Source organism: Pinus tabuliformis, chromosome 3_2, assembly GCF_031772625.1.
Source record: "Pinus tabuliformis cultivar Carrire ecotype Pingquan chromosome 3_2, CPIR1, whole genome shotgun sequence".
NCBI lineage: Eukaryota > Viridiplantae > Streptophyta > Pinopsida > Pinales > Pinaceae > Pinus > Pinus tabuliformis.
Genome location: NC_142302.1, coordinates 12499388 through 12571476, shown reverse-complemented (window position 1 = coordinate 12571476; position 72089 = coordinate 12499388). Strand labels below are relative to the sequence as shown.

The following is a 72089-nucleotide window of genomic DNA, read 5'->3' as shown; positions in this document are numbered from 1 at the left end:
GCATGGCCAATGTTATGACAACAACCCAACTGTAAGTATTTTTTAAGTGTGAAATACAACCAAAAATTGAATTTTTTATCATATTATTTTGAATTGGGTAAATATTTTTTATTATTTAAATATCTTATATTTCACCTTATTTCAAAAACCTTATTACTATTTTTTGGTATAAATAGTCATACCATATATATCATAAGGAATCACATTCACATATTTTGAAGGGGGCTAGCGAAACAAAGAAACATATTTAGTGGAAAATATAACTTTGGAATCATATTTAGTGGGAATGTTTAGTATACTCCATTATATGGTGCCTCAAGTGGGAAGATTGATCACAAAAAATGAAAACATATTATATGTTTTGTCATTGAATACATGTTAAAATCCATGATATGAAATGGATGTAGACAACCTTTATGAAAATGTACTAAGATATTTTTTAAATATCTTAATAGATGGAGAAAATATTTATATGAACTTTATATAATTTTTAGTCAAAACAAAAAATATTAATGGTAAATGAATTTTTATAATCTTAGTCGAGAGAAATAATTGATTTATGCTAATAGTTTAGTACATCATTTATTTTTCTTTAATAAGTAATGATTTTAGCATGTGACTCTATTGATAACTTATATAATAAAACCTCAAATACTTATAAGGATGTTGGCAATGACTTTTTTTGTTATAAAAAGAATTGAAGGGCATCTCTTCCAAATTCAAGTGTGAACGTGTTGTCTTTTTATTCTATAATATTTCATATGCAAATACATATATTTATCTTTTACAATTTTTGTGGGAATTAAGATAGTAAGAAGATATCCATATATATCTTTTTAACAACTTTTCCTTTTTGCTTATAGTAATATATCATATGACATATGATTATAAGTGTTTTTCAAATGACGAGTTCTTATATAAATTGTGGTTACATATGTCTATACAATTTATAAATTTCTAGTTGTGTTGGCTTTACGAGAGGTTAGAAGGAATATACCATAGTGTGTTAGAGATATATTAAATGGCCATAATATATAGTTATAAATTCATTTTAAGTTTTGGTTTAATACTTTTCTTATAATATTTCACTTTCTATTTTTTTGCATTGAACAATATCCATTATAGCTTATAAAATGTATGCTACCTTTGTTATGTATCTTGTCATTTTTGGGAATTAATCCATAAGCAAAGACATATGTTTGTCTTAAGAAGATATCAATAGATATCTTCTAACTAAAATTTCCTCATATTTACCATGCTTTTTTAAAAGTATGTGTTTTTATATAAATTGTGGTTACAAGCTTTTTTTGCACTTATGACTTCTTCATTTTATGGACTTTAATCCAATTTTGATACATTTTTTATAGTCTAAACATGTATTTATTTTATTTGAAGAAACATTATTGTTTCTACTTGAATAAACAATGTTATTTTCAATTAAGTGTCCAATTCAAATCATGTTATTATTAGTTAGGTAATTATATTTCCACCAATTCAAAATAATCTTCATAGAAGTCAAAAGATTAATAATTTGGTCCTAGGATTTTATTCATTTGAATGAAATGTATAACAATTTTTCCATTTTGATCTGCTTTGTAAAATTCATATCATGATTATGGTTAACAAAGATGGAAAATTCAGTGTTGGGAACGGGTCCCTTGGGTCAATTTTGGGGTTAAAAGCCCAAGTTTTGGGGCTAAAGGCCCAAGTTTTTTGTAAAGAATATGAAGTCTCTGCATTTTGTATCCATGGAGCGCAAAGATGTAAAGAGTTACTAAGGGTTTACGGCCCTCTTTTGTATAAGTCATGTTAGCTTTAGAGAACTACCTATGGTCTACGCACCATGGGATTTTATAAAAAGGGAGTCTTAGAAGAGTCTAAGGAAGTTTGAGTGGAGTAGTTTTCATGCTATGTTTTACGTATGGGTCTGTGAGAGCTAAGAGCGAAGAGTCTTAGCGTAGGAAGAGGCTCTGAAGCTGAGTGCACAGAGGGCTAGGGTAGAATTCCATAGCTAAGTGAGCGGACACCTCCAGTTGTGTGCGCAAGGCAGTCAAAGTCTCTATTGGAAATCTAGATTATTAATAAAGAGGAATATTTTGCAATTATTGGTGTATGTGTTATTTTACTACTATTATGAATGTTGTGATTATGTTATGTTGCTGGAGTATGAAGTAATGCTATTTTGATGCATGAATCTATGTATTTTACTTTGTCATATGAATGCAAGTAGGAATATCTGTTTACGCGACGACAACCATAATGCATGTTAAAGTAACCAATACTTAAGCGAATCTGGGTAGATACAGAAGTAATAGTAATTACAGGGCCGTGTAAGTGCCTGATCTATCCATTTAGGGCCCGCGAAGGATGACCGAAGACTTTCATGAAGGCTTCGAGGACAAATAAGAGAAGTACTCTGATAATCCCTAAAGGGCTTATCGATCTGCACGAAGGAAGGTTAGGGAAAATAAGCAACATGACAACCATTCCATGGTGCGGAAACTTGGTTCCTGCATCCCCCCACACTGCTTCGGGCAAGACTTCAGTCCACGCTCTGCGGATTGATGCTGAAAGGGCCAGTAGTGTAGGGATTTGCTTGGCTGCTTAATGCTGAACCTGGGTCAAGGCACATCAAGCCAAAACGAAGCTCACTAAGTCCACATCTTTCCATCCCCAAACTAATGGCTAGACAGAGGTCGTCAACAAGATGATCATACACATTTTTCGCATGTATAACTCAAAGCATCCATGCACATGGGAAGAGAGCCTCCCCTCTGTCCAGCACAGCTATAATCGGGCTCTCCACAGCTCAACTAGCCACAACCCTTTTCAGGTGGGCTTGGGATTCCAGCCATTTTGTCCCATTGATGTGGCCATACCATTTGCATCTACTCAGGTAGATTCAGCTCATGTCCAGTCAGAAGACGATAAGGCAAACAACTTCATTGAGCACATCCAACATATCCGCCAATAGGTCCATGACATTCTGGAGAAATCAAATTCCAAGTACAAGCAGTGACATGATCAACATCAGGTGCCACACAAGTTTCAGGTGGGCGACAAAGTCTGGTTGCATTTGCAGAAGGAACGCCTTACTCAGTAAATTGACTTATCTAATTACAACTCACAATTAAACTCATCTTGTACCCCTAAAACTTAGGGACGACATATACATGACTTCAGAAAGACTTCCAACTCGAAATTCCTAATCTAATTAAGTTAATTAATCTTAATTAACTATTTACAATTTGCTATTAGAATAGAATTCTATTTTAATTCACAGTTTAAATTCAAGGACAAATTTAAAATGTAATCTCTTGTTGCCATTTCTTAACATGCAGTCAGTTGAGAGATATTATTTTAGCAAATTAAATGGACAACAATAGAATAAAGTATGGGACAAAGGAAGAAAGAGTAAAGGAACTTTTTTCCTTGGATTGACAAACCTTATAGATTTGAGTCTATGAATAATTTTCTACCTTGGGTGCTTGATGCAGGAGCATCTAGGGGTATCATCAAAATGGAAATTTCCGAAAGTCCCACAACAAAGTCTAGAACTTATAAAAGCTAGAAAAATATCTAGGATTTATAAATTATGTAAAATATCTAGAAAAGTGTGGTAGTTAGGATATAATTAGTTTTGTAAATATGGAATGTGTCATAAAAATCCAGCTATGTCGATTTTTCCCTTATACAAGTCCAATATATCTTAACATAGTGGATCTGAACCCACGAGGTTCATTGAATGTAATCTGAGTATATATTAGTCATGAAATGTATAATGATAGAGTGTGTGAGAGTATGGGTGAGGTGTGGAGTATGAGAGTAAATGGCCAATGATAATCAATCCAATATTATATTGTAAATATTTTGGTCTTAATGAAATATATTCGAGTTTTTGAGTGTAATATTTGTGTGGGTTTTCAAGTTTGTGGATTAGAATTTGCACGCAGTTGCATCTTGCATCACTTTGTCAATCCCCATCAACCATTTTTAACTGTAGTCAAATAATGTCAACCATAACCAACCATGGTCTGCTTATTTGCATCATGCACGCCGACCATTTACTAGCACAACCACATTAATAAAGTGGTTGATATATGTCAATTGGCATCATTTTCCACCTTTTAAAACTAGCGTTTCCAATCAACATTCGAAAGGTGGAAAATGATGTCAATCAACATATAACAACTTTTTTATTAATGTGGTTGTACTAATTTATGTTTATCAATGTAATGATAATGTTAATGATAGTTAACATCCACTAAAAATAAATCTAGTTTATGAGACCTTTTTAAATTTAGTTTATGAAACCTTAGGAAAGGTCGTGAATTACTTAATTTATTTTGGAATTTTATTTTTTGTTCAAAAACTTTGAAAATGAGTATTTCAAAATCACTCTAGTTTTTATGAATTAAAATTTTAGGAATGTTATAAAAAATATTTTAAAGTTTTGATTTAATGTGGGTGTACATAGGACATTTTAAGATGAAGTGTTTTTCATCTTCAACTTTCTTAGTGTCACAAAGCTGAAAATTTCTTTTGACCCATGACATTTTATAAATTGTCCAACACCCTATAGCACTATGGAGCTTGAGTGTGGGACTTAACCTTCATTTGTTAGTATTAATGTTCATACCCATACTAAAGAAAAAATCCTTTATACTTTTCAGTTGTTGAGATCATAAGGGATTCTCACCATAAAAATAATATCTGAGTGCAAAGGAGAAGGATGATAACTACACCAACTAGGGTCGAGCTTACACAACCTATTTCTTCTAAAAAAACCCATAACTTCTCTGTGTATATGCCAAAAGCGTAAGAAACAAGGGATAAATTTGCTGAATTTTTATATTACATTGTATTCATTTCAAAAGTTAGTATTCCTAAGATTGGCAATAACATTATTGTACAACTTTATCATTTCAAATCTATTCCACGGGTTACTCTTAGGAACTATGTCAACCGAATTCTAAGGTCAACAAAATGACATAAGAGATTAGTTTTATTATTTTGACACTCCACAATGATCCTAGAAATAGTGATGTGATGCATAGTTAAATGATAGATCCTAAATATAGCCTAGCCTTTAATGCTCTTATACAGATTTCTATATATACATTAATCATATTTTCCAAAATAATTCCATGTAACATAGCTAAAAGGTGGCTAATAATAATGGTTTTATAATTTGAGGTATTTTTTTACACGCACTTTTAAATATACTTACAATGACATTTTGATTCTAAGGATGCTTGATTATTAAGTTGTGTAGTTTATGGATTCAAAGGATGATGATAGCCCCTCCAAATTCTAAAAGATCTACTTGGTAGCCTTTGATGTCCATAGACTTTTCTTTTTATGAGCTACTTAGCCCCAAAATCTATGTCTTCCATAATATAAAACACTTCTTCTATAAAATAGGGTCTATATGTCGTGTATGAGATTAGAGAATTCATAAATATTTTCAACTTGGGAATTCTAATCCCTCAAAGAAATTGTATTGTTTTTCAGTCCTAAGAGCTAGAGTTTGCCTCCACAAATTCTTAAGATCTAGCTTAGATAGGTGCAAATTGTTCTCTTACATTTTATTTATATAGTATTTTTTTTAGTTTTAATTAGGGCTTGTACATAATTTATTTTGTAAATTTAAAAACTAGTTAGAAACATTCCTAATAACTTCTATCATAAGAATGGTAGGTTGTTTTATTTTCCTATCTACCTAACTTGTTGAAAAATGTGAAATTAAAATAAAAAAAATAAAAAGTTATAAATTATTTAAAGAATTAAAGAGTTTAATATAAACAAATGAGAAGATAGAAGCTAAACTGAATGATAATATTAAATTTTAAAAATTAAATATAACTAAATATTCAATATCAAATTATTTAAAAAATATTATTTTTTAAATAATTTTAATCTCAAATAATTAATATATCTTTAAGATAATATTAACTAAAAATATATATATTATAAAAATTTTCATATATAGAATTTAAATGGAAAAGATATAAAATATACACAATGTAATTATCGAAATTTATTTCATGAGGTGTGTACACCATTGGAATTTCACAAATATCTAGAACGATCAGACTCTATGGGAGACGTGTCAAAATTTAGAATTGAAGATGGAGCTAATTCAAAATTTGATTTGTGAATCTGTAATTTGATAAAGTTGAATATGGAGTTAATTCAAAATTTGTTTTAAAATAATTTATGAATTTGTAATTTGATAAAGCAATGCAAATGAGAACCGAAGGAAAAAATAGAACACGACCAACAAAATATCGCGCTCATTCCATGCAAGCCTAACTCCGTATCGCAATCATTCTATAAAATCCAAACTCCATATCGCCAGCTTAGTCTGCACATAGAATATTAAGACAAAATTGTCACAAATAAGCTCGGCCCTTACGAACACCCCCAAAGGCTGACCTACTGTCCTTTCTCTAACACACGAACCACCCTCTATGTTGCATCCGAATTACTACACGTTGTCTGTGTGAAGCACTTAGGCACGCCTAATGATTAGAGGTTGTGTGTGAAGCAGTCGCACTGCATGCAGGACAATGAAAACACAGGGCAGGACAGTAAATTTTTTGAGATGAAAAGAAAATAGTGGAACACTTGTTAATTATTTTGATGGAAACAACAAAACATAAGGGTTTTGGTGGCTACAACACTTCTCATTTCTTTGGAGGCTAGATGTTTCAATGGCTAGAGGAGCGATTCAAGCTCTTCTTCAAATTGTATGACATAAACTTGTAAATCTACTTTTCAATTACATATATTGAATTTGTTAGTAGCCTTTGTTTCAGGGTGATAGTGCCTTATTTCAATAGCTTTTCTGGCCTCTGTTGATTTGGTAATATTTGTTAGCATTAGTGTGTGCTTTGTTAGATGAACAGTAATGAGAAAATTCATTGAAAATGTTCATATTCTAATGTATGTATTTGTCTGTAGCCTTTGTTTCAGGGTGATAATGCCTTATTTCAACAACTTTTCTGGCCTTTGTTTATTTGGTAATATTTGTTAGCATTAGTGTGTGCTTTGTTAGACGAACAGTAATGAGAAAATTCATTGAAAATGTTCATATTCTAATGTATGTATTTGTCTGTAGCCTTTGTTTCAGGGTGATAATGCCTTATTTCAACAGCTTTTATGGCCTCTGTTGATTTGGTAATATTTGTTAGCATTAGTGTGTGCTTTGTTAGATGAACTGTAATGAGAAAATTCATTGAAAATGTTCATATTCTAATGTATGTATTAGTCTGTAACCTTTGTTTCAGGGTGATAATGCTTTATTTCAACAACTTTTCTGGCCTTTGTTGATTTGGTAATATTTGTTAGCATTAGTGTGTGCTTTGTTAGATAAACAGTAATGAGAAATTTCATTGAAAATGTTCATATTCTAATTGTAGGAGCTCGTCAAAAAGTGATTCAGATCATAAACTCATAAGAATTTATCATTTACACATAACAATCACATATGTACGATTGGTCTATAATAGTAACACACTATGCAACACAATAAGTCAACTCATACCTGAATGTCGTAACCTTAACCATTTGCATAGGCCAATCAAATTTAGCATGAGACATATGACATCAAGATCTTAATGAAATAACCCTAATCATCAAGTTACTAGCATATAAAAACCATAAGCTATATATCATACTGAACGAAAACATATAATCTAATCGTCAAGCTAACTATCATATAACAATAACAAGTTAACATATAACATACTCATCAACAACGTATAACATAATCATCAAGTTATCTAATATAAAACATCAACACAAATGCATACAACTACATGTTACTATCAATCTTGACTATCTGACACATGTGCATATAACTACACTAATCAAATAACATATATCATGAATGTAAACCTAACATCAAAAGACATCTATATAAACCTAATTTATATAAATCTACTACATCTGACAATCCTTAACTTACATACCTACATTCTAATCATACAATACCTGTATGATGATATGCTCTTACCCCAAAGTCTAATTTTGCAACCTCATTATGACGATCTGCATCTCCTGCTTTATCTCAGCCAACACGTTAGCATCATCACATCCAATAGCACCATGATGACCTAAATTTGCATACAATGACTTCAGAAGGCATTTTGGACCTACTATTCATGCATAACTATAACCAAGACTATACATGCATAACAACTACATATAGACATATAACACATGAGTGCAAAACCATATACACACCATTATAGCTAGAGTCCAGTCATCAATGCATGAACATATCAACTACATAAATCATGACCTCATGCACGACAATAAAAACCACCTCACGTGCATTTGATAACATGTGAACATTGATGTGCATAACAATTCATAATCAACCATACACATATGAAGACATACTCTACGACACCATCTTCAACCTTCACATGGCGACATCACTACAACCATGATCAACACCATGCAAATGCAAAAATCACATCGACTACACGCATAAGGAACACATATGCAACCATAATGAAAGCATGATCAACACAAATCCCAAGGATAGCGCAATCGCGGTCTAATACCACTCTATAACACCCTCCTTCCACATCTACCCAAGTGTCCAGCCAGCTGGGGTAAACGTGCGACAAGAGGCTACTATGATATGATTCAATCGCCTATGTAACCTTAAGGAAATGGAATCGATGGAAACACAACACACAAAGCTCCCTCGGGTGTTTTAGGACCCCCAAGAGCTAATCTACCACTCCAGGTGCCCAACCCTTGAGTTAACCTAGCATTTGGATGAATTAAACCCAAAGTCGCTCGCATGACAAGGCATGCATGATATTGTAACCTTATATTCGCTCTCACAGGCATGCCTGCTAGTGACCAGAGACCCAATTTGTTAGTGCTATGCCAGCAACTCTAGGATTTGAACCACTTTTCAGGCCTAGAGCCCATGTCACTGCCCAGAATTGAACCATCTCTTTAAATCAGTAAAATAACATGCAAATGATAATACTAAAGAAAATACTTGTTGAAGACCTTGACTGGACCTCTACTAGCCATGACAGACATTTTTTCAAACACTTAGTAAATACGCAACCTTCGTGTGTAAATAACAAATCTGAGCATAAGGGTCTCGTACTTATCTGAGATTCACTATGAAGCATGGTATCCTTATCACACTAGCTGCCATTTCATCCATTAGGTGATATATACAATTATCATTTGATAACAAGTAAGAACATGATGAGAGCCATACATGGTTGGTGTCATAAAACATATACATAACCAGCATAATAGGGACAAAATTATCCATGAAATAATAACCATAGAAACCACATATAATCCATCATAATACTCATAGAAATAAAAGGAGAAATAACCTTTCATTAATGATGCAATATCCAAACCTGGGATGGGACTTCCACATTCCACCTGATCGGAATGGATGAGCCAAATCTCTCCTTAACCATTCACCCTCGTGCCATATTCCAAGCATGAATGTGGGATCTCATAGAACACATCAATCAAAGCTCATATAGGGCTTCTAGAGGCTCTCCACCTCAACCCATCAAACAATGATTCCACCTCACGGTTAGACATCACCAAAACCATCATCAGATCAATATATATCCTGGCCATCCAGGGCTCCAGAGAATTTTTCCAACTTGGCTAGAGGACTAGTAACTCAACCCGCAACTTTTGCTGGGTTCTAGAGCGTTTGTCCAACCAAGGCTATGGGACTAGTAACTCAACCCAAGTTGTTGCAGGGATCCAAAGGATTTTCCCAACCAAGGCTATGGGACTAATAACTCAACCCAAGCTAAGGAAACATAAGAACCAACAATAAAACAACAAACAAATAAACTCGCAATCACAATGTCTATCTAGGAAATCATAAGGCTAAGCAATCCACTATCAATACTGGCCATCCTCCATGCCAATGACAGATAACAACCAAAAATCCACATGCATATGCCATGCATGCCAAAACTAGTGAAGAAAACCTACATGCAACTCAATGCCTGCAAGAAAATATGATGTAACTGCTGATCTTGATGCCCTCTTGCGCTTTGCTGCTCTTCTTTTCCTTCTTGCTCCAAGAATCGAAGTATGCGACACCCTCCTAGAGTTCTCCAAGAAAACTCTAAGTCTCCAAGAGTATGAGAGAGAGAATAATGAGAGAGGTCCAAAACTGAACTGATCAAGTCTTGCCTAGTGATCCTCAGAAGCATTTTTATTAATGATGCCTCTATTTTCTTTATTTTCCATTACTTTCCTTCATTTTCCTCCTTTCAGCAACCTGCGACATTTCACCTTCCTTTTCTCCTAATTTCCTTTATTTCCATAAACAATATGCTAATTAATGCCCCACTTTCCAAACCTTATTCATTGCCTTTTCCAATTCCCTTAGCGATAATAAACTAAATCAACACCCACTAGGATGTTTCTCCCACCATTCAGCTTGGAATACGTGTCCTATCGACTGTGGCCTTATATATTTTTTACATGGAATTTTCACCAAGGCTATTACTTCTTTACTATAAAATGCAAATAAATCAAATCTTTTTAAAATTATTATTTTTATTTATAAAATAAAATTTTAAATATACATAATTTTATTTAAATAAAAAACTAAAACTAGTTTAACATCACAAGAAATTTTAAATACACACAACTTGGAATACTCAAAAAGTTACAAACACTTTCATAATATAGTTTTAACCATTCTTATCTTAAGTCAAAATGGGAGAAAGGTTGACCTATGAAGATCCATCTTCACTTAGGATATTTGGTTGAGAGGGATTATATCTCATACAAAACTTTTCTTTTGGTGCCAAAATTGAGGAAAGGTTCACACCTAAAGAGATTCAATTCCTCTGCACAGTTACCTAAAAAAATTCAATTCATCTCTTCACTTAATACGCTCGTAATCAATATGAATCTATGCTAATTATTTTTTTTTTTAACTAAAACGGTTATATGATTTTTATTTATCTGGAAACAAATGGGACTTTTTCATGCTGTCCTCCATTACATTGCAGTTCTCTGGATACTGCCTTTTTTCCTCTATTACAAAATTCAGGGCATTTGCATAAAACTATTTTCGTTGACGAAGATAAGCCCTTTCATGATTGCACTGCCTTTGTTTGCCATTTTGTCCGCTTCACTGTTTAAATTTCTGAGAATATGATAGAATTTGCAGCTGTCAAAGAATTGGAGTACTCTTTTCAGTCTTTCCAACATTTTGTTGAGGCTAGGATTGTTGAATCGATCCCCCATATTTAATTTTTTTATTATCAATTCTGAATCGCCGAAGACTTGCAGCTTTTTCACTCCTTTATCTCTTGCAATTTGAAAGGCTTTGAGAAGTCCTAACAGCTCAGCCTGGTTATTGGACTTCTGTCCTAATCCCCAATAAAAGATGTCTTTTGAGTCACCGTCCGAAGAGTAGATGACTCCCCCTGCTCCAGCTGTCCCTGGATTCCCTTTTGACGCCCCATCAAAGAAGGTTGTGTATATTTTTTGAGATCTCCACCAATTCTGAAAGTAGTCCTCTTTATCTCTTAATCGCCATTCCTGGTTATTACTTTGTGGTTTAGGATAGTTTCTGCTCGGATAAGGCACTAGAGAGCCTAACCACCTCTTTTCTTCTGGCAGAAGCATGGAATCTTCTTTTATATACTGTTGTTGGGCTGCTTCCATCAAAAAGGCCTTAGCTTTTGCAGCTATTTGCAGCGATGTGTGTCTCACCTCATTGAAAATATGTTGATTACGTGCTAACCAGATCTGTCAGCAAACGTATTTGGGAATCGCTGTCCAGATTCTGTTCCAGAAAGATTTTTGGGGAATTTGATGTGGGTAATGATGCTTCCATGAGGCAAACAGGTCAGCTGCGGAGTTAAAGGAAGGAACAGGAGTCTGCAAATCCATTAATATGAGTCCCCAAACTTCTTGGGCTACGCTGCATTCCATAAATAGATGATGAGTTGTTTCTGAGTTGTTTTTGCACATAGCACACCTATGAGGTCCTGCTATTTTTCGCTTCTCCAGGTTATCTCCCGTGAGAATTTTGTTATGGATCAGTGTCCAGCAAAAGAAATTTACCTTTGGAGAGGCAAATGAATCCCATACACTTTTCCAGAAAGTTGAAGAATGATTGCTATTTATTATCCCCTGCAGAACGCGGTAGCCATCTGTTGTGGAGTAAACTCCAGTTTGACCCCATCCCCAGCAGTCTTTTGTGGCTCTATGAACAGGGGTGGCGTCCTCCAGGTATTCTTCCAGCAGTGTTTGTTGTTTTTTCAACCTGTTCGGGACTCCAAAGAGGTCCCAGCCCTCCCACTCGCCACGCCGATTCCACTTCGACAGGTCGTAGAGGCGTTTGACTCCCGCGCGCTCTAACCAGATTCTCAGCTCTGTTATATCCACTTTGTCTGCTAAGGGGGCGTTCCTCATTATCCTATCCGTCCATATATTGATATGCTTGCCACTTCCAGGGATACGATACAGGTGATTTATGAAGTGTTAATTGCTTTTACAACACAGGTTCCAGAGTTGCGTGCTTTTAGCTGTGGATATATGAGTTACGTTGCTGAGGTCTTTGCTTATTCCATACTTTGACCGCAGAGTGCTACTGACAGGATGGGTGGGATCGTGGATCAATTTCCACAGGAATTTTCCTCCCAAGGCCAGGTTCACAAGATGAGGGTCTCTTATCTGTAATCCCCCCTCTTCCTTCGTTCTCTTTACAACATCCCAATTAACCAGATGAAATCTTTTTTCACTACCTTTCCCTCCTTGCCACAAAAATTCTCTGAGAAGTTTGGAGATCTGCTCCATAACGTTGCGAGGGGCCAAGAGGAAAGCTGCCTGGAAGATTGGGTACGCTGACAGCACCGATTTGATCAAGATAACTTTGCCACCCTTAGTCAACCAGTAACCCCCCCATGCTGCAATCTTGTTTTTCATTTTTGAGATTATTCCACTCCATAAGGCTCTTTTATTGATTCCAGAGATAATGGGCAGGCCAAGGTAGATGAATCTATCCCATTCTGTGTGTCCTTTGAACCCAAGAATGGATGTTATACCTGCAAGTTCTTGTTGATTTATATTCCAACTAAAAACTTCGCTCTTGTTATTGTTAACTGCCGCTCCAGTGACTCTGCAATAGCTTCTAAGGACCGTGTCAAATGCTCTGGCTATTCTTGTGGATGCTCCAACTAGGAGGAGTGAATCATCTGCAAAAAGTGCATGACTCGAAGGCTCAGCTCCTATTGTTGTTTTGAGGCCTGGTAAGATACCTGTATCTCTTTCTGCATTGAGCTTTCTGCTTAGAGAGTCTGCCATAAGAATGTGCAGATAGGGGGAGAGTGGGCATCCCTGTCGTATTCCTCTCTTGGCTTTAAAAAAGTTTGTTGGACGACCATTAACAAGGGGTGCGATCCATGGATTGTCAATGCAGGCTTTGATGAGTTGAACAAAAGCAGGCGAGAAGCCAAATGTGAGAAGCACTTTGCTAAGGAAATTGCGGTTTACTCTATCAAACGCATTTGCCATGTCTAATTTTATCACCATTCCTTTCTCTTTCCTCTGTTTGCTGGAGTGGATTGTATCTTGAACCTGGATTACATTATCCAGAATATGTCGACCTTCTACAAAGCCACTTTGGGAGCTGGATATCACCCTTTTTAGCAATGGCTTAATTCTGTTTGCTAACAATTTGGCCAATATTTTGTAGGACGCATTACACAGCGATATTGGTCGAAATCTGGAAAAAGTTTCTGGGTTGGAGTCTTTGGGGATTAAAGCTAGGTAAGTAGAGTTGGTTCCTCCACCTATATTGGCTTTTGCCATAAATCCTCTTATCATTTTCTGCAGGTCTTCCTTGATAATATGCCAGCATGTTTTATAGAAGTGGATTGTGAATCCATCGGGCCCCGGTGCCTTGTCCGCTTCCATGGCCCAAATTACATTTATGATTTCCTTTTCTGTTATGGGTCTGCAAAGGGTTGCATTTTCTTCAGGGTTGATGAGTTTGGGGATATTTGAAAGAAATGCAGCAGTTTCCTCATCGTTATTTTGAGCATCTGAACTGTAGAGATTCTGGAAGTGGGCTTCAGCAGCTGCCTTGACTTGATTGTATCCTTTACAGACTTGCCCATCTGCTGTTTTAATTTTTGCTATATAGTTTCTTGACAGTCTTGCTCTATATTGTCTGTGGAAGAAAGCAGTATTCCGATCTCCTGCCTTTAACCACAGGCTTCTAGATTTTATTCTCCAATATTCTTCCTCCTTTCGGAATGATTGATGTACTGATCGTTGTGCTTGAGTTTCTGTTTCCAACACTTCTGTTGTGATCTCTTTAACTTCCATGTCAGTTTGCAGAGCTTGTAGTGATTGAACTGCTTCTTTTCTTTGTTCTGTTGGCGTATGGATTGGTTTCTTAATCCAGTCTTTCAAGGCTTGTTTGGTAGCTTTTAACTTTTGTTCCCAAACATAACTAGTTGATCCATTGATGGGTTTGGACCAAGCTTCTTTTACCGTGTCTAAGAAACCCTCTCTCTCAATCCATTGGGGACTGAAACGAAATGGGATAGGTCCCAGATCTTCTTCTTCTTCTAGGAGGAGCTGAACTGGCTTATGATCTGATGTAAGTTTAGGTAAAAATTTTGTGATGATGATTTTTTTTGCCATCATTATGGAGCTTTGCACTAGAAAGCGGTCAAGTCTTGCAGATATGTGATCTGAGCCAGTCCGGTTATTGGACCAGGTATATATACCCCGTACTGGATTGAAATCCAATAGGTCCCAGGTTTGGGTGAGTTCCTCAACCATGGGCAGCAAGGGGTCCCTGCTGTCTATTCCTCCTCTCTTCTCTTTTGCTTTCATAATAATATTTAGATCGCCTGCTATAATGATATTGTTGGGAGAAGATAATTCTAAAAAGGCAGAGAGGCTGTTCCAGCATTCTCTTTTTTCAGTATAAGAAACTGGCACATAAAGATTAAATAGAGATATAGTTAACTTGCTTTGTGTTTCAATTCCGTGAAGATCCAGTGCTGGGTTGCTTGGAAGTTATTCAGTTGGAAGAGCTCTTCAGACCAAAGGGTTGCCAAGCCCCCGGAAGTGCCTCTTGCACTAACTGTTTTACCTGCTTTTTTATTCCACTTTGATTTACTGATCTCTAAAAGGGCTTGCCCTTCTAGTTTTGTCTCTTGGAGCATGAGAATTTCTGAGGGTTCATCTTTCAATAGGTCTTTGACGGCCTCGATTTTGGAGGGATTCCCCAGTCCTCTACAATTCCAAGAGACTAACTTCATTATTTATTATTTTGATTGATGAGTCCTCCCTTGGAGGGCTTTGGCCTGGTGTTTCGCCCTATAGACATTTCTATTGTGGGCTGACTTCCTTGTGTTTTGTGTCTTTCTGCCTCCTCCTCCCTTTTTTCCTTTCGGGATTTCCTTCCTGCTTTTTTTGATGGGCGCTCGTAGATTTCATCTTCCGAAGAATCTGAGCTCTCCCTTGGTTTTTTCTTTGCCATATCAGCATATGATAGGTTGATGGGGCTGCCCTGATTGGATTCGCTCAGTTCTGCTTCCTCTCCCTCTTTGTGCAATGGAGTAGTGTTTTCCTGCTCCTCGTGCTCCTTTGTTGGGTTCACTTGGTGGCTCTGCTGTTCACCTTCTATCCCTTTTGATCTTGCTTCTGCTTCTTGGTTTATTTTGGATCTGCTAGTTTCTCCATTCCTATGCTGTTCACTTTGTGTCTCATTTGGATTTTCTTCCTCCTCTTGATTTATTTTGGATCTGCTGGTTTCTCCATTCCTATTGCCTTTTCATGTGCCTTTTTTTGCATTTGCATTTTTCTGCACTAGGGTCCATTGGTCCCCGTTTTGTTTACCCATTTGATCCTCAGTCTTCTTCTTGCAGTGCTTTGCGAAATGACCATGACCATGGCAATGTCTGCATTTAAACGGCAACTGTTCATAGTCTAGCTCTTGTACATACGTCCACCCAGCTACTGTAAGTTTGATGGCTTCTGGGAGCCCTTCTTCCAGGTCCACTTCGACACAGATGCGTGCACAGGAATATTGGTCCTTCCTTGCTACTTGATCTATGTATTTTCCCAAGGCATTCCCTATGATCTGGAGGTGATTCCAACAGTGGAGGGGCAGATGGGGAAGCCTGACCCAAACCGGGACAGCTGAAGGAACGTCTTGAGTAGGATCAAAATCAGGCGACCATTTGTTTAGGTAAAGGCCCTGAGGGCCCATGAAGTAAGGTCCATTTCTGAAGATTAATCCTTTATCATCAGGGCTTTCGAATACAAAAACAAAGAATCCCTTACCCACGAAGTAGCTTTTGACTCCCTCTTTAATGAGAGGCTTCCAGTTCCTTTGAGTCCACTCCTCTACCGTTTTTGGCGATGGCCAGAGGCCTGTGAACTGGCCTATGAGGCCTTTTTCAGCCAGATTCAAGGCAGCTTTGCAAGTATCTTCTTCCGGCAGTGCCACTGATGGGATAGTGTCCATCTTTTTGACAAACTTCTGCATGGTCGCAGAAGGAGGACGCTTGGGGCCAGAAGCCACTAACGACTTGAAGGCCAGGACCTCCGGTGGCAGGGGATCCATGATCCACCCGTATCTGACCAAACAGAGCAGCGTTACACTGGAACGATCATCTTTTCTCACCGCAGAAGATGGCAGAGGCGCAGAGAAGAGGGGGCAGAGGGCCCACCCCCGATCAGATCAGGAAGAACGCCAACAAAGCCGACCAGAGCAGCTGAGCACTCCCCTGGAGCGCAGACGACTTCAGGCCCGGGCCTGAGCGCCTCTCCGGCAACCCTGATCGCAGTCTGACCTAGCTCGTTTCTTGCAGAGCTCCTCCGCGCGCGTTATCACGACTCTATGCTAATTATTAATAATATCATTCACATTTATATAAATTTCATATCACAATGTAACATTACAATGTGTGAAGCCCCAAGGGTTAGCTCAGTTGGTCAAAAACCATGCCTCGCCATCGGGAGGTCATAGGGTCGATTCCACCCGAAGCCCTTGGGGTTAGGTCTTGCCAGTAGGCCAAGGGGCGATTAGCCCAGATTTTTTCGTGGACATAGCGACCACTCACTAACCAGGGTGTTCGTGAACCACACTAACAAAAAAATAATAATAAATAAATAAATAAATTTCAATGTGTTGTACAAAACCAATCCATCAACAAAATCTTTGCAACTCTATAACTAGCATACTTGCAAGGATGTGTACCATGTATTCAATGTCTATAATTGAAATTGGAACTACATGTCTATTGTTCATTCCATTTCTTGAACTTTCAAATAAGTTAAACACGTGACCAATTGTAGAACTTCTATAATCAACATCTCTAGCATAGTCTGCATCAACGAATCCCTGTACATTTTATCACTTTATCTAAAGAAATACATTTTGGTTAGCCAATTGCACTATCTATAGTGCCATACAAAAATATGAAAATCCTCTTTACCTAAAAACATATAGTCCATAATATTTCATCCTTTTGGCATTTAAGAACAAGTTTTACTAATTTGCAATCTAATCATTCTCTTAATCCATAAAACCTTTTCCTTTTGCAACGAATTTTCGAAACCAAATTTTTACATATATAATAACCTAAATCAATGTTAATAATATACTCAAAAATATTTTCATCATACTCATTCTATCTTTTATTTCCTATGGTTCTAGTACTAGTTTTTACTATAGAATTCTTGGGTTCACATTAATATCCTAAATGATCAAAATTTGTGGTGTATTTGCATATTTATTTTGGAGTGCTTTCTTGCTTTAGAACTATTATATATCTTCTTTAGAACTATTATATATCTTCTCTTTATTTTATCACTGTGGAGTATTATTTACATACATGATAATCATCTTCTTGATTATCTTATCTTTGAATAGTTTATTATTTATTTTGCTTATCCATCATTATTCATTTCTACAACCTAGAGCTCTATAGTGGTATCAAAATAATATTCCAATGGTTGATAAACTCCTACTCTTCCTCGCAATATTCTTTGCATGGAAACTATAAACAAAGAAAATTATGGTGCTATAACTAACACAAGAAAAATATAGCTTTATTGTAGGCTTATCCTTTTATTGGAGTGTAAATCTAAATACTTAAAATGGTTGAACAACCAAAGGAAATCTAGGACTACCCTAAGTCGTGTTTCTTTGAAGGAGTCCTTGATAGTATGGAATTTCCAGAATTTAGGAGGAAGTTCTTACACAAATTCAATGGGGGTAGTTAAGCATATTTGATTGTATCCACGAAGATGCCCTGGTCCATGGGAAATTGGGAATTTCAGTTGACTCATGCGGTGACTTATCCATTATGATGGAAGGACAAAGGATGGAATGTTTCTTTGAGGAAGAAAGAAGGTTTGTTCCAAGGAATGCATGAAGGAAACAAAGTAGTCAACCAATAAATCAATTCATGGATAACTAAGATAGGGAAAAATGCATGATAGGCAACTTGGGTGATGCCCATTACCTTTGGTATGGGACACGGATGGGGTTGGGCATTCTCAAGATAGCTTGTGCAATGTTGGATGTTTCAAAGGTTGGGGAAGACAATCCATCATGGCTTTATTTGATAATAACATTATAACAAACATGATTTCTTCGACGAGGGTGCTGAATTCTTTGGGTGGGGATGCTTTTGTTTGGATTGGATAATATTGGACAATATATTTGTATCTTTGTGGGGTTAGATGGAGACTTCCCTCATCATAGGATCGCATGGATGTAATATCCCTCCCCTTAATAATAAATAATAAATAATAAATAATAATAAATAATAATAATTAATAATATAAATAATAAATAAATCACTTATTAATAAATAATAAAAATAATAAATCATAAATGTTAAATAATAAATGATATTAAAAATATATACAAAGAAAATAAATAAAAATAATAAAAATAAAAATAGTAATAATCATACTAAAACTCTAAATAAGAATAAATATAAATAAAACAAGAAAACTATCAAAAAGAAGGAAATAAAACAAGAAAAGCTAAAAATCAAAATAAAAGTAAAGAAATAAAACAAGAAAGCTAAAAATCAAAAGAAGTTGCATGTAGACACATGGAGTGTGTGCATGTGGTTCCCCTTCCAATGGTGTTCTATTTAATAGATGGTGAGGAAGATGAGAGGGTCCGACATTCCATCTTTCCGAGATTCTGTCTTTCATTCTCTTGGGAGAATGGTATACTAAGACCTAGGAGTCACTGGCAGTAGAACGTTGATTGAGGGCTCGGGGGTGGCTAGTTGTAGCAAGACGTTGCACAATTGAGCCTACGGTTGGGTGGAGAGTCGTCCCCAAAACCTTGTTGCGGTAAGCCTACTTCGACTACAGGTAAACAGGTAAGCACTATTCATTCAATTTGCATTTAGTTAATTAAAATCATGGTTATTGGGCTAAGTAAGTGGCACTCTCATTTAAATTAATGTTAAATTAGATATTTATTTTTTGGACTGTTACATATGGTATCAGAGCAAGTTCAAACCTTTCGGGACCTTATGGCTTTAAAATTTTAGTTAGTAACACTTCTTTCTCACATGAACAAGGCTACTTCCGAAAAGCACAGGCATAGAACTGTCCACTTCCTCATGAGTTTGCGGCAGGTAACCGTATTTTCTTAGGAAGGGTGGCTTATATCCTGTTTACCTGTATCACTAGGATTTGAAGTAACGACTTGCTGGCTATTTTCATTATTATTTTTTTGGGTTCACGCGCTGATATGAGTATAACCTGCCATCGATTTTGTGTCCTATATGAGTGTTTTTTTTCCATATCTTATCTTCATGAAATTGCTGCTCTTCACAATAAAGTATCTAGAATGTCCTTGTGGAAGCAGTATTGCAGCAGAGACTCTGTTAGGTTGACTCAATAATCCGTTTTTTTCCATGGGGTTTAATGATTGGCCTTGACTTTGATTTTTCCCTGAAAATACCTGTGTCTACCCTTCATGTAATCCGTCAGGACTTCAGAGCTCACCAGAAACTTCACCATTACCTTGGCATAGGAAGCCATGGGTCAAAATAATGAGGTTCAAATACTTCACTAATTTAAAAAAATCAGGGATCTAAGTTAAATGTTTACTTACCATTTTTTTTAGTCCTATCCATTAGAGGGTAGGTAGATCTGGGGATGAATCAACCATATGGCCCCAAGCAGATGTTCGAATGGCGTGCATGGTAAGCGGTCTTAATTTGAATGGATGGTGGACCGAGTTTAATTTGAAAGGTTTCTGTGATACTCTCCTTGTTATGGATTGAATGCCTCTCGACCATTTCCTTTCCATGTCTAACATATGCCAAGCTAGAGCAAGCAGGGAGGACGCTGGCAAATGTCTTTGAGTCTGGCTTCACACCTGCAGCTTGCATCCTCCAAAAGAACTCGACGGCCTGATCAACGAGCCCATTCTCTGCATAGCCTCCAATCATCGCAGTCCAAGAGACAGCATTTGGCTGCCACACTCTGGAAAACACGTCACGTGCCTTCTCCATACCTGTAGAGAGCATCTGATGATACAATGCCTCCTCCGCAAACCCATGTCTACTATAAGCTCCAATCATCATGGTCCATGAGAAGATAGTTCGTTAAGGCATTTCGTTAAATACTTTACGCGCATCTTTCATACATGTCCACTATAGTTTTGAGTAAAAATTTGTCTAACATGAAGCCATTCATATTCATGTGCCCATGCAGCCATGCAAAATGCACTGATAAGAAACCCCTGTTTATAAAGTGCTTTAATGATCTTTCGAGGATCGTCTTGTTGCGAGACTACTCTTGATTTTCAGGGCATGTGTCGAGTCTGGTAAACTTCACTGTAAACACTCCGACATTCAATCCGCTTTTCAACAGAATATTATGCAAGTCAAGCAATCTACAAACCAATTCCCTGCCTGTCAAATGTTTCTTAGAACAAACCATCACGGGAGAACATGTGGAACACTTTGAAACATATTTTTTCGGGACTTCAACTACATTAGTAAAATAATTTAATTGACTCATTCACCATCTGCAATAAAGATATCAGATTCGGTTGTGTTGCATTATAATTAGACGTGTTCGGACAAATGAAGGAATTATACTTGTATTATACATGCATGTAAAGCGGCCCCAGGCCAAATGGATTTTTTTTAACTCTATCAGTGAAGGTAGTTATGTCCTAAAGCAATATGGATTAATGGTATTTAGTTTGTCTTAAATAAACTTGAAGCTCTCTGAAATCATAAAGTTTCCACATCTGTGTTGCCTTGTGGCAACCTGTATGTATGCTATAGCATGTAAATTGGCACATTGCTGCTTTAAACCAGTAATATATAGCAAATAGCAGCTCCTAGTGCCTCCGGTTTCTCTATTTTACACTCAAGGCAACTTGCGCAAAAGAATTATTTGCCATCCCCAACTAGTTTGCATTTCAAGAACATTGCTATGCTCTTAATTGCAAATCTACTTAGGCCAATCTTTATGAACACAGTCAATCAATGCCGGTACCCAATATGCTATAACTTCATCACAGCGGCAACATACTGGATGAAGTAAAAAAAAAAAAAACCCCTTCCTTTATGACTCATTGCTATGATCTCTCATTTATGAGAGTAATTTCTCGAGGGAAGCTTATAATAAGCAGCAAAGTTGCATTTCAGCCCTAAGCTTCACCATCTCAAAACTAAAATTGTTGTGGATAATCGAATATAAACGAATAACTAAACATACTCCCAGCGGGTACTTTGACTTTCATATTCCACCTTCCAAAATCTTTTGAGCTGCTTAAGTAATGCTCTTTCGTTGAGTGACGGGAATAAACTCTTACAAATCAAGGAGAAACATAAAATAACAGCAAAACATTTAACGCATATAGTACAAATTCAAACAAAAACGAAATGGAAAGCTTCCATTATTTTATTTCACAGTTTAAAAACTAGAAACTACAATATGAATGAAAATTACAGAACATACAAGAATAAAAGTGTCATCATAGTTGAAGTAAAACTTACCATCCAAGTAGGCCAGAAATGGGCATCCCAACATATTTAGCACATAGAGGGCAATTCAAACAAGTAGGGAAGCGAGAGCTTCCATCATTTTCACACAAACAAGTAGGAAAGAGAGAGCTACTTCCCATTTGAAGGGTGGGATTTTTCCATTTGGTAGCACCTTGGGATGGCATAGCCTTGAATGACGAGGTTCAAATGAGGCTTTTCATCGCCTTTCACTCCTTTTATCACAGAGGAAAGTGATTGATTTATTTCGTCAAATATATCACATTGAAAACTTCTGTTAATGAAGCTTAAAGGAAACAACATTATGAAGCATATGAGTATGTCAGACTTTGGAGTGGAAGCTAAAGGAAATAAGAAACGTTTAAAACCTAAAAAATCTGCTTGGTGGTGCTATTACCAGATTTTTTAAGCCTTTTGCAGTGTTATTATCGAATATTATGTTGTTCAGGCTCTGCAGAATTCATGAAGCCTGCCTAGATGAAGGTTTAGATGGTTGAAATCAAGCAAGGCATGAAATATCGGTTGAGAGCTGAAATGTTACTAGAGGGGATTACTGACCTTATAGGAAAGACAAATCTGTGAAGAGGAACTAAGTGACAAATTGGAAATCAAAATATTGTCTAACATTAAAAGACCTTTTCCGTGTTATAAGATCCTCCTCCATAGACATTATTTCACATTTTATTACCATACTATATATGTATTTGTTTCCTGCATTTTTATTTTCTAGTCATGATAATGATGAAGGGTTGATTGGGTTTACCATAATGATAATGGTGTGAGGGTGGTTGGGTTTACCAGTATCCAGCCATGATAATATTCAGAAGATCATAACAGAGGGGTGGTTGGGTCTCCCAATGGAGCAAATATTTTTAAGATCAGTAAATGAATTTTATTGCTGTGGTTATGCAAGTTGTTAATACATGCCAACAAGAGAGAAGTCAAATAGTATTAAGATCAGTAAATGAATTTTATTGTTCCAGATAATGCGAGTTATTAATGCATGCAGGCAAGAAATAAAAATAACGATGGATTCTTATGTTTGTCAAAATACGGTGACAGAATTTTCTGCCTTGGTTTTTTTTTCTATGTCGAGTTCCAATTTTCATTTTAAAGTTATTTATGGCAACAAGAAATAATGGCATTTAAAATTATGTAAATCTATTGGTATTGTGTTTAACTTGAAGTGTGTATTATTTTTCCTACAAATGGTAGTAACCTTGAAATACACCACCTCATTTGGATGTTTCTAGTTCAAGAATTATGGGCTTTTGTTATGTTTATGTTTAGTTTTTGCATGAATAGTGCTTACCTGTTTACCTGTGGTCGAAGTAGGCTTACCGCAACAAGGTTTTGGGGACGACTCTCCACCCAACCGTAGGCTCAATTGTGCAACGTCTTGCTACAACTGGCCACCACCGAGCCCTCAATCAATGTTCTACTGCCAGTGACTCCTAGGTCTTAGTATACCATTCTCCCAAGAGAATGAAAGACAGAATCTCGGAAAGATGGAATGTCGGACCCTCTCATCTTCCTCACCATCTATTAAATAGAACAACATTGGAAGGGGAACCACATGCACACACTCCATGTGTCTACATGCAACTTCTTTTGATTTTTAGCTTTCTTGTTTTATTTCTTTACTTTTATTTTGATTTTTAGCTTTTCTTGTTTTATTTCCTTCTTTTTGATAGTTTTCTTGTTTTATTTATATTTATTCTTATTTAGAGTTTTAGTATGGTTATTACTATTTTTATTTTTATTATTTTTATTTATTTTCTATGTATATATTTTTAATATCATTTATTATTTAACATTTATGATTTATTATTTTTATTATTTATTATTAAGTGATTTATTTATTATTATTTATTATTTCTATTATTAATTATTATTTTTATTAATTATTATTATTTATTATTTATTATTTATTATTAAGGGGAGGGATATTACAATGGATAGATCAAGTTGCAACATGAAACAAGCACTTGCATGGAAGGGAGTATTGAAGTAGGGCAATTTTTATGTTTAATGGTTTCTCAAATTTTGTTTTCAAGTAAGAAGATTGAGAGGAATGAGAATTGACATGCATTAGTAGCCATGGAATTTTTGTGATACTTCACACAACCTCGATATGGTATGGGTGGTAGAGTTGATTGAATAGCTTGGCTTTGTGCAGAATTTGTAGAAAATAAGGCAACCTTAGCTCAAGATATGTATATATGGATTAGGTTATGGATGGAGGAGGCTAGGTTTCAACATGGGAGATGCTCCTTCACATGGGTGAAAGGGGTGGATGGATCAGTGCAAAACAACATGGTAAATGGGGAAGTCTTATGGACATATAAAATATTCAAAAGTGAAACACTTTGTTGCTATGGTAGAGCTTCTTGACAAATATTGGACATGGAAAATTTTGATGTTTGAGGATGAGAAGTGTAATGGATGTCAGTAGAAACAACAATATTGGACATGGATACATACTTTTTTATAAATGTAGGATGGTTCGAGTAACTACCTGATTAGTGTAGGACTTAGGAAATTGAAGTGTGTGGATACATGCTAGAGATAGTTGGAGTATGGGAAGAATCAAAGTCATGGAAATTTGATGCAAAGAAAATTTTGAGGAGTCAATAGTAGAAAGTGGTTGTAGTCAGGAAATTTTGGGTTTGCCATCATAAGGAACTATATGGTTTCTGCTTAACAAAATTTTGAGGTTTCTACAGGCACAAAACTTGTGGTTTCCTATAAAGGATGGTGTCATTGGTTTAGATAGAGATGGAAATGGCAAATGTTTGTGAATTTTGTTGAGGATGGAAATTCCTTGGGTGGGGGAGGATGTAAGACCCTTGGTTGGAAATGAATGTGCTCATTTTATGGGATGACACTACGTAATGTTTAAATTTGAAAAATTAGGGTTCCCACATGGTGGAACGAGCATGCCCAACCAGCAAACACTCGAGTTGGGCACTTGAAATAGGAATTCAAATATTTTGGCACATGCGTAATGTGATCAGCATGAGTGAGGTGACTATGGGTGCATAAATAATGCAATAGTATGAGTTGGGAACTTATGGAAATCATCAAGAGTTTGAACAATAACATTCAAACCAAGTGTGGACGAGGTGCTCACACATGAGGAAGGATAGAGTGATCATTTATACTTGGCATGCAAGTGGACTGCCTTGGGAATGAAATGCACTAAGGGTTTCGTGTATGATGGTTCAAACATGTTACTTCCATGAACACATGTAAGGTGCAACACACAGAACGAGTGGGTGAGGATCGAGATGCAACAAAAGCAAGGTGGCATGATATTGATTTGAGTTATGGGAATGACATGATATTGCATAGATTGGTTGGTATGGAAAGCATACTAAACTCATATGAAGCATGTATCCCAACTTAACATTTGGTAAAGAGGTGCAATGGTGTGTCGTATCCTCCCATTTAGAATGGTGTGAACACACCTATATAGATACATACATACATATTTATACACATATGTACACACACACATACACATACTTGATGTGTTTGTTGATTAACACAATTAAAGAAGTCACAATACAATCTAGAAGGCACAAGTGTGCAAGAGAACTTGGGTGTGATGAAAAATGTTGGTGGAAAGGGGCTAAGAGGTGGGAAAGGCATGGAATGAGAGTTTGGATGATGGGTTCATCTACCCAAGGTTTGGAACAACTGGTAAACACACGGTGCACAATTCACATAAAATTTCGGTGTGATAAGTCTATGGTTGAGATGCATTTCTATCTGTAGTTGTGATAATTTTTAGGCATGGCCAAGGTTGCGACAATAACCCAACTGTAGGTATTTTTTAAGTGTGAAATACAACCAAAAGTTGAATTTTTTATCGTATTATTTTGAGTTGGGTAAATATTTTATATTATTTAAATATCTTATATTTCACCTTATTTCAAAAACCTTATTACTACTTTTTGGTATAAATAGTCATACCATATATGTCATAAGGAATGACATTCACATATTTTGAAGGGGCCTAGCAAAACAAAGAAACATATTTAGTGGAAAATATAACTTTGGAATCATATTTAGTGGGAATGTTTAGTATACTCCATTATATGGTGCCTCAAGTGGGAAGATTGATCATAAAAAATGACAACATATTTTGTGTTTTGTCATCGCAATACATGTTAAAATCCATGATATGAAATGGATGTAGGAAACCTTTATGAAAATGTATTAAGGTATTTTTTAAATACTTTAATAGTTGGAGAAAATATTTATATGAACTTTATATAATTTTTAGTAAAAAAAAAATATTGATGGTAAATGAATTTTTATAATTTTAGGCGAGAGAAATAATTGATTTATGTTAATAGTTTAGTACATCATTTATTTTACTTCAATAAGTAATGATTTTAGCATGTGACTCTATTGATAACTTATATAATAAAACCTCAAATACTTATAAGGATGTTGGCAATGACTTTTTTTGTTATAAAAAGAATTGAAGGGCGTCTCTTCCAAATTCAAGAGTGAACGTGTTGTCTTTTTGTTCTATAATATTTGATATGCAAATACATATATTTATCTTTTACAATTTTTGTGGGAATTCAGATAATAAGAAGATATCCATATATATCTTTTGAACAACTTTTCGTTATTGTTTATAGTAATATATTATATGACATATGATTATAAGTGTTTTTCAAATGACGAGTTCTTATATAAATTATGGTTACATATGTCTATACAATTTATAAATTTCTAGTTGTGTTGGCTTTATGAGAGGTTAGAAGGAATATACGATAGTGTGTTAGAGATAAATTAAATGGCCATAATATATAGATATAAATTCATTTTAAGTTTTGGTTTAATACTTTTCTTATAATATTTCACTTTCTATTGTTGTGTATTGAACAATATCCATTATAGCTTATAAAATGTATGCTACCTTTGTTATGTATCTTGTCATTTTTGGGAATTAATCCATAAGCAAAGACATATGTTTGTCTTAAGAAGATATCAATATATATCTTCTAACTAAAATTTCCTTATATTTACCATATGCTTTTTTAAAAGTATGTGTTTTTATATAAATTGTGGTTACAAGCACTTTTTGCACTTATGACTTCTTCATTTTATGGACTTTAATCCAAGTTTGATACCTTTTTTATAGTCTAAACATGCATTTATTTTATTTGAAGAAACATTATTGTTTCTACTTGAATAAACAATGTTATTTTCAATTAAGTGTCTACTTACAAATCATGTTATTATTACTTAGGTAATTATATTTCCACCAATTCAAAATAATCTTCATAGAAGTAAAAAGATTAATAATTTGGTCATAGGATTTTATCCTTTTGAATGAAATCTATAACAATTTTTCCATTTTGATTTTCTTTGTAAAATTCATATCATGATTATGGTTAACAAAGATGGAAAATTAAGTGTTGGGAACGGGTCCCATGGGGTCAATTTTGGGATTAAAAGCCCAAGTTTTGGGGCTAAAGGCCCAAGTTTTGGGGCTAAAGGCCCAAGTTTTGTGTAAAGAATGTGAAGTATCCGCATTTTGTGTCCACGGAGCGCAAAGATGTAAAGAGTTACTAAGGGTTTTCTGCCCTTCTTTTGTATAAGTCATGTCGGTTTCAGAGATCTACCCATGGTCCGCGTACCATGGGATTTTATAAAAAGGGAGTCTTATAAGAGTTTAAGGAAGTTTGAGTGGAGTAGTTTTCGTGCTATGTTTTATGTATGGGTCTGTGAGAGCTAACAGTGAAGAGTCATAGCGTAGGAAGAGGCTCTGCAGCTGAGTGCATAGAGGGCTAGGGTAGAAGTCAGCAGCTAAGTGCGTGGACACCTACAACTGTGTGCACAGGGAAGTTAGAGTTTGTAGTAGAAATCTAGATTAGTAATAAAGAGGAATATTTTGCAATTATCTGTGTATGCGTTATTTTACTACTATTATGAATGTTGTGATTATTTTATTTTGCTGGAGTATGAAGTAATGCTATATTGATGCGTAAATCTATGTATTTTACTTTGTCATATGAACGCAAGTAGGAATATCTGTTTACGCGAAGATAATTGTAATGCATGTTAAAGTAACCAATACTTAAGCAAATCTAGGTAGATACAGAAGTAATATTAATTATAGGGGCGTGTAAGTGCCTGATCTATCTATTTAGGGCCCACGAAGGATGACCGAAGACTTTTGCGAAGGCTTCGAGGACGAATAAGAGAAGTACTTTGATAATCCCTAAAGGGCTTATCGATCTGCGGGAAGGAAAGTTAGGGATTTGCTTGGTTGCTTAATGTTGAACCTGGCTCAGGGCCCATCAAGCCAACACCAAGCTCACTATGTCCACATCTTTTCATCCCCAAACTTATGGCCAGACAGAGGTCGTTAACAGGATGATCGTACACATTTTGTGCATGTACAACTCAAAGAATCCACATACATGGGAAGAGAGCCTCCCCTATGTCCAACACAGCTATAACCGGACTCTCCACAGCTCGAATGGCCACAACCTTTTTTAGGCGGGCTTGGGATTCCGGCCACTATGTCCCATTGATGTGGCCATACCATTTGTAGCTACTCAGGCAGATTCAGCTCATGTCCAGTCAGAAGACGATAAGGCAAACAACTTCATTGAGCACATCCAACATATCTGCCAGTAGATCCATGACATTCTAGAGAAATCAAATTCCAAGTACAAGCAGTGACATGATCAACATCGGGTGCCACACAAGTTTCAGGTGGGCGACAAAGATTGGTTGCATATGCAGAAGGATTCCTTTACTCAGTAAATTGAGTTATCTAATTACAACTCATAATTAAACTCATCCTGGACCCCTAAAAATTAGGGAGGACATATACATGACTTCAGAAAGACTTCCAACTCGAAATTCCTAATCTAATTAAGTTAATTAAACTTAATTAACTATTTACAATTTGCTATTAGAATAGAATTCAATTTTAATTCACAGTTTAAATTCAAGGACAAATTTAAACTATAATCTCTTGTTGCCATTTCTTAACATGAAGTGAGTTGAGAGATATTATGTTAGCAAATTAAATGGACAACAATAGAATAAAGTACGGGACAAAGGAAGAAAGAGTGAAGGAACTTTTTTCCTCGGAAATGATTAGTTACAATTCAAAGTTTGGGATACTGGAGTTGTTAAATTGTTACAAAAAAGTGACAGACCTCATAGATTGGAGTTTATGAATAATTTTCTACCTTGGGTGTCTAAACTATGTAAAAGATCTAGAAAAGTGTGGTAGTTAGGATATAATTAGTTTCGCAAATATGGAAGGTGTCATAAAAATCTAGCTTTGTCGATTTTTCCCTTATACAATTCCAATATATTTTAACATAGTGGATCTGAACCCATGAGATTCATTGAATGTAATCTGTGTATATATTAGTCATGAAATGTATAATGATAGAGTGTGTGAGAGTATGGGGGAGGTGTGGAGTATGAGAGTAAATGGCCAATGATAATCAAGCCAATATTATATTGTAAATATTTTGGTCTTAATGAAATATATTTAAGTTTTTGAGTGTACTAGTTGTGTGGGTTTTGAAATTTGTGGATTAGAATTTGCAGGTAGTTGCAGCACACATCACTTTGTAAATTCCCGTCAACCATTTTTAACCGTAGTCAAATAATGTCAACCATAACCAACCATTATCTACATATTTGCATCATGCACGTCGACCATTTACTAGCACAACCTTATCAATAAAGTGGTTGATACATGTCAATTGGCATCATTTCCCACCTTTTAAAACTAGCGTTTCCAATCAACATTCGAAAGGTGGAAAATGATGTCGATCAACATATATCAACTTTTTTTGTATTAATGTGGTTGTACTAGTTTATGTTTATCAATCTAATGATAATGTCAATGATAGTTAACATCCACTAAAAATAAATTTAGTGTATGAGACCTTTTTAAATTTAGTTTATGAAACCTTAGGAAAGGTCGTGAATTACTTAATTTATTTTTGAATTTTATTTTTTGTTCAAAAACTTTGAAAAGGAGTATTTCAAAATCACTATAGTTTTTATGAATTAAAATTTTAGGAATGTTGCTATTATAAGAAATATTTTAAAGTTTTGATTTAATGTGGGTGTACATAGGACATTTTAAGATAAAGTGTTTTTTATCTTCAACTTTCTTAGTGTCACAAAGCTGAAAATTTATTTCAACCCATGATATTTTATAAATTTTCCAACACCTTATAGCACTATGGAGCTTGAGAGTGGGATTTAACCTTCATTTGTTAGTATTAATATTCATACCCACACTGAAGAAAAAATCCTTTATACTTTTCAGTTGTTGAGATCACAAGGGATTCTCACCATAAAAATAATATTTGAGTGCAAAGGAGAAGGATGATAACTACACCAACTAGGTTCAAGCTTACACAACCTATTTCTTCTTCAAAAACCCATAACTTCTCTGTGTATATGCCAAAAGCGTAAGAAACAAAGGATAACTTTGCTTAATTAAATTAGTGTTCCTAAGATTGGCAATAACATTCTCGTACAACTTTATCATTTCAAATCTATTCCACGGGTTACTCTTAGGAATTACGTCAAATGAATTTTCAAGTCAACAAAATGACATAAGAGATTGATTTTATTATTTTGACACTCCACAATGATCCTAGAAATAGTGATGTGATGCATAGTTAAATGATACATCCTAAATATAGCCTAGCCTTTAATGCTTTTATATAGATTTCTATATATACATTAATCATATTTTCCAAAATAATTCCATGTAACATAGCCAAAAGGTGCCTAATAATAATGGTTTTATAATTTGAGGGGTTTTTTTTACACACACTTTTAAACATACTTACAATGACATTTTGATTCTAAGGATGCTTGATTATTAGATTGTGTAGCTTATGGATTCAAAGGATGAGGATAGACCCTCCAAATTCTAAAAGATCTACTTGGTAGTCTTTGATGTCCATAGACTTTTCTTTTTATGACCTACTTAGCCCCAAAATCTATGTCTTCCATAATATAAAACACTTCTTCTATAAAATAGGGTCTATATGTAGTGTATGAGATTAGAGAATTTATAAATATTTTCAACTTGGGAATTCTAATCCCTTAAAGAAATTGTATTGTTTTTTAGTTCTAAAAGCCAGAGCTTGCCTCCACAAATTCCTAAGATCTAGCTTAGATAGGTGCAAATTGTTCTCTTACATTTTATTTATATAATACTTTTTTTAGTTTTAATTATGGCTTGTACATAATTTATTTTGTAGATTTAAAGACTAGTTAGAAATATTCCTAATAACTTTTATCATAAGAATGGTAAGTTGTTTTATTTTCCTATCTAGCTAACTTGTTGAAAAATGTGAAAATAAAAATAAAGAAAATTATAAATTATTTAAAGAATTAAAGAGTTTAATATAAATAAATGATAAGATAGAAAATTAATATTAAATTTTAAAAATTAAATATAACTAAATTTTCAATATCAAATTATTTAAAAATTATTATTTTTTAAATAATTTTAATTTCGAATAATTAATATATTTTAAAAATAATATTAATTAAAAAAATTTATTATAAATTTTTTCATATATACAATTGAAATGGAAAAGATATAAAATATACACAATGTAATTATTGAAATTTATTTCGTGAGGTGTGTACACCATTGGAATTTCACAAATATCTAGAACCATCAGACCATGTGCCAAAAGTGTCAAAATTTTAGAATTGAAGATGGAGCTAATTCAAAATTTTATTTGTGAATCTGTAATTTGATCAAATTGAATATGGAGTTAATTCAAAATTTGTTTTAAAATTATTTATGAATTTGTAATTAGATAAAACAATGCAAACGAGAACCGAAGGAAAAAACAGAACACCATCAACAAAATATCGCGATCATTGCAAGCGAGCTTAACTCCATATCGTGATCATTCTATAAAATCGGAACTCCATATTGCCTGCTTAATCTGCACATAGAATATTAAGACAAAATTGTCACAAATAAGCTCGGCAAGACCCCCAAAGGCTGACCTACTGTCCTTTCTCTAACACGCAAACCACCCTCTATGTTGCATGCCAATTACTACACATTGTCTGTGTGAAGCACTCAGGCACGCCTAATGATTAGAGGTTGTGTGTGAAGCAGTCACGCTGCATGCACAACAGTGAAAACACAGGGCAGGACAGTAAATTTTCAGGACAGTGAAAACACAGGGCAGGACAGTAAATTTTTTGAGATGAAAAGAAAATAGTGGAACACTTGTTAATGTGAATTTGCTGGTGAGATATGTCTGTGTGGTTGGGTTGAAGAGCAACAGCAATACTAGAGGGAGTTGGCCGGTGGGGAGGTTGAATGTAAGTCGCAGGTCGATGACGCTCTCGCATGTAACTACCCGGAGTGAAGGTCGATGGAACACAGTAGCCGAATGCGCAGGTAGGTTTTTAATGTAAGCATTAGAATTTCTAAATGTAAATTCTACAAATGCTGCGGAACTCTGTATGCTTTTATTTATGTTGTTCTATGTTAATAAACTTTTACGTTTAAACTTCATTTCATTCATCTTTTGATTGGAATGGATTTTCTCGTTTTCAAGTGATGCAGAGAGCGGAAAACTTGAGCTCTTTTGTGGGTATTTTTTGAATATTTTGTGGACCGGATTTTTGTGAGCTCTTTTTTTGAATATTTTGTTTCTGTTTTGTTTTTACTTGTGGTTCAGTGTTGTGGATGGTAGTCCTCTCTTCCACATTCTTATTTTGGTTGCCGGTCGGCCCTGTTTTTTCTTTTGCCCTGTTTTTCAGTAATTGCCCAGTCTTGTTTGTTGTTAGATGATCCAAAAATACAATTTTATCATAGGTTATAAAATTATAATAAAATAATTATTAATTTAAGATATTAAATTAATAATTATTATTCTAGAATGTTTAATTTTTTAATGGAGACTTTTAGAATTAGCATATTGTTGTAACTAGATATGACTCTCCAAATGTGTCGTATCTTAGGCTCTATTTTAGGAGATTTGTTAGCTAGTTGGTTTTTATAGCATTTATTGTAAATGGACACTTGTTATTTAATAAGTGATCCATAATTAGAGGTAGTTAGAACATGGAGCTTATAAATAGCTCATTGCAAGAGTGTTTGTGTTGTTCAGGTGTAAACTCTTGCGAAATCATATTATGTAATTGTTTTTTCCTGATTAATAAAATTATGTGTCTGAGGACGCTTCTGCCATTATTGTGGTATCAGAGCTCCAGTAATGTTGCAGTGGATGTGAAGAGGAGATTCCAGCTCTACAAGCACATGGAAAACCCCATTAATTTGGTCAATTAATATTTGGTATGCAATGTATTGATTTGGTATCTATGTTTTTGCTGGAAAAGAACTTTCATCATATAATTGATTTTAGATTTTTAAATCTAAAAATCACTTTCTTTATTATCCCCCTATTTTTTCATGAAAATTTATATCAGTACTGCACTTACCACAATAATCAGTGTAAAGCTTCGTTGCTACGACTTTATGTTGGATATTTAATGCGTATATAGCATTATTCGAGTCACGAGTTTACAGGTCCTTTGAAATATGCGAGCACAGCCTCCAGATTTTGAGGAGTAGTTCTGAGCATGTATCCCTCACCAGCGGGCTCAGGCAGATGAAAGAGATATGAGATTTAATGTTTTGTACTGCATTCTCTGTGTTAAGGATTGTAATTCGTTACATTGAGTTACAGTTGTGATGAAATCTTTGTGTTAAAAGCAGAAATAGCATTTGGAACTTATATGGTGAGAAATTGCAGGTTGAATCCACAGATATAGGATACGAAGAACATTTCAGATATTATATAGTATGCGTTGACATTTTTGTGTTAAATGCAAATGTGCAGACGAGAGCTTTAAAAAGTCGATTTGCAGTGTTGAAGTTACATTTGAATGGTTAATGTGTGTCTACAGCGCAGGTTTGAAATCGATCTGTGGAAGCGAGGAACCATAATCAAAACTGGAATGAAGAATGAATACAGTGTTAATGAATGTCGGAAGGGCGTTTTAAAGGAATTCAACGGTGTGGAAGATCTGATCGAATGAAATTCAATTGGCAGACTTTTAAATTTGCAGATAATCTGTAGAACTGAAAAACGATTTCCTTGTTTCGTGAAGAAGAACAGATTTTGTTGGCGCTGAAGTAATTGTGTTAAGTGACTTGCGGATGGAGTGATAACTGAATACGTGGATCACCTTATGGTAAATGTGTTTCTGGTGTGTCAAATCATGGAGGATTGCAAAATTTGCCAGCGTTTGGTATCCAAGACTGCGTTTTAAATGTTTGAATGTTTATTAAGTTTGCAGGTGAAAATCGATGGGGGAGAGTAAAATTTTTTTGGAGTAATAAGGAGTTTTTTAATTTGTAAATTGGAGATATAAGGTGTGTTGGGTAATTTGCTTTTAAGAAGTTCTTTGGGATCATCACATTGTAACTCAAAGTAATTTTGCTTTGAGGGGGGGTAATTTTTTTTTTTTTTACCAAGTTTTGCAAGAGCATCATTGTAAAAGTCAAATTTTGAAAGTTGCCCTGTAATTTTTGAGAAATTGACTAGAGCCAAGTGCAAAGCTCAGTCATTTTTCTCTTGCTTCAACGACTATACGATAGTCAAGGCCAAGCCCCGATAGATCTTCTTTTTTTTTTTGCGTGGTGTGTTGTGTTGACTATCTTGTCGTGTCTGTTCTGATTCTTGGTGCGACGCTTCAACGCTAAAATGTCTAAGTTGATTAATTTGTTTTCTGATTCCGACAAACTTGAAGGCACCAAATCTTATAAAACATGGCATCGTCTCATCGAAAGCACTCTCATTTACAATGAATTATGGCAGGGTATATGTGAAGGAGATGTTAAGCCGAATAAACCCACAGATGCAACTGCACTAGCAAAATGGGAAATCAAGAATGCTAAAGCCTTAGCTCTTATTAAATCTTCTGTGAATGATGAAATGTATGTCCATATAGAAAATGCTACAGATGCATGGTCTGCCTTGAAAAAATTTTAAGACCTCTTTGATACTCAGCCCGAATCAAAGAAAGTTGATCTACAATTAAAACTGTTGCAACAAAAATTAACTGAAGGCGGTGATGTTCTTGAATATATCTCAAGACTTGAGAATATTAGGCAAGAAATTATTAATGCTGGTTTTCCCGCAATTGATGATAGCTTTATGGTCACAATTGTAATTGTTGGACTTCCTTCTTCCTACACACATTTTTTGGAGACTCTACAAGTAACTGGGAAATTAGAGAAACTAAAGTTTGATGAACTTTGTGAAATGTTGACTCAACATGATAAAACTTTTGGGAAGAAGAAGAAAGTAGGTGAAGATGTTTTTCTCACAGAGGCCAGCAGTAGTAAATCATCAGTAGACAGTTCTCGAGGCAGAGGCAGAGGGAATCAGAATCAAGCAGCACATAATGTACAAAGTCGAGGTCGAAGCCAAAGCAGAGGAAACAATTTTAACAGAGGAGGAAGAAATAATTTTCAAGGTAGAGGAAACAATCAAGAAAGAGGCAATTTTCAAGGACAAGGATATAATAATCAAGGTAGAGGACAATCTCAAAATAGAAGTCAAAGCAGAGGCCGAGGACAATCTTCAAGAAGAGGAAAAGACTTAAGTCAAATTGTGTGTCGAAGATGTAACAAAGTTGGCCATTATGCTGAAGATTGTCGAACTTCACTTAATAAAATTCCCAAGTTTCAGCAGCATTCAGCGCAATTTGCCAATGATCAAGATGAAGATAACTCAGAATATGTTTTTACTTCCTCGCCAGCATCACAACTTTCATCCCATCTTAGAAGTGACTATGAAGATGCCTGGATCTTGGATTCCGGAGCAACTCAACACATGACTTGTCGACGTGATTTTTTCTGGAATTTTCAAGATTGCCAACTTAATTCCATTTTTCTTGCTGATGATACAAAACATACTCCTTATGGAAAAGGAGTAGTAAAAGTTTTTCTCCCTGGCATTGGAGAAAAAATGATTTCCAATGTATGGTATGTACCCAGTTTTAAGAAAAATTTGCTCTCTTTAGTCACGATTCGACAAGCAGGACATCAGGTGATTATGGAAGATGGTTTAGTCAAGATTAATTCAGTGAAACAGAACTTGAAAACAGTCATGACAGGCTATGAAGATGGAAAACTGTTACGGATGAAAGGGACAGTTATTACAAGGCATTCTGATTTTGCAGAGGCAGTGACTACAGGTATTTCACCTATAAGACTATGGCATGTAAGATATGGACATTTGAATTTTGAGAGTCTTTCTCAATTGCAGAAACAAGGAATGGTTAAAGGACTTCCCACATTCAAAAGGGAAAATGCAAAATGTGAAGCTTGCATTTATGGCAAACAAAGTCGAGAAAGTTTTCCAACAAGTTCATGGCGTGCAAACAGGCGGCTACAACTAGTTCACAGTGATGTTTGTGGACCACTACAAACTTCCTTTGGTGGATGCAAATATTTCTTACTATTCATTGATGATTTCAGCAGAATGACTTGGGTTTACTTTTTGAACAGGTCAGAAGCATTTGATAAGTTTAAAATTTTTCGCCAACTTGTTGAAAATGAAGTCAAAGAAAAGATAGGTACACTCAGGACGGATAATGGGGGAGAATTCACTTCAAATGAATTCAAAACTTATTGCAGTGAAAATGGCATAAGACGACATCTTACAAATGTTTACACTCCATAGCAAAATGGAATAGTCGAAAGAATGAATCGCACTTTGTTAGGAATGGCGAGATCCATGTTAACTTTCAAGAGGTTAAGTCCAACATATTGGGCGGAAGCAATACATACAGTGGTCTACTTAAGAAACAGATCTCCAACTGCTTCTTTAGACGGAATCACACCTTATGAAGCTTGGTTTGGTTTCAAACCTCGAGTTAAACATCTTAGAGTTTTTGGGTCAGTGTGTTATGCCTTAGTTCCGAAAGAAAAACGAACTAAGCTTGACTCAAAAAGTTTAAAATGCATAATGATTGGCTATTCTGATGAGAAGAAAGGGTATCGTCTTTTGACCAATGGAAAATTCATTGTGAGCAAGGATGTCATTTTTGATGAAACTGAGAGTAAGAGTGCTGAAGAAATTGAAAATCTTCTTCACAAGTTAGAAACTAAAAGAAGTAAAAGAAATGGAAAAATGCAAAGTCAACCAACTTCACCAAATTGGTATGAACTTGATTTTCCTTCCTCTGAAGATGAGTCATCCAGTCCATCTACATCAACAACATCATCTGGGTCTTCTAGCAGTTCATCTGCATCTCCAAGCAGTAGTAGTTCTTCTGACAGTGATTCTCCACATTCTTCACCTGAATGACGAACATCAGTTTATATTAATCCTCTTTACAATGATGGAGACTTTACAGAAGCGCAAACAAGTGAGCACCAACTTCCGAAATGGGCAGTTCAACTTTTGAAAGATGTAAACCCTGATGAACAAAATAAAACAGGCACCAGAAGGGCACATAGAAGTGAAGACAATTTTGCCTTGATAACAAATGATTTTATTGAACCTTCCACATACAAAGAAGCAGTAAAACATAAAGAATGGCAACAGGCTATGGTTGAAGAATATCAAGCAATAATTGATAACAACACTTGGAAACTTGTTGATTGTCCAGCAAATGTTAAACCCATAGGATGCAAATGGGTTTACAGAATTAAGTATAATCAAAAGGGAGAACTTGAAAAGTATAAAGCACGACTTGTCGCAAAAGGTTTTGCGCAGCAGGAAGGCATTGATTATGAGGAAACTTTTGCTCCTACAGCTAAATGGAACACCATCTGATTAACACTTGCATTGGCCGCTCAGAAAGGATGGAAAGTTCATCAAATGGATGTGAAAAGTGCTTTTCTCAACGGAGATTTACAGGAGGAAGTGTATATGACCCAACCGCCAGGTTTTGAAATTGAAGGACAAGAACATAAAGTCTGCAAATTGATCAAGGCTTTATATGGATTAAAACAAGCTCCCCGAGCTTGGTATGCAAAGATGGACGAATACCTTAAGAAAGTTGGTTTTCAACGAAGTGAATCTGATGATACTTTGTATGTGCGACAACAGGGAAAATATCTGGTCATTCTTGTTATGTATGTAGATGATTTGATCATTACTGGCAACCATGATGATCATATTGCACAGGTGAAAAATGAGTTACATGCAGGTTTTAAGATGACAAATTTGGGATTACTTCACTACTATCTTGGAGTTGAAGTCTTCCAACGTCCACATCATATTTTCATTTCTCAGAGTAAGTATGCAGCAGAGGTTCTTCAGCGATTTGGCATGCAAGATTGCAAGCCCGTTCTCACCCCCATGGAGCAAAACTTGAAACTTTCAAAATTTGAAGGGGGGAAAAAGGTGGACCGTACAACTTACAGACAGTTGATTGGCAGCTTGATTTATTTGACAAATACTCGCCCTGATCTATCTTATGCAGTCAGTATTCTTTCATGTTTTATGCAGGAACCACGAGACAGCCACTGGAATGCAGCCAAAAGAATTCTTCGATATATCCAAGGAACAAAAGATTTTGGTCTTCTTTACACAAAGACTAAAAATTTTGTACTTGGTGGATATTCTGATGCCGACTTTGCTGGGAGTATTGATAATCGAGCATCAACATCAGGTTATTTAATGAACATGGGGTCAGCAACAGTATTTTGGAGTTGTAAGAAACAAGCTACAGTGGCCACTTCTTCAGCAGAAGCAGAGTACATTTCAGCATGGGAAGCAGCATGTGAAATTGTTTGGTTGCGCTGAATTTTGCAGGACTTGGGCATTTCTCAGGCAGAAGCTACATCATTATTCATTGACAGCCAGTCAGCCATCAAACTTGCCAAGAACCCAGTTTTTCATTCAAAGACAAAGCATGTGGACACCAAGTATCATCATATCAGATCTCTCATTGCCAAAGATGTCCTCAAGCCAGTTTATTGTCCTTCTGAAGATCAGGTTTCCGACATTTTCACGAAACCACTTGGCAGAATAAAATTTACTAAGTTCAGGGATGAACTTGGTATCTGTTGTAATGTATCTTTGGATCATAGGGGGAATGTTAGATGATCCAAAAATACAATTTTATCATAGGTTATAAAATTAGAATAAAATAATTATTAATTTAAGATATTAAATTAATAATTATTATTCTAGAATGTTTAATTATTTAATGGAGACTTTTAGAATTAGCATATTGTTGTAACTAGATATGACTCTCCAAATGTGTCGTATCTTAGGCTCTATTTTAGAAGATTTGTTAGCTAGTTGGTTTTTATATCATTTATTGTAAATGGACACTTGTTATTTAATAAGTGATCCATAATTAGAGGTAGTTAGGACATGGAGCTTATAAATAACTCATTGCAAGAGTGTTTGTGTTGTTCAGGTGTAAACTCTTGCAAAATCATATTATGTAATTGTTTTTTTCTGATTAATAAAATTATGTATCTGAGAACACTTCTGCCATTATTTGTCTGTTTGTTTTAGTTACATGCTACCTTAGTTGGAACCATACCTGCTACCTTCTTTGTAACCGTACCCGTGGGATCCACTTCAGCGGCAACCAACACCAAGAGTGAACTCTACTCAAGTTATTATTCGATTTATTGAATTGGTTTAATTTTAATACATTGATTTTGCAATACCATTCGATTTATTGAATTGGTTTAAATTTAATAAATTGATTCTGCAATACCATGTGTACTCAATGACAGGGCACTCACAATTCTGTATAGTTTTATTTATGTGCTTATAAGTTAATAAATAATGTTATATTTTGGCTATTTTTAATTTTAAAGTTCAACCGTTCATGAAATGTAAAGAATGGACTGAATTTTTGTGGTGTTGTATATTTTGCTTCCGTGATTAAATTTTTTTTGTTTTATTTTTGTGGTTATAAGTAATAATGTTATATTTTAGCTCATTTCTACTTTTAAAGTTCAAACGTTCATGAAATGTAAAGAATGGACTGAATTTTTGTGGTGTTGTATATTTTGATTCCGTGATTAAATTTTTTTAATTTGTGGGTGAGAGTTGTGTATGGTATTTTTTTTCTTTTATTTCTAATTGTTGTGGTTGATTTATTTGTTTTTTTATTAATTGTTTTCAATAAATTAATGATGTAGATTAATAAATTTCATTAGACTAAAAATAGACTATAGTCTAATAGACTATGAGACCACTAGTCTTCATGCTTTTTGCTTTTTTGCTATTCAATCATTCTTCTTATTCAAATTGATGATGAGTTGGTATATCTTTCTCAGTCTTTCCAATGAAAAAGAAATGTCAAGAACCATTGCTAATATATCCTTGATGTCCCTGAAAGCATCACATTCCAAAAATAAATGTTTTTCCCATTAAGTGCAAACAATGCACACCTGACCTTCCCAAACTTCTTTAGGTATTTTCCACATATAGTTTCACACAAAAGTTGATGTCAGTTAGTTATTAATTGATCAATAAGAGTCTTTGCTCTCCAAAAAACATTAGCTTCAATGTACTCTTCTTGTTGAAGATCACAAGTAAGGAATTCATCACTATCAACTCTTTTCCTCATATATACTAGTAGAACTTTTCCATAAAAAAATTCTTTAACTATTTGTTATTTATAGGACAAATATTGAGGTAGTTATTCCATTTATGCATCCATTTGTTATTTTGTCATATTCATATCATGAAAAAATTAAGTTTTTATGGTTAAAACTTTTATTTAGTCTTAAATAGAATATATATATTCTATTTAACATTTAAAAATACAATTTAAATAATGAAAAAGAACACATTTTATTTTGCACTATAAACCATACTGCTAATAAACATAAAATTCTAATTCTAATAAATTAAAAATATATTCCATCGCTAATTCTAACTATCCCTTTCTATCCCATTCAAATGTCCAACTCTCCCCACCTCAGTAAAATTGCAAATCGAATTATATAAATCTGTCGTTGAATGCTAAGGATTCGAGTAAAATGGATCATTTTAAAAGACATGTCATTCAAATTGATTTAAATTTTGCAAGCAGAGTCTTGAGCGGTTGCAATTTCAGGATTAGAAAAGAAGAAGAAAAAAAAAGAAGGAAGAAGAAGAAAGAGTGAAAACTAATGAAATGGGAACGTCATCTAAGTAAGGGGTTGTTGAACTTGTTGGGCGGATTATGGGCCTTGAGCTATAGAAGTGGCCTTATAAGAGAGATATAGAGACGGGTCTTCCTATATAAGAGAGAGACTTGCTTTCCTTCCTAGAGAGATTGACTGACCTTCCTTTCCAGGGATAACGGTGAAAATAGCTTTCCTTGCACTAGGAAGCGCAAGCCCCTCGGGGACCTTGCCCTCAACATCATCACTATGAATGTCTCGACCACGAGTAGAAATGGAGAAGCAACACGACTTTAGCTTAGAATCAGTAGGTCTCACCGCAACATCCGTTCATTGTATCATTGTACTCCCGAGCTATCGCTGTCTTCCAGAAGATTCAGTATGCCGCCCGGGTGATGAAGACTCATGGGCGGCTGCTATTTGCCCTACACGACCAGGCACTTCGACGAGTGCTCTTCTCCGTATCTAGCAATGCCGCCCGCTGTCACTTCCAAAACAAAAAAGGAGTGCGCAGCTTGATGTATTTAAGACCACCAAAAAGCTCTTAATATAAACCGTATAATGTGGGTAGGTGAAAAAGCAAAACCCAGCATCAGCCGTTCGTTGCAAGTATCTGGATCTGCATATAACATCTTTATCTCGGTGAACGTGCTGCAATGGTATCTATGTTTGCAATGGTATCTATGTTTGTCCACGCTGTAGTTTCCACTTCTACAACCCTAATAATTGCATTTTCTCTTTTCTGGAATTTGGGCCTGAAATAGGAAATAATTAATATATTTTTAACATAATATTAATTATAAAAAATTATTATAAAACTTTTCAGATATATAAAATTTAAATAAAAAAGATATAAAATATACACAATGTGATTATCGAAATTTATTTCATGAGGTGTGTACACCATTGGAATTTCACAAATATATAGAACTATCGGACTATATGGGAAAAGTGTCAAAATTTAGAATTGAAGATGGAGCTAACTATATGGGAAAAGTGTCAAAATTTAGAATTGAAGATGGAGCTAATTCAAAATTTGATTTGTGAATCCGTAATTTGATAAAGTTGAATATGGAGTTAATTCAAAATTTGTTTTAAAATTATTTATGAATTTGTAATTTGATGAAAGCAATGCAAACAAGACCGAATAAAAAAAAAACAGAACATGACGAACAAAATATCGCGATCATTCCATGCAAGCCTAACTCCATATCGCGATCATTCCATAAAATCCGAACTGCATATTGCCAGCTTAGTCTACACATAGAATATTAAGACAAAATTGTCACAAATAAGCTCGGCAAGACCCCGAAAGGCTGACCTACTGTCTTTTCTCTAACACTCAAACCACCCTCTGTTGCATGACAATTACTACACGCTCTCTGTGTGAAGCACTCAGGCACGCCTAATGATTAGAGGTTGTGTGTAAAGCAGTCACGCTGCATGCAGGATAGTGAAAACACACGACAGTGCAGTAAATTTTGTGAGATGAAAAGAAAATAGAGACTACGACCAAACTACGCGGATTTCTGAGATGTTATAGACCAGAAAAATGATATTTCATAGTTATAAAAGTTAATGTGAATTTGCTGGTGAGATATGCATGTGTGGTGAGTGCTAAAGTTTTCAAGGGAATACAGAGACATAGGCATAGACACTGAAAATTTCTTTACATATATAATCTGTGTTTTTTTAATGAATCATGGAAATTTTTTAAACTTCTGATTTTCTTCTCATTTTAAATGATATTGTTATACCAAGGTATTTTTGTCTTTCATTTTGTTTTCTTATTTTTGTTTTTACGTCCACCCCGAGAAATGACAATGGCTCCAGTGGCACTATAACAACATTAAATTGCAGGGAATCAACGTCGAAGGATTGAGGTTCGTACTTCTATTAACTAATCCTACCTACAATTATTGGGTTTTCTTTTTTCCAATAAAGTAAATCAGTGGATAAATGTGTTTATACAATAATTGACAGATAGTTAATGTTAGAAATCTGCAGAGAGAGTATGTGAACATATGTACTGAGATTTTTTACTTATATAGTCTATCTTTTAATTTAATTATCGAATTTCTTTTGATTTAATTATGTAGTCCATTTTTTTTAATTTAATTATTTACTTATAGAATCTATTTTTTAATTTAATTATGGAGTCCGTTTCTGTTGTCTCCATCTATTCTTCCAACCGTATGAGACCAAGTATATGCCTGGAACATCATAGGAACTACCACCAAACTACGCCGATTTCTGAGATATTATAGACAAGAAAAATGATATTTCATAGTTAGAGAAGTTAATGTGAATTTGCTGGTGAGATATGTTTGTGTGGTTGGGTTGAAGAGCAACAGCAATACTAGAGGGACTTGGCCAGTGGGGAGGTTGAATGTAAGTCGCAGGTCGATGACGCTCTCGCATTGACAAACTCTCTCTCAAAGCAAGATGCACAGAAGTCCAAGGCTGGTGCAGTTTGTAGTATAGGGAGCTGGTGTCAAGTTGACGTTTGAGAGAAAGTAAAAATGGAGACTACAGAAAAAAAAAATAGAAAGAGTAGGTTTTAAATTAATGTGGTTAGGTATATAAAGGATACACAATCAATGTATGTTGTTTATTTTGTAGAAAATTTGTTTAGAATAATTTGTATATTTTATTATTTTTTTCGATTATGTTACATTAAAAGGGGGTGAACAAAGTAAAATTGGGAGGGCTATAAATATTTTCTGGCAAAAAGAGTAAAACTGGGAGGGTTATAAATATTTTGTTGTAAGAGAATCTGTTTCACATGACGCGTGCTATAAAACAATCTTCTCAATTCTCATTTGGTTTCCCTCCATCTGTGGCTATCGAAATCGTAATACCCTCTTCCAGGCTTGCAAACTAGCTTGGCCAACATGAATAGGCAAACACAACCCAACATCTATATGCATAAATCTTCTTGGATCTATGTTCATATGGCCAGCCTTCCATCTTGGTGTGAAGGAAGTCTTTCTTTGAAAGGTAGAGAAAGAACCATCAATTAAACTAGTGGTTCAAGGAATAAACTCCGGCCCAAGCTAGGTGAGACAACCCCTTTGCCCAGGGTATAATAATTGGATTTTACCTCAGCGCCATGCATAAGGTAACGGTATGAGATTGTTGTGGGAGTGTTCGCCACGTTCTCTAATAACTATCTTTCTTTCCATGTCTTATGACGCTGCATAGCATATTTTGATTTGAGTTTTATTATTTAGGAGAATGTTCTAGCATTTATAAGAAGATTATGTCTTTTCGTTATTCTAAAATAAAATCAACCAGTCATTCTTATGATTGGTTTCAAGTTTAAAATTGTAATAAAATTGACTAATTAGACTCCATTGCATGGTCTTTGCTATGAAGTGTTGAGTACATAATTTTTTTGAAAAATATTTACAATTAAGTATTTTTTAATTTTTGACAATTAATTTAAATATTAGTTTCATTGTTAATTTAATTATTGAAAAATTTTGATATAAAAAATATATTTTAAAATAGAAAATATGTTATTATTATTAATTATAAAAGAATAATAGGATTGAGGATTCAATGAGTCAATTGTGTTATATAATAGGATTGAGGATTCAATGAGTCAATTGTGTGTTATGGTTATTTAGTTTTTTTATCTTATCATATGTGGAAATTTTTAAAATAACTGTATTACATAAATTTTTAGCATAATTGTGTTTTTTTTCCCATGGAAAAAGTCGTAATTTCTATTATTAGTGAGAAATTACATTCTGTAGATGCCTAGGCATATGCATAATGAGGCTGGTAACCTCCCGAATAAACAAAAAAAACAGTTGTGACTGGCTGGCTTGGAGAAATGAATTGAACTTCTACTTTGGGGAAATAAAATGAAGTCAGTAAATCGTGATTGATCGATTGATGGTATTTTGGTGCGGTGTGAGGGAGGCTTCGCCTTCCTACTGTATCAGAAAGAATGCATCGGATGGATGCGAGAAGGGAAGAACCAGGCATGCCGATCTTTGCCCTTTGATTTAGAGAATTGTGAATGAAAAGGTTGGAAGAACACGCTTTCCCGCATCGGGGATGGAAGATCTGGCCAAAGAAGGTGATAGCCCTGTAAAGAGTCCCATGGTTCTATTAGTTGAATAGCAACAAACATAAACATTGTGTCATCTGTCTCCGTGCAGGGAGGTCATGAAGTCTCAAAAAAAACAAGAGTCATAATAGGTAGTTGTTTTGCAAAACGATTACTTGTATATTCCACACAGGGAGGCCGCGTAAATCTCAAAAACCAGCAAGACAAATATACAGTGTTTGAAGCAGCCCATGCTGTTTGACTGTCGAAAAAACTCTAAGAGAGTTATAGTAAAACCATAAAAGCTGTAAATATAAACAACAGTTTTTTAGAACCGCAATGAGCCAAAAAACTAGGAGTGTGTAAGAGATGGCAAAGAGGTTATGTCTCTCGGTCAGTATGCAGATCTATAAACGGCCTGTGGTAATATTGATGGAAGGTTCCATCTACTTCTTCCTGAATCAACCAGTCCCCTTCCTGCTTGCGCGTTGCCTTCTTTGATAAGCAGTCTACCCCTGTGTTGTGCTCCCTGTAAATGTGTTGACAAACAAATTTATCAAAAGATGTCGAAAGCCTGTGAGCCTTATCCAATATATGTCTCAATGTAAAAGCAGAGCAGTGAGATGTTCTATTGAGCCAATTGCAAACAAGCTTTGAGTCCCCAAACAGTTGGAGATGTGTACAGTGTTTCTCAAGAGCAAAGTGGATGAGATGTTTGGTCGTGGAAAGCTCTGCAAAATTATTTGTGCCCCTTCCCAGGTTCATTTGGATCTTATAGCAGAGGTTGTCCCTCAAGTAGAGAATGCCCCCTCCCCCGCAGCCCTCTTCTTGCGCTGAACCATCAAAAAAGGCCCAAGGGTGTGCTTTGTCAATGAGTTCAGGTTGTATGGTCCTGGAGGGAGTCTGTGAGGGGTGTTCAGGTAGAAGGCTAAAATCAGCCAGGATATGAGATCTGATGGTAGGCCATAGGGGATCCTTACGGTCGAAAATGGCCCGGTTCCTCGCCGTCCAAATAGCCCAGCACATTAGGAGGGGTAGATTTCTGACTCTACCTTTGTGCCTCTCTAGCCAGTCCAGCCAGGCCTCCATGATGGATCTCCCTTGCCACCGATGGAGGGAAGGAGAGGATGCAGTAATGAGGTTCCATTGCTCAGTGATAATAGGACAGTGCAAGAATAAGTGGTCGGTGTTTTCCTCATTGTTTCTACATAGGTGACACCAGAACGGCCCATGGAAAGATCGCTTCATCAAGTTTGTGCCCGTGGGGATTTTGTTGAAGAGGATGGTCCACATAAGCATTCACGTTCTGGGTGTTGCTTTGAGCTTCCATAGTGTTTTCCACCATTGCTAAACATTTTCTGACTTGACATTCTCCATGAGTTTTAGGTATCCTTCCTTGGGAGAGTATCTCCCATTTTTTGCACATGCCCACACTATTTCGTCCTCCCCTTCCGTTATCCTGATATGTGCTTGTGTGAGAGCTTCGGTGAAGCCCTCCCAATCTTGCCGCCAGTGTCCTGGGATGTGGAGATCATGGGCTGACTTCTAGGCCTGCTAGAAAAGAGTGGAGTTTGTTTGGTCTGCAATGTGGGATAGATGAGAAAGGCCCTGATCTACTAGAAATGCTATCAACTTTGCTGGGAGCCTGCGGGCGTTCCCACATCCGATCCAGGGATCCACTCCTATACGAACAGCACTCCGCTGGTGTATCCGCCATGTTAAGCCATACCGAATAAGGGGGAGGGAGGTTAGGACTGCTTTCCAGATGATGGATAGGCTGCCACTTACCCTATGATCCCTTCGAAACCAATCCATAGTGTTTTCAGGGGAGATGTACTCATCATAAGCTACTCTTGTCCAAAGGCTGTGTGAGGTAATGAGCTGCCATCCTAGCTTTGCAGCCAATGCTTTGGCAAATAGATCCAACCTTTTTATGCCCCATCCTCCCCATTTCTTGGGCCTTGCAATTGTGTCCCATTTTACCCATGCGAATAGATTCCCCTGCTTGTTGCCTTTCCATAGGAACCTGCTGCAGATTTTTTGCAACCTAGCTAGAATTCCCCTTGGAATCCAAGTCAGAGACATCCAATATACCGGTGTTGCTTCCAGCACAGCTTTTATGAGAGTGAGTCTTCCTGCCCGAGATAGGTACCTGTTGTACCAAGTATTCAGCCTCTTTTCCACCTTTGCTATGAGCCAGGTCCAATCTGCAATTTTGTAGTCCGAAGGTTTCAGCCGGAAGCCTAGATATTTCAGCGCTTCGTCCAGAGGATGTGAGGTAAAGGGGAAATGGCGGAGAGTGAATTGTACTTCAAGCTGAGAACAACCTACAGCTGTGAGGGTAGACTTATGAACATTTATGATCATGCCCGTTGCCTTCTGGAATAGGTCAAAAACATACTGTAAGGCTAAGTTGTAGCCAATGTTGTCGTTTAAGAAGATGAGCACATCATCCACAAACAGAAGGTGGGTGAAGAAGTAGTTTTCCATTATTTTTATCCCCATTATCTTGCCCCTTCTATGTTTTGCCCCTATCAATCTGCTTAGCCCCTCCATGATGAGCATAAATAATAGGGGTGAGAGGGGGCATCCCTGCCTAAGTCCCCTCTCGGCTAAGAAAAAAGGAGTGGGAGCTCCATTGAGGAGGACACTAAAAGACACATCGGTAATACAACTCATAATCCATCTTTAGCATAATTGTGTTACTGAAAAATTAAAAATTAAAAATTAAAAAATTAAAAAAAAAATTAAAAAAATTATTAATGAAAAATTAATTTATTATCCATATACGAAAGACAGGCAATAATATGCAGATTTAACTGCTATTGGCCCAAACCAGCGGATCTATTCATCTGGATCTACACGAACTGGACCACGGAATGCGAAGTACACCTATGCTCCAAGGGATTTTTTATTGTGAAATTTTTATCAGCAGCAGACAGAGATATAATAATACAGGATGGGCCTTGGTTTTGGGGATCCACTGGACTCTTCATCACGCCATGGTTCCCAGGATTTGATGCAAACACAATGGTTGTCACAAAGATGCCAGTGTGGGTGAGGCTACACAACCTCCCAATACATCTCTGGAACCAGCAAGTACTCACTGGAATTGGAAACACAATTGGGCGCTACATTAAAATGGACACCCAGCGAATGGAGGAAAGAATATTCACTTTTGCACGAATATGTGTGGAAGTAGACCTTAGCAAAGGCCTACCAGACCAAATCCAGCTGAAGCATAGACAGAGCAGCTGGACACAAGTATTAGATTATGAAAACACTGCATTTAGATGCCGAACATGTAGACAAACAGGACACTTACAAAGTACGTGTCCAGCAGGCAAAAAAGACAGCCGCAGAAAAAAGAAAACGGAAAAACAAGCAAAAGGTTGGTACATTCCACCACCTCCCCCGGATGATGAGGAGGAAGAGGAGATGGAATATGACAACCCAAAAGAGAACAATCAGATGAATCAAGAATCAGTTATAGAAGACACAGGTGCACAGGACAATATAGAGGCAGCTTTGGCAAGAAGAGCAGAAATGGACATGGGAAGAAATAAACGCATACACACATCAGACACATCAGATTCTGATAACCCACAACCTGTGGCTGAAAATGCATTAGCACTCATAACTCCCACAGAGCCACAGGGGATTTGGAGAAAGGTTGAGAAGAAAAAAGGGAGAAAAGTCTGACTTTTCCCCAACTATTTAATTTTTGCATATACCAGCTTATTTCATGAAATCCATACACCCTGCGAGGTGTGCAAGGATCAATGCATCATTAGAGCAATTTTTTTTTACAGAATAACACCTTGAGGAGGTGAATTTTGTATGAACAAACCAGCAATGCCTCGGCATCTACTTATGTAATTTTCAATATTAATGAAAGTTACTGATTTTTCCAGTGGAAAAAAAAATATATGCAATTAAAAAAAATTCAAATTCCATCTCTCATTCACTTGAGAAAGATTATATATATATTTCATTTTTATTAAAAAAAAAACAAGTTGCCTACAAAACAGAGTTTCATTTTTGTCTAAAAAACCCAATTTGCCAGAAGATTATTCTGACAATACAAAAGAAACAGTGGAGTTCATCACTTTACCACTCTGTCAGGACCAGCTGCCTTGAGAAACCTGACAAGGAATACATATGGAGTGGGAACGGTAAGATTGAATTCCAATCGATTTAATATTGTATGCTCCTACCAAGTATCATTATCAATGTATCACTCACACTGAATCTTTAAAATCTATTGTAATTAAATGAAACAGAAAGATATCAGCTAGAGATAATTACCATGGCTACTATCATTTTGGATGTGTATTGGTATCCTGAGATGCAGATCAATTCATTGACCTGTAACCAAATATGAATTGATTCTTCTTATGTCAATATTCAACAGCCAACCAGGTATTCTATCAATTAGATATATGCAAAAGGTTTCCTTACAGTCATGCTTATGGATGTCAGTAAGTCATCCTACCTGAGGAGTGCAGGTATCTTGAAATTTGCAAGCTATAAACATCGCAGCGATACCCACTAATTGTAATTCCCACTTCCTAGCAATATAAATAGAAAGGTATCTATCCATAATGTTTACAGTGAGATACAATGTTTCTGGCATTAGTTCACATTTGTGATGCACCTGCAAAATTTAATATTTCGAGGTAAAGCCTAAGAAATTGCCCACATAAAGTTCTTCTAGATCCAACATTGGCAGCAAACGAAGTTAGGATAGGAACTAATTTGTACCTGTATCAACCAATCAATCAGGGTTGCCCTCATTGTCTCATTGATTTCATCCTGCCTTTTCATATAATCTAGAGGTACACGGCTCATGTTCTGGACATACGGGACTGCCAATGATTACTAAATGAAAATTAAAAATTTACCTTCACATTCACACAAATCTCCAATCATTGATAGAGAAACATACCTCAATCTTTTGATAGGACTTGTATATGTCTCCAACATATTCCGCAACTGCCAATTGGTTTCCGAGGTCTCCATCATCAATGCTAGGGAGAACCTCTTGAGCGTCCTGAAATACCCCCATCAAAATTATTAATCATTTTTATCCAAACTACATAATAGATAAACAGAAATCAATCTTACAGCTATAAAACCTCTTAGTAATTGGGCGTGGATGTGGGTACCTTTGGCTGATATATATTTGGATTTGAGCCAGTACATAAAACAAGAAAAGTATCAGAAAACTAATAAACTTAATCAATAAGACAGACCTCACTTCGAGCTGTTAGCACCGCAGTCTGTGACTGTGCTATGGGTTTCATTGCTTTGAGTTGGCTAGATGTTTGTAATCCCCCATCTTGTGCACTTGAGTCTACGCTATCACCGATAGAAACTACATTATCCTTCTTTCTAGCAGTGTCATTCTCAGCCTTCCTTCTGACAATCCGCCTCTGTTTGTTTCCCCGGACTGCCTTTGCCTCTGCTTTGGCTCCTGCCTTAACAACAATATCATCTGCTTGGAATTGCTGGAATCAAAATGGGAAAATTAAAGAGTGAGATTCCATGCTTGGGCTCACAGAAAATAGAGAACAGAATGAGTCCCGTGAAATGAAAACAAAGAGCAACAAATTAAACATGCCCAGAAAAACAGAATACTAGGCAGGAAGATCGAAAAAGCAGGTGGTTGAACACAGAGGTTTTGCCTGGTTGCTAGTTCAATTCCCCAAGACATTGTCCTTTATAAACAGTAGACCCAGTTGTTTACAAAAAAACAGTAATTCAGCTTGCTTAATTGACTCTGATTAAACTTACCTGAGTGCTGGGATTGGCTCCCTTGTTGGCATTGACAACCAAGTTTACTGTAGACCTCCTGAAATAGTGGTCAATCCAATAGTGTAAGACTTGACATTAGAAGCAGAGGCCACCAAATAGAAAGAAACAAAAACCCAGCAGCAGATTTATTCAATTTATACATCTAAAGTATAATAAATAACATAAAACAACATACTCCATCACCACATCTTTGTTGATATTGCATTTGGGGTTCCGAGCTCCCACCACATTGCCAATGTCTCCTAACGCCTTCCAATTATTGTTGCCTTGCTGTGCTTTTTGATTGGGTGCAACCATTGCAAGGCCTGCCATTTTGCGTGCACATGATTTCATGGAAAAACAAACTAAAAAATCAGCTTAAAATGCAGTTTTTCTATGGGTCTTCAAAACATGGGCTTCAACCCTTCATATTCTCTGCATCTAGGCTTGGATTAGCCAGGCAGATATTTCCTATATCAATTACTGACAGCCAAAAACATTAGAAGCAGACCCATCCAACTCTCCGAGTCTCCACCACTTACAAGAGGACAAAAGTTGGAGAATGTGCTGCGGGAAAAAGAAGCGGACAAAAATAAAGCTAGGGGATATCAATGCCTGCTAGCAAAATATGGCAACACCTTGGGTTCATAGGAAAATGCATAGGTATGTACTATGTTTTTCCAGTGTATTTTAATTTGCAAGCAATTTGTTAAGGAGTTCAAAAGCCTGTGCACTATTAAGCACAGGAAATCAAGAATGAAAGCTAGTTCAACCCATCATCCCAACCCTAACCCAAGGATAGGATGAAGAGTGGCATACAAAAATGTTGTATTGGGTTGTACAAATATAGCCACAGCACTCCCTCTTTTCTTTTAATACATTATTATAATAAAAAAATATTGTAATCAAATCTGCAGTAAAATAGAACCATTGTCTATGGTTACAAACCTGGATCCTAAGAAAAGCTGCACTAGGATTGACCCAAAGTCAGATCCATAGGATTGCTACTTTATGTAAAGACATCTTAGCATGACAAACTGATAAAGAAGTTGTTAACCTGCAATAGTAATCATCTAGAATTTGGAATTGGCAAAACCCTGTTAGAAGATGCTTATAGGCAAGATTCATGAAATGTGCATCTATTCTGTTTCTGATTCTTTCCTTCACGTGATAGTAGGATATTCTACTGTGTATTGACTTGATCGCTGCTACTGTTTTCAGCGGAGTACTCTCAGCTGATTATATCAGTTATGAATGAGCTACTCATGATCCCAAGATCTTTGTGATCATCAACTTATTATCATGTACAAAGCTAGGGATTGCCAGCAAATTCTGTATCCTCATCAAAAAGGAAATGAATATGGATTAAGAGCTCATGTAGAAACTCCTTTATGCCAACAGACATTTTTCTCATTAATATATGTCAGCATCTTAGGCTGAAGAGGAAACTTCTCGTATACTTTTCATTTCTAATATGCTATTCCAAGTTCTAGTCAAAGTACTTTCATATTATAGTTTCCATATAATTTCAACACGAAAATGTCAATCTTCCAAAATGACCAACAGCTTCTTGATTTTCAATTGTAGATCTTATTAGACACTTCGTGGATATATTTGAATCTAGTGTAGGAACAACCAGAAAATAATTTCAGGCAAACTAAGAGGGATACTCCAAAAAATCATCAGTCAGGCATGAGCTAGTCGTGAAGGAAAATAACAGACAAATATACAAAGACAAGGAAGAAACTGGCTTACATTATTTCCAACAAGAAAAAAATACACCACTGAACAAAAATTACTTTAATAATTGCATTCCCCATGTTGGTGAGAGCTGCAGAAAACTATTTAAATAAAGAGTACAGCAGGAAGCATAGTGTGAGATTTGCATACAAAAATATTGCCAAAATATGAGGTACCATTTTGTACTGCTGTTTTATTAAACGAAGCACAACACTGTGAAAAGAATTATTTATCAATGCCATACATCCCAGATGAGGGTGTAACTATTTCTTTGTTTATTTTGGTTTATGTGCATTATTTCCCATGTCACATGATGACAGTAATCAGAAACATATTATGCAACTACGCAACATGATGAATATTGATCCATTCAAAATCTTTTTAAGGTCTACCAAGAAAAAATAATGAATTGCTGAAAACAAGGATAGAACCTTGTAAGAATCATCGCCTTTGGACAAAAGTTATATTTTAAATACATGGAATCTAACTAAAGTTCCACATCTGAAAATTGGAATTACAGATGGATATGCGGCAATGATAGCTTCTTTGTAAGGTAAGAAAAATGCAAGATGATTAGGGTGAAGAAGAGGATACTCACACGCTGGCATCATCCCTACCAAGAAGTTTAACAGGGGTTCCTGATCTGGGAGACATCAAGTGAGTTGCAGATAGCTCCTCTACACCCAGAATCCTTCCAGGCCACCAGGACCCATTTCTCCTTCTCACCCACACAATGGTACCAACGGCTGTATCAATTTTGGGCGTGATAGTAGGTGCTGCTGCACTTGATTCTCCCATGATTGTCTAAAAACCAAGAATCCAACCCAGCTTAGATGCCCAGTACCCACCGTCTCATTGCCATCTCCTTTTATCCCTCAACCCACCTGGTTAACCTGCAAATCAAACCTCAGATATATCAACAATCACCTCACACCCATGAATTCAAATAAGCCCAAATCCCATGTCTATAAATAAGATTATGCAAAGAGTAATAAAGGGCTAGTAAGACACAACTAACACACTTTGAAATCCCAAAAAGGCCATGTCAGTAGAATGAAAATAGATATGCTGCAAGTCATCATTTGGGTGTGTACTTTATGCCTGAATGCTTCTGGAGACCGTTTTAGCAGAAGGATATGATGGGTTTGAGTGACAGGGGCTTCAAATAGTTGGCTTTCTTAGTTGTTATTGTCCTGGAAACCTGCCCCCTTAAATACCCGCTTCACCACTTTCGGATCTGTGCTCATCCAGGTGGCCCAAAGAAAAAAGAGTTCTGTTTTTCCTAGTAAAGGGGATTCAAGAAGAACCAAACTTGTAGACAGAATAAAAATGAATAAATACTTAAGCCAGTAATAGGGACAAATAAATTACCTTTACACCTTAAGCTATTAAACCTTGCGCAAGTACAATAGATGTGGTAGTTCTAACACCTGCTAAATCATTTGTCTTTGCTGCAACCTATCTTACCAACTTGGCCCTAATATTTTCAACTGGGTCCTCTAATTCAACCTGTCAGAAGCAAGGTGCAACATTGAAAAGCATTAACTAGACTGGATTAACTAGACAAGAAATAAAAATTTTACTTGACTCATCAACATCTGGCACACAAGTATTTTTTTTCAACTGTTTAAAGTGTCATTCATTACTCTACTATGGCTACTGCACCAAACTTCCTCTTCTTTCCAATGTTACCCAATGAGGCAAAGTGGCAACTGTTGTCATACTACCTATAGCATATGCAATCTTCCCTTATTCGGAATAGAGAATTACAATATCTTCATATTAGCTATCTCACAAACATGAATTCCATCTAGATTTAATTCATATTAGCTATCCAATTGGCCATCTAGATTTAATTCACCACTGTTGTGCATAAACAATACTTCATATGTGAGCACCAGATATTGAAGGATCTGTTAGGACATACAAGTTTTTTCTTGAGCCCTCACTGATTTGATAGTTTTTCTAGAGTGAGCGTTGCCTTTTGATTTGGTAGTGCCTTTAGTTTGGATACTTTGGGCATTCACATGGAAACTTAGGAGCCTAGGTTGTGTTCCTAGATGACCCAACATGCTTCTGGAACCCTTGGAATTCACCCAGCTTCATGAAAAATGTTTAAGGCAAATCTGCCCAAATTGACAAAACTATTTTTAATACTTTTTTCCTTAAAAGACTAACTTTGGGAGCAATTTAAGAGAAGGTGGTGATGAATTTTGAAAAAATAAAACATGAATTTTTCGGGAACATGCTGATTTACAAAAACCTCTTTCATCTTTTCAACAAGTGTCATGTTTTGGAAGATTCGAATGGCTCTCTGAAGCCTATTTTTCAGAAAATCCCCAGATTTAATTTTTTCTACTTTTATAAAAACACCTAACCGTGAACTGATGGTTATGGAAATATCCAAGTGTCAAAAAGCATTGGCTCTTTAGCATCTATGTCAGTGATAATTGTTGACAAATTGCACCCATAAGTTCCTAGTTTCTATGTCATCAAAAGTCGTTGTTGATATCAATCAACAAAATTTATTGACAATAATACTATGACACTAGAGCATTGCTTATGCTATAGGAATAAATTGCTGCATTCATGGACATCTGAATTGGATTGTTTAGTGATCCTGGTGGATCTTAACTGCAAACAAAAAAACATCAAACGAAGACCATCTCGAAGCCAAAGGATTTATTTTCAAGGGAATTTGTATTAGGTGTTTCAATTTGTATTTTTCAATTCATTTGGACAGGACGGTACACAATGGATAAATGTACCGCAGAAACAAATGGAAAGGTTGTCGGTTATAGCAAATTTTTTCAAAGACCCTAGTCATCGTTTATGGCTGAAGATAGTCCATACTTTATTAAGTACACTCTCCATTTTGCAGGTAGAGCCTACTATCAAATAATTGTGAGACAACATGATCATTTTCTTTTAAAAACCATTACCATTAAATGGGAAAAACATTGTAATTGTTTAACAAGTAAGAAAGTTAAGGTCAACAAGATTGTAAAGTTCATTCCTGTGTTATGGTTTTGGAGGATGGAACCTGAAGAAATTAAGTTCTCTTCTACTATTTATAATTTCACTTGACAGTGGTGATAACAGATTTTTGTTATGCCTGTCACTACTAGTCATGCTTTCAAACTATAAGTTGGAGATTTTAGGCAGCCTGTATCCAATGCAAGGGATTATTAGAAAAACTCGATGATGTTTCACATATTGCTATCATAATGGTTTACATAATGAACTACAGAGAATTTCCTCAGAAGAATTGGAACAAAATAATGATAGGAATAGAGAAAGTGAGGCCTTCTTAGATAATGAATCTACAGAGGAATATAATCTCATTCCAGAAAAGTTTGCGGTTACTATTAATGATGAACGCCTATAAACATCTCGTAAGCATCATTATGAAAAATTACTCACCATCCTTGAGACTTATGTTCTATATGATTCGAACAGTGGAGACTGCCAACAAATGAGTGATTTTTTGTCTCCTTTTGTTGCATTAATAGGTGATGACAATGAAGCATTTTTGTGCTCTATCTACTCTATACACATGGCATGTGATGATTTCAGATTGAATGAGGTGGCAGAGTATTCTAAGGCAGGGATCAACCAATTTGGGGCTATTGTAGATATTCAAGAAGTAAATTTGATTATTTCAGAGGTAAATGGCAGAGTAGTCAAATAATAAGAGATTAATAATAACTGGAAGAGGTTTTGAAAGAAAGGAAACAACAATTAAAAATCAGATCCAAATTTAGTGGCATCAATCTGGTTCTTTAAGGCATGAAATCAACAGTTCCAGATTTCAAGAGCATTTGAGATTGCATAAAGTCTAGTGGTTCCTGCATACTATGGTAATCACACTAGTGGTGACTACTGTATACAACCACAATCGCACTAGCGGTGCCTATTGTATACTATTTTGTTTGAAGTCTGTATTTAGGTCAAAAAGCATTACAACTGGCCCAAAAATGTCAGGGACTGGGTGGGGTAAAAAAGACCCGTAGGTCAGTTAAACAACTGACCACGAACAAAAGTTCAATTACTTGACAACAAATGAATTCCATTTGGCTGACTTGGCGCACCAAGGGGTGCTCTTTCATCAAAATCAACCAAAATTTGCACCATAATATTGGCCCTAACAACTAATTCGCACCTCCAAGAGAAGTGAATCCTCGGGGTAGCCTAGCATGGGAACGTCATCATCCTTAAACCACAACCCCATTGGCATGTCTCAACTAGTGCTATCACGAGCACCTACATCATCCCTACCGATAAACAAATGAGATCAACAACAAAAAGAGGTTCCAGCAAAAATAAAATAAACCCTATTTTCTCTTTCTTCCTAGTTCCATATTTCCCTTCACTACCACTGAGCCTCCATTTCCTTGATTTCAATGTAAAAGCCAAATGCAACTGAATTATTGTTTCATGGTCTACGTAGTTAATCTTTCCATCATATTTTTTGAATATATATATATATATATATTAAAACATCCCCATCCTTTGAAAAGAAAAACAAGAATGTGGACACTCAAAACCGAGAACAAACTGAAAGTTGATGTTACTGCAATTCAAGAGCATGTCCACAACGTGGAATTATTAATAGTAAACTACTTGTGTTGAATTTAACCTAAATTCATTGAAGGTAATAATTCTGGAGTTTGATTTAAGTGGGAAGTCAAAAGGAGTAACCCATCTAGCTCAGTAGTTAAAGCCCAAGGTTCCTAATCTTGTAGTTGTGTGTTCGAACCCTACGTTTGGCGCGTTGTGTTCATTTAATGCATATTTTGAAATGAAATATTTCTGTCTCTGGATTTCTTATTCTCTGAGCTCCTGTTTGTTAGAACTGTCGAGATTTATTATTCTCAAGCCCCTGTTTTGGAAAAATACTAAACAACCATCGCTAAGTTTAACAGACAACAATCATCTCGCGTAGTGGGTTCAAACCCCACGCTAGGCGGGTGTCGTTGTCTATCAATCAATTTCTAGTTTGGGAAAAATTCAAAAAAAGCATCGTAGGGTGTGGATTCGAATCCCATGGTATGCGGGTGTTCGTTGATCATTTAGATTTATCCTCATCCAAGATCCCTGATTCGAACCCTAGGTAGGCGGGTGTTGTTAACTATCAAGCTTCTATTTTGGAAAAATACAAAACGAGCACAAAACAAACATCGGCTAAAGCCAAATCAAAGGCGTTCATAATGCTCTACAGGATATAAACATTATTCTCCAAAATTACCACCAAAACCATAAACCCTCACTAAAAAACCTAGAGCTTGTAAAATTACATTCACAATCAGCTGGACAAAATCATGTCGATCATGAAAAGGAATAAACTTTCACAATACAAGCATAAATTCTTTAAAAAAAATTCTTTGAACAACTTCCAGCAACATTATTTTTTTTTTCAAAACGAAAAAGCATAATTGTATTATATTGAGGCAATATAAAGAGAAACAGATAGTACATCCAAGAGCTTTTGAAAGCTGTAGCAAAGACAAGGCGAAAACCTAGATACCCTATGCATACTGGGAAGCAGTAGGCACTGACACACCAAATACCAAATACAGGATTTACTTGAACAAAATGCCTAGGATATGAAACAGATTGGCAAAGAAGGTCACCGATTTATACACCAAACCTATACAGGGACATATATCAAAATGATCAAAAAAACAGAGCACACCTGTAAATTTTCAGAGCATTAAAACCCATGGAAGGAGAAATAGAATCAAGCTCCGACAAGGAAGTGGAGGATAATTTTGATTCAAAGAATTCTTACCTTGAACTGAGGTAATGGGATTCGATCCCTCTAAAGTGTGCGCGCTATTGGAGTGTGGTAATGGGATTCGATCCCTCCGAAGTCTGCTCATTATTGGAGTGCGTGGAATGCTCCGGAAGAAAGAGATTTGTTCTTGAAACTGAAAAGGTAGGGTAGGATGGGAGGCATAAGACCCCCTCGGCGGAATGTGGCTCTATCTAGAACCTACGCTAAAACTTACGCTAATGTAACTAGCAATTGTCCCAAAAGGTACAAAGAGAGGCCGATAGGATTATTAAATTGGAATTGTTGAATTTTTCTAGAAGAGTTAATTGGTTTGTGGAAAACCTTGTTTTCTTGGACTGGATCATTGTGCAATTACTTTTCCTTAGATGTTTTGTTTATATCTATATTACAAAGAACACATTGAATGTCTTATTTCATTTCTACTATCCTTACTAATACCCTTTCCGTACTTTTTCTTGATCAATTTGATGAAATAGTCCATTATCCTTTGGTCAAAGTCCTTGTTTTAAGAAACGGACGTTCCGAAACGGAAACGGCCGAGTTGGTCCGATTCGATGCCCTCAGGACTGAACGGTTCGTTTGGCCGAGTCATGGCTGACTCGGCCAACTCGGCCGTTTCCTCCACCGAGTCAGTCCTGAGGGCATAGATAAAGTTATAAACCAGGTAAGTGCATCTCTACTGTAGATGATCTGATGCTTGCAACCATGCATTCTCCTAGAGATCTGTCCTCTCAATTGGACTGCATACATCTTACCTAACTCAACTTAGACTGAACTCTGAAGTCAAAATTAGAAAGCTGCTAGAATAAAACTGAACTAATACATGTAAACTTCTGAGGATACCATGCAAACAGTTGAGGACAATTTGTGGAAATAGAACAGTAATCAATCCTACGTATATAATGCATTATAGTGCTCAGTCAACAAGAGAGGAAGTGCATCGTTGCAGTGCACAGCTCGAATCACTGTAAGTCTGTAACTGAAGTATCGACATCTGTTCATAAGTGTGTGCTGGACTGCCACATGTGTCTGGGCTGTAGAAGACTATCTGAGGTACAATTTAACAAGTTGCAATTCCTATGCCAACTGTGTTAGGAGAGTATTAATGTAGAGTGAATCAATGTTTTACGAAACGGCCGTTTCAATGCCCAGTTTATTGACCCGGCCCATGACCCGGTTCGGCTGACCGAGTCAGCTATGACTCGGCCGAGTCAGCCAATGACTCGGCCGAGTCATAGCTGACTCGGTCAACCCGGCCGGGTCCCGTATTGACTCGGCCGAGTCATAGAAAGGACGGCTGGGCAGCGTTTTTAATAAAAAAAAAATCAATTTTTTGCTGATTTTTGGTAAAGTTAGTTAGGGTTTGTGGATTCTAAAGGGTTATTGTGATTTGTTTAATGCTTTTGGGGTCCATTTCCCCCTCCCAAACTCTATTTAAGACAGCCAAATGCTCTCATTTCACTCACAGCAGTCTTATGCATTTGAGTGAGAGTCTTCTTTGAGAGTTAGTGAGCAGTTCTTGAGCTTGTTTTGGACCAGCAGTGAGGAGTCTTGGAGGAGCATTGTAGCTGGAGTGAGGAGCTTCTTGGGCAGCCATTTGGAGCAGCATTGAGGAGCTAATTTTTGGAGCAAGCTTGAGGAGGCAGTTTGTGCCTGGAGGTATTTTTTTCCACCCTTACAAATCTGTTTTTGCTTAGTAAATTTTAGTTGCATATCAAGAAAGCTTAGAGAGTGTTTTTTGTCAAATAAATGAACATTGAATCAATTTTTATTTTTATTTTCATTTTCAAATTGTTTTCCTAGTCAAAAAATGGCACCTAGAGCAAAAGATCCTGCTTGGGCATATGTTGAAATGGTTGATAATCAGATGTGTTGCAAGTTTTGCCATAGGAAAATTAAGGAAGGTCCTGGGGGGATTAATAGGCTGAAACAACACTTGGCAGGGATTAAAGGCAATATTACTGCATGTCAATCTGATCAAATTGGGGAGATTAGAAAGAATTTGTTGGAAAGCTTTGAAAAATTTAAAGAAGAAAAGACTAGGCAAAAAGAGATACAGGCTGAAATTGGGAGGAAGAGGGAGATACAAAGAATGATGGCTGCCAACCCCCACTATGAGTTTGAGGGTTCTTCCTCTATCCCTCAAACTGATGCATCAAACCCTTTCCGTTATGTTCCTCCCTCTTTTGCTTCTGTTCAAGATAAGGGAAAGGGTAGAATGAAGGGTGATGGGACTATCAAAAGTTTTTTCACTCACTCAGGCTCCTCTCCATCAGATGCACATGGTCCTGAAGTTAGTATTAGTAAAGGTCTTGCTCAGCCCACTTTAGATGACCATTGGAAGAAAGAATTGAGGGAGACTGCTTGTGACTACATAGCTAGATGGTGGTATGATGCTGATATCCCCTTTAATGCTACTCGTTCACCATATTATGAGCCTGTGTTTGAGGCCATACATGCTGCTGGAAAAGGCTTCAAAGGCCCTACTATGCAAGAGCTAAGGGGGTTTCGTTTGCAGAAAGAAATTCAATCAATTAATGAGTATTTGCAAGATTTCAAGGAATCATGGGCAAGAACAGGGTGTACCATCATGTCAGATGGATGGACTGATCAAAGAAACCATACCATCATAAACTTTCTTGCCTTCTGCCCACAGGGAACCATGTTTTTAAAATCAATTGATGCATCTGATAAGGTAAAAGATGGCCACTTGTTGTTTCAGCTATTGGATGAGGTTATTGAGGGTGTGGGGGTGGCTAATGTTGTTCAAATCATCACAGACAATGCCTCTAACTATGTTCTTGCTGGTAGACTGTTAGAGGAAAAACACAAGACCATCTTTTGGACCCCATGCGCTGCACATTGTATAGACCTCATGCTTGAGGATATTGGAAAATTAGATTGGGTCAGAAACACTGTAGATAATGCCAAAAGCATAACAAAATTTATCTACAATCATACACTGGTTTTGAGTCTCATGAGGAAACACACTGGAGGCAAGGATATCATTAGGCCTGCCATCACTAGATTTGCTACACATTTTTTGACATTGCAATCTATGCTTTCCCAACATAGAAACTTGCAAAAGATGTTTTCCAGTGATGAATGGAATCAAAGCAGTTGGTCTAACAAACCAGAAGGCAGAGAATTGAAAAGGAAAGTCCATGATGAAACTTTTTGGAGAAAGGCAGCAGAGATTGTGAAGCTTGCTGAGCCACTAGTTAAGGTGTTGCGGTTGGTGGATGGGGAAAGGTTGGCTATGGGCTTCATTTATGAGGCTATGGATCAAGCAAAGGAGCAAATAAAGACAGCATACAAGGATAGAGTGGCAAAGTATGGGCCCATTTGGGCAATCATTGATGAAAGATGGAACAATCAACTCCATCGCCCTATACATGCAGCTGGGTATTTTTTGAACCCACGGTATCATTATAAAGCTAAGGAGTCAGGAGCTTTGAGGGGGGAGGTCAGAGATGGACTGGTTGATTGCATTGAGCGCATGGTCCCATCGGAGTCTGATCAGCTGCTGATACATCAGCAGGTCACATCCTTCAGCAATGCAACAGGTACCTTTGGGAAGAACCTAGCAAAGATTGCAAGAGAAGCAGATGAGCCAGGTAAACAAAAATTTCAATTTTCAATTTCTTAATGGTTTTACTTTTTTTATTAAAGTTTGTTAAATCATTTATAATTTGAAAGTTAGATATAATTTGTAATTTTGTTGAGCTTCAGCCTTCATCTAACTCATAATTCATTACACTCCTATGTTTTTTGCAGCACAATGGTGGGAGGCCTTTGGTGGCCAGTGCCCTGAATTGCAAAGGTTTGCAATTCGTATTTTGAGTCAAACTTGCAGTGCATCTGGGTGTGAGCGCAATTGGTCTGTCTTTGAGAGGATTCACACAAAGAAGAGAAACCGTTTGGAGCAAAAACGGTTGAATGATCTAGTTTTTGTCCAATACAACCTTCGGCTCAGACGGAACCAATTGCTGAACAAAAGACCTGATTCAGATCCCATTGTGTTGGAAGACATTGATCCAACATCAGATTGGGTAGTGGAGAGTCGTCTACCAGAGTTTGATCCTGATGAGGATCTTGATGAAATTGATGTTGGAGATCCACTGCAGCGTGTTCAGTTGAATGCAGATCCCAATCCACCAACCTCAGTCTCACAGCCAGCTAGTAGGACTCCAGTTGTAGGTGCTTCCTCTGCTCAGCCACGACAGAAGCGCAGCCGCATTTGTACTCTATCTCAGCTTGCATCTGCTGCACAGCCTAGTGGTACTGGCACCACTTCTACAGTTGCAGTTGGAGACGATGATGATGAGGAGGAGCCATGGGGCCCCTTGTCTGACTCTGATGATGATGATCCAGAGATTGGTCGAGATGATCTTGGCTCCTCTGGCAGTAGCTACTAGCCTCCTTGGTTATTTGTATTTTGTTTTGACTCTTGAGTCTTTGATCATGTATGACAGACTACAGTTGACTATGTATTTACTATTGCCATTGGGTACACCGTACCATTTTGATATAATGGATTGGTTCATGAGCCTACTTTGATCATATGTTGTCTTCCATGTATATTATAATGTTGTGTGTTTGGAAACTTGAATGAAAATCTTTAAAATTATGTTTAAAATATTTAAAATTATGTTTTTTTATAAAAAAAAAAAAATATTTAATGTATTTTTTACAACGACCGAGTCATTGAAATCGAGCCGGCCGAGTCATTACCGAGTCCGAGTCCGAGTCCGAGTCCGAGTCGATCCTCGGCCGAGTCCGAGTCCGAGTCGATCCTCGGCCGAGTCCGAGTCCAAGTTGTAAAACATTGGAGTGAATCCCATCAATGGATATGTTGTAATAGCATGATAGCTGCAGATATCACATAGATAGGAATCGGACATCACATAGATAGGAATCAGATATCACATGGAAAGAAATCACAGGTGAACAAGGGCCAATGAGGCAGGGCACTGGATTTTTCCAGTAATGTTTAGTACTCGAGAGAGGGAAGATGCTAACACATTGACCTGAATGAATTGCTGCCAGATTGAGGTAACTATAATAAAATTAGATAGATGTCAAACCGGCCCAAATTTTCTATTTTTATGAAGTACGTTTGGTGGTTGGATGTGTAAATGGAAAACTATGACAAAAAGTAAAATTTAACTTGTCAATTGTTCACAAGAAAAGGAAGAAAGCATGTTAAAATCATTCTCCACTGTTATTTTCTACTATAGTTTACCCATTATAATAATCCTTAGGCATGCCCTGCATCATGTAAATAAAGTGAAGGTATAATTAGGAAAATCCTTTGAAAAATAATACTCATTTTAACTTTAAAGTCCTTTTATAAATGGTTTTCTTTAAAATTATGTTTAAAATCTTTAAAATTATGTTTTTTTATAAAAAAAATAAATATTTAATGTATTTTTTACAACGACCGAGTCATTGAAATCGAGCCGGCCGAGTCATTACCGTTTCGGAGTCGGAGTCGGAGTCGATCCTTGGCTGAGTCGGAGTCGGAGTCGGAGTTTTAAAACATTGGTCAAAGTCCTCACCTACATATTGGTGTACATCCCGGTAAGTTCAAAGCTCGAAAGCCAACCAAAAAAGACAATGACAACCACCGTGCACGTATTCAAATTCATAATGTAAAACTGCCAGACAGAGTTCAGACAGATTACCTCCAAGATGGGTATCATTGTTTGTAGCCAAAACCTCAAAAACTCCATTGTCAATAGTCAGAACGCTAACATCAAATGTGCCACCGCCAAGATCAAAAACAACAATATTTTTCTCTCCACCCTTCTTGTCCAAGCCATAAGCTATTGCTGCAGTTGTGGGTTCGTTGATAATACGAGCTACATTCAAGCCAGCAATAACACCAGCATCCTTCGTTGCTTGGCGCTGTGCATCAGTAAAATAAGTTGTGCAAGCCCACAAGTTAACAGTGACAATGCAGTCAACAATTGGTTACCCACAATCTCAATAAAAAAAAATTGAAAAGAAAGCATACCAGGGACAGTCACCACAGCATCCTTTATAGTCTTGCCAAGGAATGCTTCTGCAGTCTCCTTCATCTTAGTCAAAATCATAGCACTGATTTCCTCAGGGCTAAATACCTTTGTCTCTCCATCTCGTACCTGAACTTGAATATAAGGTTTCCCATCTTTGTTCACAATCTTGTATGGTACCAATTTCATATTCTTCTGAACTTCTTTGTCTTCAAACCTATATAAAACAAATGTTTTCATTTAATTGTGCTCATCAAGTAAAAGTTTTAAATCATTTTCTTGAAGTTTGGACAGGGCAGCAATCAAATCCTGATCTGATCCCAACCAGAATGTTGCTTGACCCTTAACATGCCAATTTCATGACTGGCACCCTTGTGGGTTCAATATCAAGGCGAGAATTGGACTTGCAATAAATATAATTGTCTAATGAATGGGCAAATCAGAGATCAGAGTACTTACTTTCTCCCAATGAGTCTCTTGACATCAAAGATGGTTCGTTCGGCATTGACTGTGGCCTAGTTTTTGGCAGCCTCTCCAATCAACCTCTCATTTTCCGTGAACGCCACCCATGATGGGGTAATACGGTTACCTAGGTCATTGGCAATAATCTCCACATGACCATTCTTGTAAACCCCAACACAGGAGTAAGTAGTTCCCAGGTCTATACCAATCACCGTTCCCAATTTCGCAGCTTCTTCCTTCGCAATCGAAGATGCAAGAAGGCATCCTGAGAAAAATTAAATTCCCCATGAAGAGTATCAGAAAATGCCTATATGTTACCAGGGAAAGGATGCCTATAAATTAGCTTGACAGGTATGCTATTTTATACAAAGATTTCATAGCATGGTGACAACAAGGCTGTGCAGCTAATTTATCTAAATTAGATATGGATGGATACAAACCCATTTCTTACATGAGCTAAATAAAGGGAGAGTAATACAGACCTTGGAACAACCACTTCTATCATAATGGATTGAACACCGTTTAAGCTCGCCAACCTCTGAAAACAGTTGCTGCAAACATATTCCATCAAATTAGACCAACTCATTTAAAAAAGATGTTGCCAGCATGTTTACATAAAACTAAGAATACCCTTTAACTTCATATGAACTAAAAGAGAACCCATACAGAAAAGGAAACCAGCATGAAAACTAGTGAATCAAAACTAGTAAGGTATGTTGAGTTAGAATCCAAAATGTCGTGGTCTAACTATTCTACATTTTGGAGCTTTTCCAGCAAATTTTGCCCAAAATCAGGCATATATTTGTTAAAATTATAAGTTTAAGCTGTGTAATCTACACAATCCAGGTGCTCCAATGATGAATTCCATTTATGGAGTCAAAAACACATTTTAGACAACCAAAAAGATCACAAGCTTGCCCACAATTGTATCAGCAGATTCCAGCCCAAAAACCCAAAACATAGAATAGTTAGACAATGCCATCCACGATAATCTGCATATGAAAGAATCAAAATAAAAGGCCAAAATGGCTGATACAGAGAACAGAAGGACGTTAGACTAAAAGGTCCTATCGAACTTAAGTTTGTTAGAAACATATTAGGTAACAAAATTTACAAACAAAAATCAATATCATAAGTTGCATTGGTACAAATTTTTGAAACTAAAGAAATGAAAAACAATCTGAAAAGCCTGATTTATTTCATCTTACCAACCTTCATATCGTCATTGGAGACTCCATAATCCAAATTGGAGACGTACAATTTTGTACCAGTCTCAAATCCAAGCTGCACGCCAAAGGCTTCCATGCTATCCTCAAACATATCATTCTGCCAAACAGAACCCTTGGCTCGGCCGAAAGACTGCTCCGGAACAACAAATAATGTCACGATTCACTAGTATAAATACTATCACCATGCTACAACCTTACACAATGCTACAGAAGATTCCGGTCAAATATACAATTAAAACTCAACCAAAGCTAACAGAAATAGATAAAATATGAAACGCTATGATGGAGTAGAAACTGATAGTTACACGAAGAGTTACAGATACCTCCTATGAGATGTAGGAGGGGGATTTTCAACCATATGAGCTATTCAAATGACGCAGGTAGGTTCTAATGGTTGGCAATTGCCATCTTGTGCTCCATGGAACAATCCCCATTCAGTCATGGCGTCAGACTATATCAAGGACGACAACCAGGTAGGCAGCACAGCTTACCATTCTTTTCCTTGATGACATTTGCAGAAACATATATACAACGCACACCCTCAGCACTGAACCCAGTTACTGGCTAAGATGGCAGAGAATTGTCGAATAGCCTGTGTGCTCTACAGGGCCCCTCTTCTTTGTGATTGTTATCTTTTTGAAGCATTTATTAATGCAAGCCTACTAAAATCACAGTCACATGTCCCTTGTTGGGCACTCATTGGGTACTTCATTCCAAGTTATCGCTATTTTCATTAATTTCCATTCTTGCCATACCATTATATGCAAAAATCATTCATATCAACATTTGGGTTGTGTATGCCAAACAAGTAAATTCAAAAATAAAACATTAACTCATCTCCAGCTTTGCAAGACCAAACCATAGTAAATCATTTCTCTTTTCCCCTTCCTAAGATATACCAACAAAAATATTTTTCCAGTGCACCTCACAAAATAAAATAAGTGTCCCCTCGCAGCTCATAAAATAACTTCCCTACACTTGGAAAAGCTAGATTCCAATCACAGGGCCAGAACTTCAGCTATTGACGGCTCTTGGCAGAAATTAGGCATTCTGCATAGTAAATAAGTAAATAATTACAAAGCCCTCTTTCAAATGCATGCAGCTCAGCTCGCCTATTTAAAAATACTTGATTCGTAAAAAAATTCCCGGATCAACCCTTATATCTAAGGTAGAAGTAATCTTCTAAATCAATACTTCCAACTATAAGGCCCTGATTTCTGAAGAATGATCACGGCCTGGTGATAATAGGATAATTTGGTTTTAGGGTTTGGTCTTATCGATCACAAGATCAATTCCCACTGAATCGATGCCGTTGGCTGAGCGGCCATGGCTTTGAAGCCTAGGCCTCAACTAATCCCTTTCAAAAGTGTGGAATTTTTTTCTTTTTTTTCCTAATAATTACTGGAAATAAAGAAATTCATGCGCATTAGCTTGCCTTGGCAATTGTATATGGCGTAGATCGAACCGGCAGCCCTCCTCCTCTGCGCATGGGTCCTCCTCTGCCTCTGCCGCCGCGGAAACCACCACCACCCCGAAAACCACCTCTGCGAAAACCACCACTTCCTCCTCCTCTGCCACGGCCACGGAAGGGCTTGTTGTTCTTAATGAGGTCGTCTAATGACATATCCAGAGAGTTTGCCATCTTCGCGAGGATCAATCCGTTGTCCTGTCCACCCAACCAAAACCACTTTCTCCACGATGTTCGATATATTTTGAAAATGCAACAACCAACCCAAAACAAGACGAAAAAACCAGAGGGTAAATAACAGTCTAGAGGGTTTATGGTGTACACCTTTGAGCTGCGTTCGAGGTCTAAAAACCGCCTGCTCGCAAACACTGGCTTCAAAACCCTAAACCCTCGGTTGAAAACCTAGTATGTATTTTAACTGGGAACTTCGGATGTTTCCTTTCGAGCAGAATAGCTTCGTGAGAGGGGGAATACTTTATTAGGGGAAAGAACGGCCTACCCGCAACGATAAAAACGAGCAGAGTGGCAAACCGATCAGAGTTTTTGCATAACAGCGACAGGTTCAATGCATAACAAAATTCAAAATTGATATTTGGAAAAAAACAGTCAAAGTGCAGTGCATGCTTGTTACATGACACAAATTAATGGTTAAAAATGTCTCACGTGATCCAGGGGAGCAAGGTAAAAAGTGTTCACGATTGTTGATGCATAGAAAGGCCTATCAGTCTAATTACGCAACTCTTTAACCATAAAATTCATTGATATTAGGTTAAGTGTGTTCTCATCTGTATGGGTGTCTTTTACATTTATTGCTTCTTTACACCTTGAGTACTCTTTTACATTTATTGCTTCTTTACACCTTGAGTACTATTATTTCTGATAGTTTTTTTTGTTTATTTTTCTTGTTGTTGGAGGAGTTTGGTAATAGAAAATTTTTAATTTTAAGTTAATAAAAGTTTTATTTTAATGCAAAAATGAGTTTATTATAAATATTTCATTTATAATGCTAGTAATTTTATAAATTTAAAATTATTTTTCTCAAATTTCAAAGTGAATGGTAAAAATACATAGTCTTAAGGGTCAACCTAGTTAGTTGAGTTCCCATTGTTAAAAAATCTTTTCTATTTAAAGGTCATTTGTTTAATTATCTTGACGTTATTGGAGTAGGACTTCATGGTCGAGCTTATAGGTTGTGATCCTTTCAAGTAGATTTGTCTAGTACAAATTGATACATATTTTATATGTTTTATAATGTTGATAATACAATTATGTTGGAGTGGAAGAACATGAAGAATTGTCCATGTTCTCTTGATGGTTTCAGTGAACTCGTGGTTTTTCTACAAACGGCAAATGGATCATGGATTCAAATTTGGCTGCCGCAGTTAACCCTGAGATTAGATCAGCTAAATCAATAAATCGAGTTGTCACAGCTAGCCATGAGACAAAGGATCGATACATCAGCTCAATTAATAAAAGTATCAGTGACATTAGGGATTCAGGGCACTAAGCTAGGATTTTGGATAACAGATCCTACTTTCTTTTACCAACTCGACACCGCCAGTGGTTTTTCCGACTCGAGAAGGAATTGAAAACTTAGACTTGGAGTAAATTTTATTAAATCTCAATACCATTTATGTGGGTAGTTTAGTATTGAGCATATTTTGTTTTGTTCAAAGCAAAATTCGACGATTTTTACAGATGAACGAGGGATTGTTCTTTTAGGGCTTTATCAAGGTTCATGCGTTATTTTCATTGAGGATAGTTAGTGAGTGGCCTCATTCCAAAATGGAAAACAAATCAATAGTAAATGTTAAAAATGGCAAGGAAATCTCATATTTTGTGGAAACAAATCATTTGGGCCAAGTCAAAATTGCCTCAGCAAACACAACAGGGAAGTGGATTTGCGTAACTGCAAAACAATATCAGGGCATTTTAAAGCGGAGACTTGCCCACTTTAAATGGAAACAAGGAAGAAGAAAAAATTCCTAAAGAAACTAGTAGACATATAATAAAAGTAAACAAATATTTGAAATGCAAATTTCATCCATGGAACAATGCCTCCCTGAAGATAACATCAAACAACTTCGAAAAATCTACAAAGTAGAGGAATAATTTTGAAGAGAAATGTCTCCCCTCCTCCATGATGGCACAAGTGTTGAAGATATAGTTGATGGTTTGATATTGAAGTCAAAATCCTTCCTGAACCCTTGAGCCAAAGAGGTCTCTCCTCTAGTATCTCTAAAAATATCCTATGAAGAGTCATAGCATTTAGCTTAGAAAGTATGACCCACCATGATCATCTTAATAAATGACAACCACTAAACTAATGTGATAATGTATTCAGAATTTCCTTGCAAAAAAATTAACTTCTTGTTTGCCCCTTTTTGTAGTGAAAGTAGATTTCCTGATTGTCTCCGTCATATTATGCCCCAACACTAGCTAACCAACATGACAACCCATTCACAATAAATGTCATCGACAATGATGTCAAAATGCGCAAATGAATTTTTTAGTTACCCCTTGTTGTGTATATCTCTTGCCAAAGAAGAGGAGTCTAATCTACTCTTCCTTGGCAAAGAACAATTGCCATTGTCCTTTCCACTTGCTAGAACGAACCTTGCAACCTTTAGCATCTTCATGACATCCAAACATACAACTGAATCCACTTCCTCTTATCACATTGCATTGGATAACTCGTCCTCATTCCACTATTTTGATCAACTATCAAAGCCTAGAGACCCTTGACCCTTGCAAAAAAACCTTTGCAAAGTCCTCTCCATTCACATCTGATTTGGAACGTTGCAAAAAAGTACTACTAGCATATAATCTTCTCCCTCATGTGGTTCACTGAACTCATAACATCCTTTCAAGTGGTGAGATAAACAACCATTAGTGTGTTCACGATTTAGAATACCCTTTTCTTTCTATTACTAAATAGTCAATACTACTTCATGCCTAGTTTAGTACATATCCCTTAGATTTACCAAATACTTATTTTAATACCTCCAAAACCTATAACCCTCTACCCAAAATCCCCACCCTTTACAACAACATTGCTTCACGAAAGGCATTTTACATTGCTTCATAATTTTTCCTTTGTATATGAGAAAGAAACTAAATGTTACTTCTGCCTTATCGAAGATAATGCTCTTTATTACAAATTGAACAATGTATCATGATATTTCCTTTCTCTCTTCGTGTGAACTTGCTCAATTAGCGTCTAAATACCTTGTGAGATAAAAATCAATGCATGTATTGTATTTGGTATTATGTCAATTATTCATTTTTAATATCTTAATAATGTGTTAATTGCCTTCCAATGCATGGTCAGTCTCGAATTAAAATTTTGACATGGAAAATCCCAATTTTGCAATTTTGGGAATTAGAGGCACATTGCAGGGACAATGTGTATCCATCTTGGTGGATAGTGGGGCAACCCAAAATTTTATTGATGCACAATTGGTGGAGTGTAGAGGCATTCATAGATTTATATATATCCTGAACAACGTGGGCGATAGAGGATGCCCATGCTTCACCTCAGTTGTCTTCTTGATTGTTGGTTCAATATGTTGAGGATATGGTTGATGGGAGAAATGTTGAGGATATGGTTGATGTCTTGATATTGAAGTCAAAATCCTTCCTTAACCCTTTAGCCAAAGAGGTGTCTCCTAAAGTATCTCCAATAATATCCTATGAAGAGTCATAAAATTTAACTTGGAATCATGGCCCACCATGATCATCTAATAATTAATTGAAATAGAACTAAACCCCAATTTAGGGATTGGGTGGATCATATGGTGGGACTATTCTAGTGGGAACCCTAAATAAATGACTTGAAAACCCCTTGATTTTCTACCTTGTTGTCATTCATCTCCCAAATTTCTTGTTGGCTACACAAGTCCTAGAAAACATGGCAAGGAAGATGAGAGGGAGTTGACAAGGACATTAGGTTGTCCTATAACATCATAAAGTGCATCCACATGGATGAACATGGAATGGGAATTAAGGTCATAAAGTAGACTAGAGTGTTAGAGAAATAGGGTGCATCAAAATATTTTTTGAGTGTCCCAAAGGGAAATATACAATTCTTATCTCCTCTAAAATACAATATACATTTATTGTGGTGATAGTAACCACAAGATTCTTAGAACTAGTGGTATAGTGCTTGGTCATGAATGAATATGCGGAAAAGAAATCTAAAGCTTTCGACTCACTGGCATAAAATAGATCATGGGGCCGAATCAAAATTTCAAGGGACATGTCAAGGATCTCCGGTAAAATGGGGTTAGCA

General features: G+C 36.3%; 1 protein-coding gene across 9 annotated transcripts; it reads right to left on the bottom strand.

Annotated features, from left to right (window-relative positions):
• Nucleotides 1–41899: 41899 nt before the first annotated feature.
• Nucleotides 41900–65309, bottom strand: LOC149179568 (G2/mitotic-specific cyclin-2-like). Of its 9 annotated transcripts, XM_089415696.1 has the most exons (15): nt 65099–65309; nt 64642–64856; nt 64310–64532; nt 64101–64183; nt 53848–54334; nt 53424–53718; nt 51282–51411; nt 51086–51143; nt 50545–50799; nt 50238–50342; nt 50054–50143; nt 49785–49946; nt 49598–49657; nt 49404–49502; nt 45441–45818 (listed from the first exon to the last, which is right to left on the bottom strand). In XM_089415696.1, the coding sequence occupies exons 6-15, from the start codon at nt 53434–53436 to the stop codon at nt 45684–45686; spliced, it is 1107 nt and encodes a 368-aa protein (XP_089271822.1). In that variant the 5' UTR covers nt 53437–53718; nt 53848–54334; nt 64101–64183; nt 64310–64532; nt 64642–64856; nt 65099–65309; the 3' UTR covers nt 45441–45683. The 9 variants fall into 9 exon arrangements, with proteins under 9 accessions (XP_089271829.1, XP_089271822.1, XP_089271824.1 ...); XM_089415703.1 differs by lacking the exon at nt 45441–45818 and adding an exon at nt 41900–41985 and having other exon boundaries at nt 64310–64856; XM_089415698.1 differs by having other exon boundaries at nt 53424–53709; nt 64310–64856.
• Between the last annotated feature and the right edge of the window lie 6780 nt (nt 65310–72089).

What these genes read in the sequence shown, in the direction of transcription:
- LOC149179568 (XM_089415698.1), bottom strand. An exon ending in TGCTAACAGCTCGAAGTGAG is followed by an intron (nt 50,343 to 50,544) that starts GTCTGTCTTATT and finishes GGGGTATTTCAG; the next exon opens with GACGCTCAAGAGGTTCTCCC. An exon ending in CCAAAATGATAGTAGCCATG is followed by an intron (nt 49,503 to 49,597) that starts GTAATTATCTCT and finishes GATACTTGGTAG; the next exon opens with GAGCATACAATATTAAATCG.